General features: G+C 51.4%; 7 protein-coding genes across 7 annotated transcripts; 5 read left to right on the top strand and 2 right to left on the bottom strand.

The window, feature by feature from the left end:
- Window positions 1-1,064: 1,064 nt before the first annotated feature.
- Window positions 1,065-16,064, bottom strand: LOC128267031 (uncharacterized). Its single transcript, XM_053003823.1, is given in 20 exon segments — window positions 1,065-1,182; window positions 1,255-1,440; window positions 1,511-1,643; window positions 1,753-2,184; window positions 2,248-2,383; window positions 2,447-2,615; window positions 3,269-3,396; window positions 4,545-4,677; window positions 4,814-5,056; window positions 5,087-5,267; window positions 5,332-5,763; window positions 6,382-6,520; window positions 6,592-7,175; window positions 9,097-9,248; window positions 9,865-10,050; window positions 10,392-10,566; window positions 10,638-10,793; window positions 10,885-11,184; window positions 13,366-13,507; window positions 15,517-16,064. Coding segments are annotated over 20 exon segments (4,599 nt in total). The 5' UTR covers window positions 15,991-16,064.
- An 8,822-nt stretch (window positions 16,065-24,886) lies between these two features.
- Window positions 24,887-32,735, top strand: LOC128267291 (tyrosine-protein kinase transmembrane receptor Ror). The gene is made up of 6 exons (XM_053004097.1): window positions 24,887-24,996; window positions 28,859-30,037; window positions 30,104-30,314; window positions 30,386-31,107; window positions 31,181-31,506; window positions 31,573-32,735. The coding sequence occupies exons 1-6, from the start codon at window positions 24,887-24,889 to the stop codon at window positions 32,733-32,735; spliced, it is 3,711 nt and encodes a 1,236-aa protein (XP_052860057.1).
- A 1,775-nt stretch (window positions 32,736-34,510) lies between these two features.
- Window positions 34,511-39,888, top strand: LOC128267936 (uncharacterized). Its single transcript, XM_053004899.1, has 9 exons — window positions 34,511-34,646; window positions 35,505-35,551; window positions 35,622-35,794; window positions 35,863-36,394; window positions 36,459-36,788; window positions 36,856-37,106; window positions 37,176-37,637; window positions 37,696-39,057; window positions 39,119-39,888. The coding sequence occupies exons 1-9, from the start codon at window positions 34,597-34,599 to the stop codon at window positions 39,776-39,778; spliced, it is 3,867 nt and encodes a 1,288-aa protein (XP_052860859.1). The 5' UTR covers window positions 34,511-34,596; the 3' UTR covers window positions 39,779-39,888.
- Window positions 39,889-40,456: 568 nt separating this feature from the next.
- On the top strand, window positions 40,457-45,603 carry LOC128267033 (uncharacterized). Its single transcript, XM_053003824.1, has 9 exons — window positions 40,457-40,506; window positions 41,334-41,380; window positions 41,462-41,634; window positions 41,702-42,221; window positions 42,278-42,607; window positions 42,683-42,933; window positions 42,993-43,454; window positions 43,519-44,865; window positions 44,944-45,603. Exons 1-9 carry the CDS (start codon window positions 40,457-40,459, stop codon window positions 45,601-45,603), a joined length of 3,840 nt encoding a protein of 1,279 aa, XP_052859784.1.
- A 375-nt stretch (window positions 45,604-45,978) lies between these two features.
- Window positions 45,979-47,960, top strand: LOC128277322 (UDP-glycosyltransferase UGT5-like). Its single transcript, XM_053015768.1, has 5 exons — window positions 45,979-46,179; window positions 46,267-46,354; window positions 46,422-47,008; window positions 47,076-47,518; window positions 47,582-47,960. Exons 1-5 carry the CDS (start codon window positions 46,024-46,026, stop codon window positions 47,868-47,870), a joined length of 1,563 nt encoding a protein of 520 aa, XP_052871728.1. The 5' UTR covers window positions 45,979-46,023; the 3' UTR covers window positions 47,871-47,960.
- Window positions 47,961-48,293: 333 nt separating this feature from the next.
- On the top strand, window positions 48,294-54,461 carry LOC128277731 (xanthine dehydrogenase/oxidase-like). Its single transcript, XM_053016238.1, has 7 exons — window positions 48,294-48,333; window positions 48,395-48,567; window positions 48,629-49,074; window positions 51,150-51,562; window positions 51,633-52,315; window positions 52,370-53,740; window positions 53,802-54,461. Exons 1-7 carry the CDS (start codon window positions 48,294-48,296, stop codon window positions 54,459-54,461), a joined length of 3,786 nt encoding a protein of 1,261 aa, XP_052872198.1.
- Window positions 54,462-58,701: 4,240 nt separating this feature from the next.
- Window positions 58,702-60,210, bottom strand: LOC128268075 (uncharacterized). The gene has a single exon (XM_053005085.1). The coding sequence runs from the start codon at window positions 60,208-60,210 to the stop codon at window positions 58,702-58,704; it is 1,509 nt and encodes a 502-aa protein (XP_052861045.1).
- Between the last annotated feature and the right edge of the window lie 9,541 nt (window positions 60,211-69,751).

The raw sequence follows: 69,751 nt of genomic DNA on the forward strand, positions 1-69,751 counted from the left end.
CCGGCGAAATCTTAATCAGTTTAATTCAAACGAATAGTTTTGCAAAGGACACCCCGGGCAGCCTGATGAATATGGATGTTGTTGCCCGGCTACCCGGCCGGCCCGGGGAATCGTTTACGGATCGCACCGAAAGCGAGGGAACCCTTGGATCTAATCAAGCGGAATGCATCTCCGTCAGGCGGAAGGAACGGACGTGTCGCGTACCACGGTTTGGCGGTTTCTTTATTTCTGCGTCTGCATGATTTATGCCGCACATTTTCACACGGCACGGCATTTATGAGATTCCGCGTCACGCTGCGAGCAAGGAATCGTTCATCTGTTTAGCCCTTTTTTCCCGGTCCACTTCTTTGTCGGATCGTAGGATTGGTTGGTTGGTGTTTTCGGTTGCCACCGATCACTGTTGGTCCGAGCGCTGTTTTACGGCCACACAGACGAAATATTCGCCATTCAGAGTGACACCAGCGAGAAATACGTTCCACCGACGGTGATTGATATTAGCTCAAGCCGTGGCTCAAGAGTGCTGTTGGCGGTGTCCAGTTTTGCGTGCCGCTGCGATGGACACCGTTTCTAGGAGATTAATGTGATTCCATTCTTGTTGCTCGTCACCGAAAATGTATTCTTTATTTGGCTGGGCTAATTCGTTGCATTTTGTTATAAAACGTAGCGAATTCTGTCACTGTTTAGCTCGTAAGACCCTGGAATGTGTGTGAGGAATGGAGAAAATGTGTTTTTTCCTAACGTTTTGGGAAAATAATTCGAAACAAGTCGCGTAGACCGTTAAAGTTGTACGCAATATTGCTTAGTAGATTACGAAACGCTTCCAGCAGCATGAAGCGTTTCTGGTGTTCCCAGAAGCGTTTTCTGCTGCCTCGGCTCACATCATTTTGTTTATCGCCCGTTATAATTGATGGTAGATTTGAAATTAAACTTCAATAAATCGACACGACAACGAAAAGTGCTTTATTTATTACCCGTAAACATTCAGCTAAATAATAAATCGGAAAGCCTCTACGTGTTACCATTTTGCTAAGGCTCTAATTGCTTCGTTTCATCGCGACATCGTTTTAGTTACTGGAGCTTTCCAACTTCGGTGCGGAGGCAGTCTGCGTTAAGCTGGTCGTTTTGGTGGCAGTCACGGAAAACAGTGGTTGAACCTGCTTCCGGACCTGCTTTCCCTTAAGCCTGCAAGGTGAAAACCAATACCGATTAGCCCCAGCGGCCCTTCGGTCAACAGCCGCCGCCACTCTACTTAACCTCTCTTGCAGCAGCATCAACACTTTGCGCTTCCAGACGAACAAGAAGAATATGAACACCCCGCTGATGCAGTTGCAAATGTCCGTCGCGTAAACCAACCAGTTGTGGGAATCGGCCGCCCAGGTGATGAGCTCAAACATCCAAGTGACACCCATCACCACAAACAATCGAACGTACAGTCCGTAGCTTAAAAAATCGAACAACGAGCAGTTAGTCATAACAGTCCCGCGCCTGACACACATTCCATGCCGCCTACCGATTCCGTTCGTTTGTATATTTGCTGTGGCGCCCGGAGTCTCCCTGTAGGGCGGCTGCGGTCGAGCGCTCGATGTGGTTAATCTTGGCGGCGGTGCTGATGAAGAAGAAAAGGTTGCTGCTGACCACGAACCCTAGTGGTAGGTAAAGGTACAGCAAAGAGATCAACGTCTCAGCTGCACACAATAGGAAAGAGTTTATAAAGGGTGTCCTCAATTCGGTGAACGCACCAGCATGGCTTACCCCGAAACAAACATTGGCCATCGCCAAACCCTGGACGAATCCTGGAGTGCAGTAGCTCAGTGTTGTCGGCCACCAGGGCGAGGGCCAAGAATACCAAAGGCAAACCGTACGCGTAGCAGCAGTAAAGGGAGAACTTGCCACGGTCAGTCGTAGACCGTCGTCGTCCCCCGAACGTCCAGTAGATGTCAAATGCCATCAGGTTGAGCCAGAAAAAGCTGGTCATGAGGAAGTAGTAGCAGAGATAACCGATGGCTGTGCACCATTCGGGCGATCGGTCGATTATGCTGCGCTTGATGAGGATCAAGGTCACGTAGCTGCTGGTAAGAGCAACCACATAACACATCAACGATTTCCCGGGGATGTTGCGAAGATCCGGTATCGCTAGATAAACGAGCAGTGTGGCCACCAGGAACGGTACCGATATGATCATACCTGAAAGGGATACCCGGATAATTAGGCGGTTCAATTGTAAGCCGCATCGATTACGCAACGTACCCAACGAATGCCAATGATGCACATCGATCTGTTCCGGTGCTTCCTTTATCCACACGAAGGGGGTCGCCTCTGAGCCCGGATTAACACAGAACGTTCGACGGGCGTACACGTTCGAGCCGTACGCGAAGCTACCATCCTGCAACGATCGGACACTTGTGAAGATCACGCACCGGAAGTCGCTTCAAACAAGCCACCTTACATCGTTCAGTTCGCCTTCGTAGCCCGAGATGCGCAACGCGAATCCGGGAGTATAATTCCAAGCGGGTGGCGTCGCGTAGATCAACCAATAGCCGGCGCTTCCTTTCACGTTCACCTCACGGCTGGTCGGTGTCCAGCTTCGGTTCAGGGGTAGATCTGACTCTTCACAGCTGGTCCGGTCGATGTGGTAACAGCACACGTAGATACAGAGCCGCCGTGAGCAAACGCAGCTGTAATACTGCTGCTGGCCGTCAGTTACGTTGTAGTCGTCCGGCTGATAGACACCTGCCGCGTATCGGATCGCACCGCTCCGATCCATGATCCCTTCCGAGATGTCGATCCTGTCCTCCGTGGGACATCCGTCACCGGCGATTCCTTCTCTCGTCACAACAATCAACAAAATCACTAACACAGGGGAGAGTAACGTCCACCGCATCGTGAAGGGTGTTCGAAGTTCTTTTTCGGCAACAACCTGCAGCTCAAACGGGGACGACGCTCTGACTCGTACTGGAGCGAGTTGCTCACCTGGGCGAGTCTTAAGATCCGCAGTTACTGCAATCGACGAGGAAATCGAACGAAGAATAAATATCTGAATGGCACGCGTGCACTGGGTAAGCCGAACGCCGCGGATCGCGCATCCATGTTTAAGAAACGGTTCGGTTTTGTTTATACGCGCGCAAAAGAATACTAACAAGTTTCGCCGCCGCCGCCGCCACCACCCGCCAGACGCTCTGCTCCAGGATGCCCGCGGAAATACTTAGCACCTCAGACGCGACTCCGAACAACGGGTTTGCGCTGGCGAAGAAGAAAAATCGGGAGCTACTCTCCGGGACTGAATGGAGATTCTTCGCCACCGCCGCTGCCGCCGCCGCCGCCGTTCTGTTGTTCTATTTTGAGTTTCTCGATTCTCGAATTACCCCATCGCATGGGGCAGCCACCGGCCACGAAGTACTGAACGAAGTTGTGGGAGTTATCATGTTGCTCTCGCCGCCAGCAGGCAGACTCCAGAGGCGAACGGCTTACTCATGCGACGGCGTTCGATAATCAGATCCGCCTTTTTCCAGGAAAACATCAAAGCGCAATCAAAACAGTGGCGCGCCGTTTCCATTGTTCGAATGCCAAGTTGTGTGGGGTTTTAAGAAATAAGCTACCAACATTGAGTGACGACAGTTGCGATAAGCACACTTAAAGTATGTTTTATTAGAGAACATTATGAGGTTATATTATTACACTTAACACAAATACTTTCTGAATTCAATCGAGGTAGAAAGTAGGTTTCTTATGCCTCATGGCGTTGAAGAAGGTCAAATAAAAAACGGGTTTAGACCCATAAATTTACCATTGCCAATGCGTAACGCACCAGCTGGATGTTATCTGGCGCGGCCTTGCAAACCGATAGTCCATCCGCTGGCGAACTTACAATTAAAAATCTTACACCTTCGTATGTGCCACATTCACTTATCCTGCTGTTAGGGTTTCTTACTTTTACGGCAGCTATGATACGTTTTAAGAACATTATTGTATATTAAATGTACACAATACAAGTTGTTAATGGCACAATAAGAATATGTTTACATTACAAAAAACATCAATAGTCTTAAAAGTATTTGAATACTGTGCGCCTCAGCACGGACGCAAACCAACCGCCGATTCGCGGTCGGTGAAATATTTCACCGAAAGAACATTTCACGGCAGATCTGGGGAAGCATTTTTAAAAGGAACGCGAACAATGGAACGGTTTTGGATGCGAACGTGAGTTTTCGGGCGCAAAATAGTCCATCCGCTGGCGACCTTCAATCTGCTGCTTTTTAACCATCAGCCAGCCTTACGTCAGCTTGATCTGAAGCGATAATATCTCTGATAAAATATTAGTTCCTGCTCCGGAACCACTGGGAAGATTTATGACACCAAGCGTAGCGAGTGAAGCGTGAGTGTAGACAAAACGGGCTCGCTCTTAAGTAGACAATGTGCGTCCCAATTTGGTGCGTCGTTCCGCACGTGCAAACGACTAGAGACGTTAAGCGTGGCCGGCCGAGCTCCGCACCACGGTGCATGGTCGCGCCGTCGTCGTGAGTAGTAGCGTAAACACATCAATTTGCGTGAGTCATGTCGGTTAGGGGAACGTCGGTGAGGTTAGGGCCGAATTTCACTTCCGTCGATCGTGTCGTGCTGATAGTGCTGGTGTTCGTCTGGTGCTCACCGCGTGCCCTCGACTCCTCCCGGTTGGTGAATCTGTGCCGGTAAACACAAGCATCGTATGAGAGCATCGAGGATCACCTCGCGATCGGGACCGGCCAGCGTTGTGCCACCTCTCCGTACCAAGCACCACTCACTCCCGACCACCACCACCCGTACCCGTTATACGTACCGCTGCAGCAACAGGGTCTTCACTTTCTGCTTCCAAACAAACAGCACGAATATGACGATGCCGGTGAAAAGGTTGCAGATGTCGAGCGCGTAAACCAGCCACGATTCGCCGCCGACGAGCCAGGTGACTATCTCCACCGTCCAGGTCACACCCATGATGGTGAACAGGCGCAAATAGAGGCTAAACCTGCGGGGGAGCCGGATGTGCGAAACGTGTCAACGACGTGCCATTAGCGGTGCCGGTCTTCGTTTCCGGCCATTCGGGAATTCCCACACATACCGATTGCGATCCTTCTCGTACTTGGCGTGGCGCCGCGAATCACCCGATAGGGCGGCGGCCGTGGCCTGTTCCATGCGAAAGATGCGGATGGCCGTGATGGCGAAGAACAGTACGTTGGCACCGACGAGCACCAGCAGCGGCAGGTACATGTACAGGAAGCCAATCAGCATCTCCTCTGGGAACGATACCGGGACCGCCAATTAGGTCATTCCCGCCACCAGTACATCGCGGCTACATACCCTTGACGAAGCACCGGCTAGTGCCGATCTGGGGCCGTATCGCTTCGTGCAGAAAGTCCGTGTTGTCGGCCAGCAGGACAAAGGACAGGATCACCAGGGGAGCGCCCCAGGCGTACAGACAGTAGTACAGGAACCGGCGCCGTTCGCTCGTCCGGCCGCGACTCCCGCCGAACGTCCAGTAGATGTCGAACGACATCACGTTGAGCCAGAAGAAGCTGGCCAGCAGGGAAAAGTACACCACGTAGCCGGTCACGAAGCAGAGCGTCGACCGGTACCCGTAAACGTTGAATCGCATCAAGGCCAGCAGCACGTAGGAAACGATGAGGGCGCCAACGTAGCACATCAGCGACTTCCCCGGGACGTTGCGCATTTCCGGTAGGATCGCATACACCAGGAAGGTGGCCAGCAGAAACGGAATCGACACTAAGATGCCTGCGGGGTTCGCACGGGGGGGAAGATTGTAAATTCAAGGACGTCAAACATGGGGCCGAGTTCCGGTTCATATTTCTTTGCGAAGTAAACACGGTTGGGCAGATGCTCCGGTGCGCTGCTAGCCGTTCCAGCTGGAACCAGTATTTACACTGGACCGAGGGTTATGGGCGCAACGACGCGAAATTCCAGAGCAGAGTGCAAACGACTCCATGGAGGACGTTCAGCAAAAGAAAGTCATTCATGAGCACTCACAGGGTGCTATTTTGAGGCCATTGTGCAATGGCGCTAGAATTTACGCTACCCGACACAAAGGCGCCCCAATTGTGACTTTTCGTGCCGCTGATCGCGCGGTGCGAACCGAAACTCCCGTTCACCGAATCCGATCGCACATGGACACTAATGGAGCGCACGTGCCTAGCACATTATGCACATAATTCGTTGCACCGGCGGAGCCGGCGAAACCGGGCGAAATAGAGATCGCATCGCGCGAATCGCTCCATCGGGCAACGAGCCTGCGTCATAGCCGCGGGAGCCGTGCGGTGCGCCCGCCGTGCGCTCGTTAGTTAGTAGCCTCGGTTTAATGGGAATGGCAAGCAGCACCAGCGATCGCTTACTCACCGATCGAGTACATCCGATGGAACGCCAGCGCGTCGACCGTTTCACAGTACCCGGCGTTGACCAGACCCTCGGGACCTTCCGTCTGGAGGCAGTACTGACGGTACTCGTACACCGACGATCCGTAGGCCAGTGTGCTGTCCTGCAACGTTTCAGAGGCACAGTGAGTGAGTGGCTAGCCCTGCGGCCATAGTCTCATAATTCTCCGTTTACCGGTCTCAGCACATATTCGTTCCAATCGAGCGACAGCAGCGTTCCGTCGCACTCGGGCAGCGAGTAGAGCATATGAAAGCGATCCGGATGTTGCGCGAGGTCCACCGTCCGATACGAGGCACCGTCGAGCGGTTCCGAGACGTTTACATTCAGTTCCTGCACGGTACAGGGCTTGCCGGGACAGCAAATATGAATACACTGACGCACCAGGCAAACACATCCCCGCCGGACGCCTCCGTCCCAGAAGTGCTGCGAAGGACCATACAGAACACCCTCGTGGTCGATCCTTCCGGCAGTGTCCTCGGTGCCGTTCGTGATATCCACCGACTCACGCACCGGGCACGGTTGCCCGGCGGTGGCGGTGCCGGCCAACCACACCAACACCACGACGGCCAGCAACCAGTGCCATCGCCACCAACACCGACGGGCCGCCCTTATCGTGGGGCCGCGATAAGACCCACGTTGCATCATTTTTTTCGAATTCATTTGGACAATGTAGCGTTTCCGCACGACTAACACGAGGTCCCGCCGATCTGGGGCGGTGGCCACTCCACGCACACTCCACGAACAGTGACACGAAACACCTGCACCAGATTCATTCACGATTCACGATCCGCCACACTGGGCCGCCGAAAGCTTAAAGCGCACTCATATCCTATGACACGGCTAGTCGGGCTGATACAGAGCGAACAATTCGCGACCACGGCCAAGCGCGCACTGGCAACCGGTGTGATGCTATTTTCAACACCAACCCCCGACGCGCGGCTCTACACTTTTCATAAACAACCCCCCTTGCGCGATGCGTGCGGATCACCACCCAACCACCACCACCACCAGCTGTGCGGTGTATTTCAATTTCCGCGGAATTCTTATCGTATTGCGCCACCGGGACCCGCTAACCCCACCAGTAAGCTTCGAGAGCTACGAAGTGGACGTCCCGGACGCCGGAGAATGCCGGATGATGATTCATTTCGACGCGCACTATTAACTAATGGCCACGGTTGGGCCCGGGGGTGGGGTTTATGTTTCGCCTGACCGCCAACCATCGCTCTATTATCATCACTGTCATCAGGAGGCAGCCCATAATCAAACACGCTGGTCACCACGGATCCGCGAAAGGACCGCAAAGTTCGCGGACTCACTCGCCGACTGGTCGCGTCGCGTTTACGATGTCGCCGTTTCGATCTCCGCCCTTTTTGTTTCAAGTCCAATTAAACGGCAATAGGTACTTTGGCCGCGGCCGCCGCAGTCGATCCGACGGCGTGCGGTGCGGTTATATGGGATGTTTATGTTTCAAACATAAACGTTTGATTTGAGAACCAATAAACAATTTCTCGCACACCGAGGCGCGGCACGGTTTCGGCGGCGGCTCGATAAACTCGATCGAGGTTCCGAAGTGTTACACGATCGGTGCGCTTTGTGCACGCGGGCAATAAACAAACGGGCGTTATTGGCCGCTATTTCTGTTCCTTTAGAAACAATAGACGCCGAGGGCCAATATCCGGGAGCGATATAAAGTGCACTAAAAGAAACTCTTTTTAAGAACCTTTTCCCCTTTTCAAGACGCTTCCTTTCAAGTTTGAATGTTTACCGAAATAAATACGACTTGCAATCGATGAATTCGAGTGAGAAAGACGATCTTTGATACGGTTGAATGCGGTCTCAAAATTGTAAGTTGATTAACACTATCTGCACCGCGTACGCGTACACTTTTATCAATGACGATTAAATGCCAGTCACGAACATTAATCCGGATTAGATAGATTGGAACTCACAAAACGATGCGTACGATTTCTCAATTTATCGTTATCGTCTTCAAAGTCTTAATCAAAGTCTGGTTATTTCTTGTCTACATTTATCCATCCAAATATTATACTTTTATTAACGGATTGCTATTCTTGTGCTTCGCAAGACGAACATCGCAGCGGTTGTGGTGTCTGATCACGTATCTTACTCTAAGCTGATCTACAAATGCATGGAATGTACTCAAACAACTTACGCGGCTACGTTTAAGCAGGTTTTGCGATACAAATGGCATTTATGGGACACCGAGCTGACGGGTGCAGCGCCTGTGATTTACATTTACACAACACCAATACATTTGGTTACTTCTTGAGGATGACTACAGCGCGCTCAAAGTCGAAAGGATGAATTTCATCTGGCGCCCAACCCAGCTTCCCTCGAGGTAGATTTTTGGTGGCCGTAGCTTGATGCGTGAACGTGCGTGTGTGTGTGTGCGGGTGTCACTAAGCTATGCCTTCTATTTGGACGATACACTAAGTAAAATACTGATTTCTGCCTGCCGTACCTGTCATGCACCGGTTCCTGTATCCACTATACGATGCCCCGAACTCCGTTTCGTTATGCCCTCCGGCCCCTTTTTCGTGCTCAAGGATCCGCGATGCAGCTCCCAGTTTTTCAAGCTGATCCTCGTGACGGAACTACGAACGCTTAGTGAGATTTTGTAGAATAGTTTCTCCGTAGTAGGTATAGTCGCCTACAGACGCCGTGGTGCCACCGATCCGAAGCTGGTGTTGGTCTGCATGACCAACGGTTTTTCCGATTTGGAACCGTTGTAGGATGAAGTCGTGGTGGCCGTGGTACGCGAGCTGCACGTAGACATCGTTTGCTCCTGTCTGGTCTCTTTGATACCAAACCTGCGCAAATAATACACGGTTGGGATCTTTAGTGCCAATCTTTGAATCGAGAAAGGGGTAGAGTAAAGTGGCGAAGTCTTAGCGAACAAAACCAAACCAACACCGGTGTTTAGCGTGAAGACATTAGTGAACACTTAACAGTATGTTACAACCAACCAACCAACCAACCAGAAGCCACTGTCCAGAGACACGAATTGGGCTACCCCAAGTCACGTCAAGATCACCGAAAGTACCCGAAGATCACACCAACCGGTTGCGGTTGCGTTTACCTCTAACATGGCTTCTTCAAGGCGATCGCACACTCCAGGGACACAGGGACACCTCAACGAGCAATACACCGGAAGCGAAACAATCACAGCCTAAGGGAATCACCAACAGGAGCTACTACACCCGCTCACGTAGTACTGTCTCCCTTCCTACGGACAGCAAACAAAAAGGGAAGAAAGGAAGACGAACAACAGACGCACAGATATGCACAATGAGAGCAAATTTGACCAACAATGACAACACTGACAACAACAGACGGCTCTACATGTATGTACAAGCAATAGCACGGGGCTCAAGCGCTCTCGTTCGCCGAGGTGGCCTCCGAAGCGTGTCGGGCAGCGTCACTCACCTTCTGTAAATTAATCGTTTAATTTTCTGCTTCAACACGAACAGCGCAAATATGAGAAATCCTTGGATGCAGTTGCACACGTCCGAGACGTAGAATATCCACGCATTGTTGCCCACCGCCCAAGATATGATTTCCAGCGACCAGGTGACACCCATGACGATGAACAGCCGCAAGTACAGTCCGAATCTGACGGAGGCAAAAACTCAACATTAGCTTCAATTCATAGATATTTACATTCATTCAAGCTTTGAAAGTGAGACCTCCTTTACGGTTACTAACTCTGCCCTGTTACTAACAACCTGAAGCGCTCCGATATCGTCATCGTGACCATTGTGACAACGGATGCCATTTCAAGTGGTTTCCGTTCAATGTTAGTATAAGGCACTCAAGGAGTCCAATATAAGTTGCTGGTGGTGCCTAACGACACCTGGAGTAACCCCGTGAAAGAGCCTATTTCCGACTAACGGCCATGACCAAATTGATCTGATCAGAGAAGAAATCTGCTCCAGTCCAGCCTAGGCTCATACCTATCACGATCGTTGTCCAGTTTGGTATGGCGCTTCGAGTCTCCACGGCGAACGACCGACGTCTCGCACTGGATCTTGTAGATCCGCAGTGCAGTTATCACGAAGAACAGCACGTTCATAAACACCAGAATCAGCAGCGGCAGGTAAAGGTAGAGAAACTCGATGAGTTTATTTCCTAAAACAAGAAACGGGCCATTATTGTCGACGAAGGATCCCAAAAGGATAGCGCTCTCAAATCCAGCTTACCGACAAACAGACATCTGGTCGTGCCAAACTGCGGGCGAAGGTAGATCGGCAGCAGCTCGGTGTGATCGGCAACGATGGCGACCACCACCATCAGGGTCGGGCATCCCCACGCGTACAGCGAGTACAGCATAAACTTCTTCGTTTCCGTGCTGCGAACTCCCGTCACGCCTCTGGGGGTGGTAAAGCGGTGGGACATTAGTAACTGGGCGCGCACGGAGGGGGGCTACTAGCGGGCTACCGGGCGGGCGGACACCCGTCGAGTGAGCACAGTGGGGGACCTACTTGAACGTCCAGTAGATGTCGAAAGACATCACGTTCAGCCAGAAGAAGCTAACCATGAACGAGAAGTAGACGATGTAGCCGGAGATGACGCACGAGATGCTCGTGCCGGGGAAGGCTTGCAGCTGCACCAGCGAGAGGACGGTGTAGCCGACGCTCAGCCCCAGGACGTAGCACATCAGCGACTTGCCGTGCATGTTCCGCAGCTCCGGGATGCAGGCGTACACGAAGAATGTCATCAGCAGGAACGGCACCGAAATCAGCATGCCTGAAACGATCGCAGACGTGACGTGATTAATCAGGACACCGAAACAACGCCGACAGCCTGGCGCTGCGGGTGACGAGCAGATTGGGGGGGCCGCCCCAACCAGCCGACGATGTAATTCGGCACGGTCAATCCCCCCGACCGCCTGACGCCTCATCGCCGCACATCATCGGTAAACACATTAACAAAATTAACTGAATTCCCTTGTTTTGCGGATGATCTGTGGGCGCCATATGGGACCACATGTCAAGCTGTCAAAACGGTACCCCTGTGATTGCCGGGCCACTATCTTTTGGCGCCACGCAGAGATAGTAAAACGATACTCCACCGTCGTGGCGGCACCCACCCAGATACGATTCCCCAATGGCGACGCCACTAATTAATAACCGGCGCGAGTTTTGTGTTTCTATTTCCATTCCTACCGATATTAGCAATGTAAATTTCGGTAGCCATCGGCTGAGATCGTAATCCCTGCTCCGGTTCCTTTTTTTCGTGTCCTTGCAGCCCGAGTACACTACGCCAACGTTTATCGGTTGGTTTCCGATGTAGCGTAATATTCACGAAATCGCACAATGCGTGCGTCAGTAAAACGTGCCTCGCGGGCGGCACACCCGGGACACTCTCTGCAGGGAATCGCAATCATTGAGTTGGTACGCTTGGCTGATAGTGGCCGAGCTAATGAATCGTTGATGCGGAAAACTCATCACCAGCATATGGCCCACCGGGAGGCGTTCGTTCGCATATCTGATTCGCGGCCGTGGCTTTCGTGCTGCGGAGTGGACACCGAATGGAAATGTGCATCAATCAGCGGATTGGTGCCAGAGGTTAACAGTTGGCGAAAGCAAATAAGCGGCTGCGTTATCAACCGGCAGGATGATGAACGCAGTTCCGTTCCGGTCGGGGTTTGGATAGTCCAATGGCTCACTTAAAACTCTTTGCCCTTCTTTGACTGTCAGATAAGACGGGTTTATGCGGTGATCAACATCAGCGAGGCGTTAAGGAATCTGTTCGACGTCTACAAGAGTGCCAGATTCATTTGCTTAGCTTTACAGCAGAGCTTCTTGTCATTATGTGAACTTCTCATTCGTCAATAAACTTCTCGTCATTGAACTCGACTTTGAACGAGAGTTCATTAAACGCGTCTGGAATTGTTTCTTCAGGTTACATCTTACTAAGTGTAAATCCAAATGCAAACCCAAACTGTTTAAAGTTTTTCCAACTAAAGTCCTTTAAATACCATTCTTTCGAGGACTTCTACTGAGTTGTGTATTTATTCTAATGGCGATTATCCTTTAAAATATACTCAAAACGCGTAGCTCAACCCAATTCGTAGAAAGGGCAAGTGATGTATTAGATCACCACGAGCTTTTGGTCCAAAATGTCAGAGGGCCGAGCTGGAGAAACTCTAGCCCGAGTTGAATAAACTTCGCGTTCAAGGAGTGCCCCAAACAAGCTCATCTTGGATTTCACCTGACTTCTACCGTGTCATATTCGGTAGGAGGCGCACACATCAATATGCTTGTCATGTCAATTTTCATACTCTGCACTGGGGAATACCCCACTGACAGGCCCGCCGACGTGCCAGCCGTGGGCCAAAAAAAATATTAATCATCATATTCATAACTCCGGTAGGCGTGAGGCAAACAGAGCTTCACAGAGTGGCCATCAGCCTTGGCCGTTTGTCACAATCCCGCTACAATGCAAACCGACACGATGATCTTCCCAGCCAATGTGGTGATAAGTGCGCGATCGGTACGGAGCTGAAATGGTTGACCTTGCCCGCGTGGGCCCAGCCCCGGAACGGGTCGTAAAATCTAGCCGCCGTCGCTATCGCTGCGTAATGAGCGCTTGACTTTTGTGTGTTCCCGGCGACCCCAGCGGGCTAATTGCCGTCGGAAGTCGTTAGACCCGGTCGGTCAACATTGATTTGCATCCACAGAGCATATTCAGGCGATCCTAGCGCGCAATATTTGCACGATTTCGATGCCTTATGCTGTCACGGAGGGTCATAAAGTGAGGCTTATCGCGCTTATTCGCGCAATCCAATAAGATGCCTTGCCGTCGAAAGCAAAAGGCAACCAACGCACGGGCGACACGCGTTAATTCCTTAAATTGTAGCCTGGCAAGTGGACTCTATTGGACTAATTGTGGTGTTTATTCTACTGTCCGCCGCCTGCTACTTACCGACTGGATAGAGATGGTACTTAAACTCCTCATTCGACTCGAAGCAGACCAGCCCGGAGACGTAAAAATCGTCCTTCCGGGGCGCTATGCAGTACTCGTTCCGCGGCACAAGCATCATATCCGCAATGATAATACTGCCATTCTGAGAAAAGAAATGAAACGAATTAGTAGTTAGCATGACTGATCTTAAAGAAAATGTTTTATTTTTGCAGTGGAAAGAGCCAACGATCGTCGTTGCTTCGCGCAGAAGTTTTAGTAGCTGACGAAGAAAGCATTTAATATGCTGTTAACTGAAGCCGACAAGAAGCTGTTAGCTCACGACAACATCGCAACAATCAGCTGCCTGTATTCTTAAGAGCTGTTGACATAAGCTGCCCACAAGCGCCGGCTGCGATTAGCATAGCAGAACACTGTGATGGCACCTTGTTCCCGTTGCTGACCAGTTACCAACGCCGAGGAGTCGACCGCGGAATCTCGAATAATCGAACAAACGCTGGGAATTCGCTTTTTACGTCAACCGAGTCGAGCGTGCAGCACGCAACGTGCGCGAACTCTGCACATGACTCATCACGCCACACACGCCAGCGCGGCCAAAGATCAGCATCGCGCAAGAGATCGTAGAGAGACTCGTGATCGTTCTGACATTATAAACATTCATCACCAGAAGATGGAGTAGACTCGCCGCGTGTGTGAAAACGATCTCTAGCGGACAATCCGGTGGTCTTGCACCATTTGGAACGTAATCCCCTAAAAATAAGAATAGCGCAGGTTCGCCCCGGGACCATATTTCAAACATCGGAGGCATGACCCGCCCGTCTCAGTCGCTACAAGAACCTGTCTTTTTCCCGGCACAAGATGACCGGCGTGTTGGGATGAGAGCCGCACCAGTTTTTGGGAAAGTCCATCGAGTATTTAACGACTCGTGAACTATTTGCAAATTTTACATGGAAAGTCCCGGTTCTTTGGGAAAAGTGGAGGGTTCGTCTCGCCGATTCTTTGGGCAGACGCAATACCGATCGGTGCAAACACCTGTCGGAGTTTTATCGCACATCTGACCAGACAACCACCGACCCTGGCCCTGGCGGGGCCCTGCGGTATTTCGCAAGTGTTACACCGGTCCCTTCAAACATTTGCCAATCGTGGCCAACGTGCCAGCCTTGAGCAAGTGCGAACACCTTGCGCGATTGTTGACATATGCACCTGCAATCAGCCACTTCAGCCGATGCAGCAGTTCAAACAAATCAGATCGAGTGACTTGCAGAGAGCGCAGCCGACTCCAGGTTGGATGTTTAAATTATGAAACAAATCCAATCACCGGGAACAGGATTGGTCCTTATCAAAACAGTGCACGGCCCCGGTGTGGCTAATTGCCGAGACCGTGGGCCGCCTGGGCCACTTATCATCGGTACATACGCGTGGCGATAAACAATCGCGTGGCGTGGTGCTCTGCACGAAATGATTTATGTCGGGAAACGGGCACGGAAAAAATAATATTTGCCCCGGGCCGTGGAAGAAACATACACCGACACCGGCGTTGGCCGCTAAGGCGAAGATGAGTTCTTCAGCATCGCCAGCATTATGCGTTTGTGTTTAGAAGGGGCTTGCCAATCAGCAACGCGAGTATGTTGGGATAAACCTGTTATTTTTCTAAATAAATAATAAACTCGGGATGAAGACGGCCATCAATCATTCGTGCCGATGACGTGGTGCAAATCTGGGGATCTATCGAAGCAGTGCGACGGGTATATTAATTAACGGTTATTAATCTATCTAATCGTACTTCGTCTGAATCATCGCTATGATCTTCTTCCGTAAACTTGTTATCCGTAATCCATCAACAGAACTCGGCAATCTCGGGCATCAAGATCGATTGTGACTTTTTTGGGTACTAGGAACGATCCAGAAACAGACGGGTTGAGAACGAAATTTTGCGCTGAAGACTAAAAGAGATCGCAGGTCAATGTGATCCGCAAAACCATATGTTGAGAGACTTAGATTTTGTGCTTGGCCAACACATGTTCCCAGTCGTATAGCGAGTCAAAAATAGCACAGAACCGTTGCCGATGGAGATCTTCATTCTTCTGGTGCCTCCAGAATGTTTCAAACAATCCGAGGCCATCTACTGGCCAACTTGGTGGGCCAAAAACTTACCCTTGCGACGATCCACTCATCCTCAGGGCGCTCCTGTGGCGTCAGCTCGTACACATGCGCGCAGGGCTTACCACGCAGGAACCCGTACCCGTGGGTGCTGTTCCGCAGGTCAATTGTTTCCGTCGAACTCACGTTCACCATCAGCGGCAAGGACGCGTTCGACGACACACATACCCGTGTCAGGTATTCGTTCTCGGTGGCGCAGCACAAGCGCACGCAGATCCGCACCGCGCACAGGCAGCCCCGGACGTAGGGCGGGACGTACTTCCGTGTTGCAAAGTCCACGTAATCGTAGTCGATCGTCCGGTAGAAGGTGGAGTTGTACACCACCCCATCGTGCCGGATGTCCCCGTTCGCTAGCCGCTCGCCGGCCGTTATGTTGACCGAGTCGGTGAAGTCACACGGCAAGCTGTTGCACGCACTGAACCGGGCCCCGAACAGCACCAGCAGCGCAGCGAATATCCTGCCACTCATCCTCACTTCCGGCGCAGTTCGTCACGGAGTAAACACTGACCGGCCGGCGTTGGCCGATGGACGCTCCCGCACAGCTGGCTACCTACAGACTGGCGCGTCGAGACACATCCTTCGAAGCTCGCGCGTACCGATAGGCCCAAAAAACCAGTTCCAGCGGAATTTCTGAGCAGAACGGGAAAGTGTTTAACCCGCGCCTTGCCTTCGCTGGTGGGGCTGCCAGACTGCTCCGGTGACTGGTTTCGGGCGGTTCGTCTGCAAATAGAACGGAAGAAAAGCTAATATAAGAACCGGGCCATAATTCAGGAGCCTCCTTCGAAACGCTTCCCGCTGTACGGTAAGATTAATGGATTTGGGAGTGGACCGTCACCTTTGGGCATAATTGGACTACTATTGGGCCAGACGACGGCTACGACGACGACGATGACCAAGTGTAACGATAAAGTACCTCAATTTTGACGGAAGGTGTAGCCCATTGACGAAGGTGGGCGAAAAGAAGCTAAAGGAAAAAGGTCATCCCTACCAGACGGCTTTGCGATTAGCGCACCTAATGGGCCGCCACGACGATAAATCGCAAAACAATCAAACAATGTTTGAATCATTATTTAAATGTTTGCGCGGACCGTAAGGAATTATGTCATTGATTGCAAAAATATGAAGTTAACATAAATTAATCACATAAACAAACAGAAATTGAGGAGAGTTGGAATACGCCAAAAATGCAAACATCCGTTAGCTGAGCACAGTAATCACATTTCAATGTGACCAACACATAATTAACTTAGCGTAATGATCAAAAAGTCCAACAACCAGCTCTTTGCAATATTTGCTAAACGTTTTTTAGAAGCCCAGCAATTGTCGCCTCAGGACAGTGTGTCACACGATCCCATAAAAGACCCACAAAGCATAGCAAACAAAGTTGCTAATTGGAGTTCTACTCATCGACCAACGGGCGCCAACAGCAAGCTGACACCAGTTGTCTCAGCATCCGAGCTCCGGGGTGGGTTATTGGAGAACTTGCCCACCAACCAGGCCCGAACCGAACCCGATACCGGAATCAAACAGTGTCCTTGGTCAACAACGGGACTCACTAGCCCACGTATAAACCGGACGGGGGTACACCACTTGACAAGTTCGATTTCCGGTTCGGTGCTATTTCGGGGAGAAGGTCAAATGGGCGCCGGGTCGTGTTTCCCCCCGTTTTACTGTACTGCTCCCTGGAATCGCACTTTTCCGGCTGTTTCGGGGGTTGTTTTGGGAACCGTTCCATTCGCAAAACATCCCCCGCAATACGTATCGCCCGGGAAGTGGTCGAACCGAGCCGTTCGTCGAAAACGATGACGAGGTTCAGCTGGAAAGAAATTGCCGCCTCCAGGACGCGCCGCCTCTAGGTGGCGAGAGATGATTGAATGGGCGCCGCTGATGGTCCTATTTAGCCCACGGTGCTTGGTAGCGGGAAAAACCGGGCTGTTTGCTTCGGAGCAAACAACGCGGTTGTTAGGAGATGGATCGCAGGTGCCGGGTCACGATCCTGCTCTCTCGGTCGGCTCGTTCCGTGAACCTCCGTGCGCTCTCCGGGAATTGTTTATGCTAAAATTGTGTTCCCCCCTGAAACCGGATCAAGTGGAGGCGCAGGGCACCCCACGAAGGGCTGATCACGATCGCTGATCACCGGTTTGCGGTGCAGCAGTCGCAATGATGATCGCAAATTTTCTATCACGTGGACATCGGTCGGACACCTTTTTCATTCACCTAAAAGGACACCAAATGGAAAATGAGGAGGTTTTAGCCAAACTAATACACCCAGCAGGGCGAAAGGGTGTGAATAAAATATCGGTTATTATTTGTGCAAAAAAACATTCCACTTCCAACACGATCCGTTAGCTCAAACGGGAGCAGTTCCTTGAATACATGCCGTTGTGCATGATGAATGTTAATTATAACGGTTCTTCCTTTGGCGCACCGCACACCGGTGTTAGTCACTCCAAACGACGGTCATTAAACGAACACGGGGGCAATATGTAAAATTGCCATGTCGGGCTTTTTATGACGAGGGTTGGTGAGTGTAATGTTATGCAAAATGGTACGATAGGAAACATGTTCAAATGGAACTCCCGTGGAATTACCCAAGACTTTGTTTTCTTCATTTATTCATATTAGGCCAGTGTACTTATTTTGTAGCAAGTGATTGTAAGAACTTTTTAAAAGCCATTAGTTCCTTATCATTGTTTTTCGTTACGAGCAAATTGCTGTTGTTTTACAGGGTTTTAAAGTTATGTTGATGGGTTTCAGCCACACGTTGCTTTTATGGTAAACCGATTCAAAAACATAACCGATTCAGCACTCAACCGACAGCGTTCAAACGTTCGGTTTAGTGTACGATCGCAAGTCAGTGGGATCCGACAGCCTCCGACAGTGTCAAAACTTAATGGTCCTTTTCCGCGATTACAATTCTCAGTTTCCGTTTTGACGGCAACCGACGAGATGGCTCCTTCCTGGTCCCTCATCAACCTGATTGCTCTGACAGTGTCCGTGGTTCATCTATCTTAGCTTAGACGTTTCCTTGAAAAGGTCGTTGGATCTGTCTTGAGTTTCTGATGCAGACGGACGACCTCTTCGGTGGTTCTTCTCGTCCCAAACATGATATCACCGATTTATCATTCGAAAAGCAATTAACGATCAGCATCTCTGTAGCGTTTAGGCGTACGTGCTCACCCGTTCTAAAAGCCCTCGTGAAGGATAAACTTTTTGAAACAAACCCAATGACACCGCCACGAACCGGAAAAGTCCAAATGCCAATGTGGCATGATCCGAAAGCAAGCAAAAAACATCTTAAGACTCTTATATTCGAAAAAGTAACAACAAACGATAAAATACAACTTCCAGCTTCAGTGTCAAACCCTCGGACGACAACAACCGGGCTAGTGTCCGCAGACAGACGCGTTATTTGTTTTCGTATCACTTTTGAAAATACCGGTTTTGCAATAAAACTTGGATTTCGCCACGCAGCTTCCAACCCGAGGATGGTGTAAGCGTTTAAAGTTTCTTAGACGTCGTATCATATTGGTGGGATTTTTTACAGTCGAAAGTTGAATTCTGTACAGTGCGTGGGCCGTCTCGTCATTCAGCAAAATGTGCTTGTGTGTTGAATAACCAATCACAACCTGTAGAAAGTGGGACAATGTTTTAAAAACTGCGCTTCATCGCTATCCAAAAAGGTTGGTTCAATTTTCACCAGTTGCATTTGTTCGCATTAGCTTCACTTCATCTAAAAACTCCCGAATATTTCGAATTCATGCCTACCATCGTTTATTAATAATGCCTTCAAATTAATGCTCAAATAACAAACTTTGGCCGCTTAACACCAATGTACATAGGTTTGATATTGTAAACAAAGATATCTCGTTTCACGCCTACGGCTGAGCATGGCGAATTCGGCCATGGCAAATGGAAGAAAAACACGCTCGCGTTCGGATTCCGCCGCTGATAGCAGGCGGCCTAAACGCATACGCGACTACGCGACGCGACACCCTTCAAAAAGCGTTTAAAAGACGTCGTCGTCGTCGTCCAACCCTTTCGGACGATTCCTCCTTTTCGTGATTTTGATAACGAATCATATCTTATCGGGGCGCCTTCGGTCTCGCGTTCTACTTAAACCAGCCAACCGAAGGTTTACGTTGCTTAAACGACACCACTGCCGTATCCGGTAGTCGCGTCTTTTTTCACTAAATCATCCGATCCGGCTATCGCGAAATGTGGTTGCCGCACAGAATGACGAATTTCGGGGCTTATCCTTGCCAATAAATTCTACTCGCACCGCTAGAGGCAAGTGGCCGATAGAAGTATCACCGATAAATGGAAAGGATAACAAGGGGAACTTAATTGCCCTGCGGCCGGTGTCGAAACGTTCATTTTCACTTTGACCTTCCCGACGGCGATCCGAAACAGAGGCAGCTCAAGAACCGATGTAAAGTAGTTAAGCAAGATTACAATATTTTTTTTTAACAATGACAACATCGAATTCCGGGCCCTGGGGCCACCCGAGAAACTTAACCCACATTCGTAATCATATGCAACCTACCTATCCAACGGTTGAATAACTAATATTCCGGTTCAGCCCGCGGAGCGTTTGAGTTTGACGGCGAGATTACGCGATTCGTCTCGCACGTGGCAGTTATCGTCTCTCTTCTGGGCGAGGAACAAAACCACGAACCCCACGAGGGAACAGCCTGCGGGAGGCGCGATTGGCGCGAAACCGAAACGTCCACGTACCACACAAATCACAACGAACGTGCCAACGCCTTCGGGTTTCGGTTCCTGTGGGAAATCCGCCACCACGAGCCTCCGCTCAATCGGGTCCGATCCCGGAAATTCCTGGTCTCGCCTCGTCTTCCGTTTCAACACGCGCCACCGACTGTCGATCGCGGAAACTTCGGCCGGCAGTACAAAAACGCAAGACTCTGCGATGATTAAAATGCCTTAAACAACACAGCCACACACGCGCGCACATACACACTTGATCGAATGTGGCTCCTGGCGATCCACCCCAAACATTATTGTCTGCCGTCGAGCTGAACGCGTGGCTCGACGGGAAACAGGTTTCGCGATCGCCGTGTAACGCACACACAAATCTGCACGGCGCCAACCGCAACAACGACGCGACAATTGTGAATCCGATACCAAACCAAGCGCGCCGAGCGTCCGAAACGAACTGAGCCCTTCCGCGGTCCCGCGGATCGTAGTCTATTTCAATTCGCTTTCCAATCGATGCGGACACAACAACGACACGGCGTTGCAAATTCGGGCGCGCCTGTATTGGTGTTGATACGGCGTGCCGAAGCCAAACAAACACTGCCGTGGCCGGCATCCGGTTGATTGGTCTCGGTCGCGACGTTGTAATCGCCGCTGAAAGTGTTAATTCGCGTTTCAGACTGATTCGCGTGATCTTCCGCGGATTAATGTCGCCGGCAAACGATGCCGGTGGCCAGATCTGGTTGATGGACATAAAACTGTCGTAGGTCTAATCCCATTTCCGATATTGCTGAAGTTGACGAAGTTTTTGTTTCAGAGCATATTAGGCCTACAACCGATTGGCTTAAAGCTTATTTCCCATAAATCATCACCTTACGAGCCATGCTTTAATCATTCTCATTTATTTCTTGGGATTTTATGCTGAACTATGCTCCGCATCCGATTTTTCTATGCTATCTGTAAGGCCATGCAGACGATACGAACATAAATAGCCCCGATTCGGACAGATGATATACTAATAGTCGCTTGACTTCCAAGTCCTAAACGCTCACCCGAGAACGGCAGCACTCGTCTCCGGGCAACGGAGATAAGCCACCGAAAAGGTATAACTGATGTGATAATTTTCGCACCCTAAAAGTCAGCGGTTTATTGGGTTTTGATTGTGCTGCTGCCCAACAACGGCACGGACTCTGGAAATAACCTAAAACAGTTTCGCAAAGCATTTTTTCGTATCTGTCACGGAGCTCAAATAGAAAACGGTGGCAAATGTTTGAATCTCATCAACCACGTGCCGGCCGTTGAGTTTGAATTTTGTGTTTCAAATCACAGTTGCCACAGTTGATCGAACGAGCGCTCAACGAACTCGGAAAATTCAAACCGTGAGCGGCCAGCGGGTTTTCCCATCTCCGGGAAAACGCTTCACACCCCCAACGGAAGGAGTTCAGGCGGAACTCACGGAAAACGCGACTCGCTGTTCTGTCATTCTCGTTAGTCACTCCGCCGTGGGTGTACGTAGTTTTTCCGACCGACCGAAAACAACAAAAAACGGTACTGAAAACGACGGAAGGATTAACAAACGCCTTCGAGGGTTCCATTGTTTCGCTGTGTAATATCGTGCGTGTGTGTGTGTTGAGGCTCGAGCGCAAGCAAACAATGGGAAAGCCGGAACGCCTGAAAGGAAAACGCTGCCATCGGTCGGGCATTGTGGATGGAAAATGGGAAAAAATCCCCACCTTCTTGAGAAGTGTTCGCGTGTGTTGGTGAATGAAGCCTGTGTACCGCTTGTAGTTGCCTCTCGCTTCTTTGTACTCGCTGAAACGCTGATAAGTGTACGCATTTTCCAGCGTTCTACACACCACACGTAAAAGGCTACTTTGTGTTCTGTGGCTGTAAGAGTGGCGCCTGGATTATGTTGCATTATCCGTCCGGTATCTACGCTGTGTGTGAGCAAGAGGGAAAACAGGAGCTTCCAGCGTAACGAGAATGTCAATCAGAAGCACTAGACAATGCTTTATATCGATGGTGCTTATCCATCTTAACGAGTGGATCAATGGGCCCCCTGAACGAAGTTTGATGATGAAAGTCGTAAAAATAACACCGATTCCGACTCGCCTTGCGCGTCTTGCGTAAAGTTAAACGAACGTGAGCTCAGTGAAGAGAACGGTGGTTCAACAACATCGTTAGTTAAACTGGGATCGAATGCGGGTCAACGTGAAGAGTGTAAAAAATGGCTGTTTTGAAAGGTCCCTAGCCGCGCGAGCCACGACTCTATCAACAAACTATTCTTATTCACTCGCTCCTCACTTCTGATTTGCGCCGTTGGTCCTGTGATTAATTACCATCAATTTTTATTAGAAAAACAGACTTTTTGACGGTCTGTCGGTCTGTCGGTCTGTCAGTATTTCGAGTTTCTTTTCGTTGATTTCTTTGTCCGCATCGCATGAGCGCCTTCACGTTGTCGATCTAATCTAACATTTACATTCTCTTGTGGCTAGAAGAAGCTCGATCGAGTTTGCGGAACTGTCTAAGGTCGTCACCGATTTCGACATTGAACAACGGTATAAGTGACAGATTGATAAAACTGATAAATGGAAACGATACAACTCTTGTTGGGCGAAATATGTTTGCTCACGTTTCACGTGCCTGTCAGAATTGTGCAAATATTTCGTTCAGAGAATCTGCAACACGGAGCGGAAGTTCCACATGATAGAATGTTGGTTTTGATAATGCCTATTTGCGCGGTGTTTGTTAAGTATTCCAATCAAATATCTGCAACATAAAAGTGACGGTTGTCGAAAATTCTTAGTAACTGTTCTCGGATCTCGAGCTCTCGAATGTAACTGATTTTTTTTGTGTTTTGTTCAAACAAGATGCAAATGTTGAGTCCAGATATTCATTCCAAATCAAATAATATGAATTACATGTTTTAACTCACGGTTTAGAATTACTTCGAACACGGATTAATGTTATGCCAGAGTTGATTCACCGGTCCGCTCAAAACAATGCGAGAGCAAGCGACTGTTTCGCTCTCCGCTCAGAAAAAGCAGACAGAAGCAAGAGAGAGTGTATGAAGTGTGTGCGCCTAACTGTGAGGCCACACGGCGCATAACAGCAGATATAACAGCCGCTTATAACAATTTTGACAGTACAGCGACCAGGTGTCAAAAGCGTTGTGGCTCAGCAGACCCTATAATACGACGTTATACAGGGCGCATAACAGATTTGACACTAAGTTACGTGTTACGTGTTACAGTTATGCGCCGTGTGGCCGCACAGTAACGCACCAAGAGCAGTGCCGTCGTTTTTTTCGGTTGTCAGTTTCAGTTGTCAATTCAGAGTTCGCGGACGTTGGGCAGCATAAATATGTAGCGTAGAGCATAAATTGTGTGGTCTTTCGCAAGAGACAGGATTGGCCAATCCAACGGACCAGCATAATTAAACAAACAAACCAAGCGATTTGCCCGTCGCTTCGCCTGCCGTACATTTCGATCCGTGAATTTTTTCGTGCTTCTCCGTGCTGCATTCGCCATGTAACGCAGTGCATTCGAGAAAGGGGAGAGCGAAAAGCAGTGCGTACCTTCACAGTGTGTGTGTGCGTGCGTGGGTCGGCGTGGTGGTGTTGGTAGGTGCGATATTTCGAACACGGTATGCGGCATGCTGTTTGAAAATACACAGCCGCATCGACAGCATAAACGCATAACATTCTAGAGGGGGTGCATCCGTTCAGCTGCCGTTCAACGGAAGCACCACACACTCCACTCCTCGATCGCGTCCTTATGCTCGGTCCATCTCTCCCTCGTCTCTCCCGGCTAATGCTGCGGCGGCAGTTGCATCGCCTCAACTCGGGTATTCTCGGCAGTCCATCGCTCCCGGAATGGTGGTGGCCCATTATAAGAACCTTTCTCCATCAGCATACCCGTGTGTGTGTGTGTGTGTGTGTGTGTGTACGCATTACAAAATTATGCTTTCTCGAGTGCGTGCCACCCTCCAGAGCTGCGGCTCCATTCGCCCGACTCGACTTCCTACGCGCGCGCTGATGGTCATCAAATAACATAAATTTGAAACCATCAAAGCAACCACAGTTGATTGTTACCTCTCTCTTTCTCTCTTCCTCCATTTTCCAGCATAAAATCTGAAAGCATAAAGCAGGCGGCAGAGTGGGCACCACGGCTGTAGCGTGTGGGGTCAGTGTTCGCTTTTTTTTCTGGCCGTTGAAGTGACAACATCGCGCGCATAAGAAATTCATTAAAAAGGCCCCCCCACCGAGCATAACTGTGGGCCTCCCGGGTCCACCAAAGTGTCATCTGTTGCATCAAAATGCACCGAAAAGGCGGCGGGTGCATATGAGAGAGTGAAAGAGAGCGCACAACGAATATCGTGAAACTGTCATCAACGCGCCGCTCGGAAGTGAAATCGTGGCCAAGGAGGCCGTGCTAGGGAACGGGCGATCATTTCCGGCATAAATTCTAATTTCACTCCCGCCAACCCCCCCGGCAAAGTGTGTATTTATTTTACTTTTTATTAACCAGAAGTAAAGTGCTGCCAGTGGGGGCCAGTCGGGGCCAATACTTTCGATTAGGTGGCGCCCGCGACCGAGCCGAACTCCATTAATAGCTCCCGGAGCGCTCGCCCTTGCGGTGGCCAAATTATGTTAAGCGTGATTTACATCCTCACGATTGCCGGTTGTTTACACACGCCAGTGACTTGTGGCCGCGAGCAACACCATGGTCCGAGTGCGGCCGCCGAGGAACTCAACGGGTAAGTGCTTTTCGGTGGGACCTGCTATTAATTTTTACGAATGTTTTACGAACCCGGCCACGGGGTGGACGATTTTAAAGCTTCGCCGGGACGGTGGCCAATCGGCCGAAGAGCGGGGTTGTGAATAAAAAATTAGCCACCCTTCGAAGCGGCCCACAAAATCGGGTTGCCATTCTGGTCCTGGCTACTCACAATTACGTGCCGGGTGATGGCGTGATGATGCTTGAGCGCAGATTAGGAGTTTATGGCCGGCCAGGACGAGCACTGCCGTTTAATGTTATTCCACTCACGGATCGCCCGCAACGACCAAAGCCCATTATTATGGTTCCGGCAATGGGGGTCCTTTGGCCGGGGGTCTTAGGAAAACAAAGGGGCCCAAAGTGTGGTATCGATGAACCAGAAAAATCCTTACGACGGCGACGGCAAGGAATCACAGCGCGTTTCCGCTGCCACTGCCCGGACCGGAAGTCAGTGACCTAGCTAGCGCCGGGGACCGCACCGCCGCACGCGCTGCCATAACCCAATGACCGAGCGACCCGAACCCGGTTCGGGGAGCACGAAGCGGGGTTTGGCTCTAATCCAATTCCGGTCTGGCCGAGGATATTAAACTTTCCGCAAACCGAACCACCGGAACGACTGACTTTTTCGGGGGCGACCACCTCCCGAAGGATGCTGCGTATCGTCGTCGCACAGTCGCCGGGTTTCGGGTTCCTCTGCCCCGTCCCAACCATTTAGTTCAATTCCACCACCACCACCGGCCTCTCCGGTTACGGTAATTTATGGGCTGCGATTTGGTATGTAGATGAGTATCTCTTCCGGCTCCCGCGTACCCTGTGTGGACAGCGTCGGAACGCAGCGAAAAGACACGAAAAACCAGGTCGCAACACACCCCGAGCGTCTGGTACACCGTCCTGTTCCGGTCTTTGGCGGTGCGTTGAGTGGAATTGAAAATTAACTCCAAGAACGGACACCCGGACCGGACCGGCACGGGCGGATGAATGTTTTTAATACATGCAAATATTTGTCGCACTAATGCTCTGACAGCCGCAACCCTCCGCCAAGAACCCTTTTCAAGCTCCTGATGGCGGGAAGCCGGTAAAAAAATAATGGGCGCCCACAATGGCGCGCGTCACACAATCGTTCGTTGGCCCCGTGCCTAATCTTCGAGACGAAGCTAGAGTCTGACCTTATTCCCGGTTTCCGGAGTCCCAGGGATTCTCCGCTCCGGACGGGAGCGACATTAATAATCCTTGTTTATGTTACGGATACGGCACGGCACGGCACGGTCCGGCAGCAGGACGCAGCATCTGGAGCAGAGCGCTACCGAACGTTTTATGATGCTCATCACAAATAGAGCAGACAAGATTAAGCCATTAGAAGCACTGACCACACTAACGAACGGACGAACCGGCGTTCGGGGGACCGAAGTTTCGGAGCGATACGATTGGATGATGAGAATTGATTTGTTTCCGGGGGTTTGGGGCGTACCACACCGGCCTCTGAAACTTCCTAATCCCCGACTCGGTGTGTGCGTGTGTGAATGAATTATTAATATTCGCACGGTTCGCATTGCAAGTTTGATGATGAACGGAGTCGGATTTGATGCGATTTATGAAAAATTAGATCTAATCCACTGTGACCTAATAAACGAGGATCTAGAATCTAGAATGGAAGCCAACAGATTGTGAGCGAAAAGAATTAGAACTATTGGGATTCTAAAAACTAAATCCCAAGCAAAAGTTAGGCCTTGGTCCTTCCTGATCCGATTAAGATATGGCAAAACAAAATCTACTTAGGGCCATAAAAGGGCACTTCCGAGAGTGCCTTAAAACAATTCTTCAGTATTAGTAGAGAGAGGGAGAGCGAATCCCTCAGCGTTAAAGGCAACGTAATTAGCCATCAAACGGTACAAAGTGGCCCACTCGTCAGTGGCCCAGCATCGGAGTCGTTTCGAGTTTACGATGTGCCCGATGCCCATCCATCAATGGGAACGAATTTGTCATTTCATTTTTAATGACCGTCGGTGCTGGCGGCGGCTAGGCAACACTCCATCCGACACTCCATATCGCGACGGCCGAGCAATGGCATAACATTTACGATACCGGCAATGCTCCAGATCCACTCGAGGGTCCCGATATCCTTGCCGAGCGGCAGCATCCTCGAAGAGTGGAGCTGGATAATTAATGCGCTGCCGGGCGGTTCTGCATCATTTTCCCACCGATGGTCGGCGACTGTTGGCTGTTCCATTTTACGATCTGCCCTCGGCTTCTAGTAGCTTCCAGTGTTGGTGGCATTTCAATCCCGCTGCTCGTTGTGTTTCCGTTGCCGCAGGGACGAACAGCGCAGACGGCGAAGGAATCCAATCCAAGTTCCACCCGTGGCGGCAGATCGCAGATCGGGAGATTGATTGTTCCTTGGAGCTTCCGAGACACAGCGGCGTTGAGCTGCTGTCGAGAATGCAGCACAACGGCGACATTAATGCCTCGGACTCGATCTCTGTCGGACGATGTCCTCGATCCGGCCGGTGGATGTGTTTGTGTTTCTGGCCGGATGCAGAATTAAATTGTGTTTACTTCGCAGCCAGCAACCGCTGTGGGTCTGTGGGCCTTTGGAACTGATTCAATTGAATGTTCTGTTGCTACTTTTTTTCTTTCTTTTGGTGTATTTTATTTAATCTTCTGCTAGTTTTGTTGAATTCCCTTTTATTGCGACTTCAGTCATCTCATTGAATACTTTTAACAATTGTCTTACCTTATGCTCTTTTTTTATTGCTAAGATTAATTTTGTTCTAATTAAGTCAACTTTTGTTTTATTTAACTGTTTCTTCCTTTTCGTTATTTAATAGCTAGTTTTGAGAAGTCTGCCTCATTTCGTTTGCTATTCTATAGTTTGCTATTAATTTAATCAAACTATTGTTTCATTCTGTTTCTATTTCTTTATTCTTATATTCTTTATTTCTACCTCGCCATTTGTCCCATATTCTTCGCTATTTTTTTATTTTATGTATCAACAATTTCTATCAAGTCCTTGTTTTAATATCTTTTTTTAGTCGTTTGCATTCAATTAAATAACTTTTTGGCCTTTTTTATTCGTTTTATTCCTCAAAGAGAATGGCAGTATATTGAATGGAGTTGAGCAGTTTCAAAAGTACCTCAGCCACTTTTGGGCATCCGAACGCCCGTAAAACAATCTCCCAGCGCACAACTGGCGCTGGTTAAGTGTTGTCCTTAATTTGTTAATTTGTTACATAAAAAATGACTGAACTGGCTGCATAAGAAATCGCCCTGTCCTGTCACCACTCACCGTGGTCCGCTGTGGCCCCCGGAGGTGGCCAGCGGGTTGACAAAGAAAGTGGCTCTTTTCACAACTCGCCACACGCCGCCCCACGTGAGTCATAAAACCCCATATTGGAAGTTAATTTCACTCTCCCCCCGCCGAGTGCCGAAGACCCACGGAGGGGTCCGCGCGCCCGTGTGCTGTTTGCATAATACACACATCCTGTTTCCTTCGCCTTCCGCCTTTGGTTGCTGCCCCATCTGTTCCGGGGATCGGCCGAAAGTTGAGCGGCTGCATTCCCACCCGGTGTGTGTGTGTGTGCTCCTTCGGTTGTTTGCCACCGTTAAACAGGAAACTTTTCTCCTCCTGTTCAACAACTAAATAAAAGCCAGATGGCTATGGCGGCAGCGGCACTCGACTTTTTAATAACGTCGGCCACTTTCCGCTGCCCGCTTTGCCGTCGAAAAGGGTTCACGAGGCACATTCTGCTTACGCTTTACGATTCACCGACCCTCCCCCTCGGCGAGCGATAACTTTTCATTCTGCTTGGACCTTTGCTAATGACTCACTCTTCCGTTTTTTGCAGACTGACATTTACACCGTCCGGTGGTGGTGGCGGCAGTCACGTGCCACGGAACCAGGCAGCCACCGGGGCCCGGTTTAGCCGACGCAAGAAGACGGAGAAGCTACAGCCCCCCACCGGTGACCCACTGTACCGCGATGAGGAGGACACGATCGAGCCGGGCGTCTGCCAGGTGTACACCGGGACGACGTGCGAGCAGTTCCTGCGCAACCAGACCGTATTCGTGACGCCGGACATCACGATGGAGGTGCTGGAGGAGCGCCTCAAGTCCGCGTACGGTGTGATCCGTGAGTCGAAGGACATGAACGCCAACTGCCGGGTCTACGCCCTGCCCAGCCTTTGCTACAGCATCCTGCCACTCTGCCGCACGCCCGAGCTGACCAACCATCAGTACTTCGCCAATAAGGCGACCGCCGAAGCATCGGCCCGCCGGCCGGCCGCAGCCGGGAGGGCAAAGGTAAGGTCACACGAGAAAAAGAACAACCGCAAACAGTTGCTCAAGGCGGCCCAGTCTACCGAAGTCCCGGAGCACGTGACCCAGAGCACACCCAGCACCACCACCACGGAACGGTTGCGGGTTTACTTCAGTGGAGGCGTGACTCCCGACCCCGGCGAACACTCCTTCGATGGTGACATCGTGATCGAGAACGCCCTTCCCCGGTACCAACGCCGTGAGCGACGTGCGGCCGGTGACTCCCTGAGTCGGAGTCGTTTCGTCCAGCAGCAGGACGAAGTGTCCGTCCTGTCGTACACCTCGTCTGGCACGCCCAAGAAGTCCTACCCACCGACGCGGAACACCGAGAATCTGCGCCGGATCTGCCGCAACGATTGCGAGCTGCTCGAGAACGAACTGTGCCAGCAGGAGTACGCCATCGCGAAGCGGCATCCGACGATCGGCCAGAAGCTGCCGCTCGAGGAGTGCGACGATCTGCCGCTCCAGACGAGCGTCGACGGTACGATTCTGAACGGCATCGGTGGGCTGGGTAGCTCGGGCGATAGCGAGTGTATGCGGCTCGGGATCGACCTGGACATCCGGCCGGACGACGACTGCTACTGGGAGAACGGGGCCAGCTACCGGGGCATCACCGATCGGACCACGTCGGCGAAGATCTGCATGCGCTGGTCGAAGCTGATGCACACCATGTCGGAGTTCCCGCACCTGGCCGGTCACAACTACTGCCGGTAGGGTTTCGTTGAAGAATCGGTACCATCATCGGCAGCTTCTAACGATTGACTGGTTTTCCACAGCAACCCACCGCACGCCGGACCGATGGACGCACCGTGGTGCTACGTGGACATGCAGAAGACGATCGAGTACTGTGACATCCCCCGGTGCTCCGACCGGATGTGGATGTACATCATCATCGGGTTCGTTGCCGTCATCTCGCCGCTGTTCATCGGCGTGGCCGTGTTCTGTTGCCGCAAGTACCGCAAACACGGTGTCTCCAACATCCAGAACGTAAGCGCACCGTCTTCCGGTTCCGTTCCGTTCCACTCATACACGCACGCTCTCTCTCTCTCGAATTGCAGATCAATTTGCCGAACGCGGACAAGAACATTTACGGCAACTCGCGGCTCAACTCGCCCATCGAGATGACGTCGCTGATAGCGAACCAGGCGTCGTCGGCCGGTGGGGCGGCCAGCCGAAACGCGGAGAACGGTGGCATCCAGGGACTGTTAAGTGGGCAACCGGGCAGCACCGGCGGGCAGCCGTCACAGTCGCGCAACAACGGCATCTCGCGGGTCCCACAGTACACACTGCAGGACGTCCGCTTCGTCGAGGAGCTGGGCGAGGGCGCATTCGGCAAGGTGTACAAGGGCGAGCTGACGCAGAAGACGGGCGACAAGATCTTCGTGGCGGTGAAGGCACTGAAGGAGAACGCGAGCGCCAAGACGCAGGCGGACTTTAAGCGCGAAATCGAGCTGATCTCGGACCTGAAGCACGACAACATCGTGTGCATCCTCGGGGTGGTGCTGAAGGAGGAGCCACTGTGCATGCTGTTCGAGTACATGGCGCAGGGCGATCTACACGAGTTCCTGATCGCCAATTCGCCCAACGAGGGCAAATCGCTCAGCCAGCTCCAGTTTCTACTGATCGCGCAGCAGATCTGCGACGGTATGGAGTATCTGGCCAGCCACCACTACGTCCACCGGGATCTGGCGGCCCGCAACTGTCTGGTGGGCGACAGTCTGACGGTGAAGATCTCGGACTTTGGACTCTCGCGTGACATCTACAGCTCCGACTACTATCGGTAAGGGTTCTGGAGGTGCCGGAATTCCCGCAGGTCCAGCTCGATCACCTTGCGCTCTCTCTCTCCTCTGCAGGGTCCAATCGAAGTCACTACTCCCCGTACGCTGGATGCCGTCCGAGTCGATCCTGTACGGCAAGTTCACGACGGAAAGTGACGTCTGGTCGTTCGGTGTGGTCCTCTGGGAGATCTACAGCTACGGGCTGCAGCCGTACTACGGTTACAGCAACCAGGAGGTGATCAATATGGTGCGCGCCCGGCAGCTTCTACCGTGTCCCGAGTCGTGTCCCAGTGCCGTCTACTCGCTGATGGTGGAGTGCTGGCACGAGCAAGCGGTACGACGGCCCACCTTCCCGGAAATCGGCCACCGGCTCAAGATATGGTATCAGGCGCAGAAGCGAAGTAAGTAGGAGTGATGGAGAAGTAGTAGACAAGTATTCACCATCGTGTCCATTACCTTCTTTGTAGCCGAACAGAACGAACAGAGTGGTTTCAATCGGAAGGGTTCGATGCTGAGCGTAAACACGCAGCGCATGTCCTCCCAGGGTAACCTCAACGTTGCCACACCATCGTCCTCGTCGAGCCACCATTCGCTCAGCCGGGAACGGAACGGCGATTCGGGTCGCTGTGACCAGCAGCAGCAGCAACAACAACCGGTTATGGCACAATCGCAACCTCGCAAGCATCACCATTCGCTGGAGCGGGAGAAGATCCTCAGGACGAACCAGCAGCTACAGCAGCAGGCACTGCTGCAACAGCAAGCCCCTCCGAATCCGGTGGCCTCGCGTCATCAGCATCACCAGCACCACCACTCGCTGGATCGTACCAACAGTGGCCAGCTGATGGACGACCCGTCTAACGGCGATCAGTGCGAGACGCAGAGCAACCGCAGCTTCTACCACAACGCCAGTGCCAGCCGGAGCAACAAAAGCATACACTCGATGCAGGAGCAACACCAGCATCAGCATCAGCACCAGCACGGTCACGTGCAGCATCAACCGCACCAGCAGCACCAGCATCCGCACGCAATGGGAGGCCACCCGCAGGGCTACAAGAACTTCAGTCTACCTCGGAAGAGCGTCGACAGTGGGCTCGAGTATGGGCTCGATTCCGGTACCGAGCTGACGGGGCTCACCAACAGTCCGGGCTACCCGGTGGCCGGTGGTGGTGTCGGGCGACCCGGCGAGGCGACCCGGCGGCCACCGAAGGACCCGCACCGTCACCATCACCACCATCACCACCACCATGGGTCGGGACGGAGCAGAAGTCGCATCGACGCGATAGGGAACGCCTCGAACGCCGTCGGTAGCTCCATATCTTCGCTGCCCGGCAGTGGCGCGGACCTCGGCACCGAGTTTGACCGCCAGGCACAGCAACTGGTCGCGCCCAAGCACAGCACACAGTCGCTGGTGGCGGGCGGTGGCCGCAAACCGAGCCATAGCGGCAGCATCCTCAGTGTGGCCAGCAATGCCAGTGAACAGTGCGCCGGCGTTCCGGGCGGCGGTTCCTTTCAACCCGGTTTCAGCTCACCCTCGCCAACCGTACACTCGATCGGCAACGGCATCATCCCGTCGGGGCCAGCCGAACCCGTCGGCCTCGGCCTCATGCAGTCATCGTACCACGAAGGCTAGATGGCCGGTCGCCAGCTCCTTTCTCATCACCTAGACTAAGCTAATGTGACTAAGCAAACGGCTCGACTCTTCGCTCCGGACGCAGGCCGCCTGTGTGTCAGTTGGAAGTCACCGGGGCCAGAATTCTGCGTTCACCGGCCCGCATTTCTCCACTCAGAAAGTTTGATCTCAAGCGAGGACTGCGTAGCTCGTAGGATTAGTCAACTAAGTCAATACTCAAACCCAATGCGCTCAGTGATTAGTAGTTATTATTTTTTAACCCCCCTTGCTTACTTTACTCCCGAGGCCAGGCCCTTCCGTGGGCTCCGATTATTTATTTCCGATAGCCCGATCGTCTTTAGTTGTACACGAACAATTACAATCGCCGAGTGTGGCTATTGCTGCGCGGCCCGTAAGGAAACCATTTTAACTGCCCGCCCCACATCGATCACCTGGTCATCTGGTGGTGGAGATAGATAAATTAATTCACCGTTCAGGAAGCGACCGTTCGCCATGAAGGATGTTAACAGAAAGGGTGGCCACTGAAACCGTATTCCAAACACAACCACACCGACCGGAGGGTGTGTGTATTTATAAGTAAAAGGGTTTTAAAAGTATTACGCAGCGAACTAGGTGCTGGTGATGGTGGCCACAGCTGCCGCGCAGTGCCCAGCTTTTTAACACGGTGTCCGAAAAAACGGTGGCCCCCGCAGCACCCAGTGTCAAAGTCATCGATAATTCCGTACCATCTTACCGAATAAGCTCAGAATAAGGCATTTTTGAACACGCCCAATAGAAACAAAAGGAAATCCGGCAAAGGAGTGGAGGAGAGGTGCGATAAAAGCAAGAGAACAATTTAAATATCAAACATAGCGCAGGAAGAGAACCACAACCAGCCCGGAATGGGTCAAATAGTAGCGCACCACAGAGAGAGCGATTTAACGCACGGAATTGGGCCGGCGATGGATTTTTAGGTTCACTCGCTAGGAATCTGGCGCGGTCGGCAGCATTTTTATGGGACTAGAGAACGCCGAACGGGGGAGCGCGTGCAGTAGTGTTTAGTAAGAGGAAAACAAATGAACCTATGAAACAAACTTTTTGCATGTGAAAAATAAACTCAACCCAAACCCAGGCTCAAACCTCCAAACACTGGACGGGAAGGTGTCTGGAAAAGCTGGGAAACGTAACGTAATTGCCCGTTTATTATCGTTCCGAATCAGCGGTTTGGCGACTCAAACACCGGCCACCGGGTGAAGCCATAAGGGCGGGCCCATCAAAGAAATGACGAACCGGGCACGGTCATCGCCTTTAACTATCATTATACAGCAAAAGCGCCATTTGATGATTGAACTGTCGCCGACGGGGCAAAAAATTGCCAAATTGTGGCCTACCGAGTATGTTTGCTAGGTCATAGCGCCACCATCATTACTCGAATCGGCTTTGCAGAACGATCGTACACACCAATCTCATCAGCTGTCGATCAAAAAGGTGGTGGTGGTGCATAATGTATGTTGTTAATGGGGCCAAAACAGCTGATAGCTGGTCTGGGTCACTTTTACCGTGACGCGGCGCCGTTGATAACCGGTTATCGTTGAAAAAAGTTAAACGACCGGATCGTGAGAGCCACCACCGCGATGGCGCAGACTGAGTGGTCCGCGGACACTCGCTCGCGATCAGTCGTAGTGAGAGGACGGCCGGATCTCGTATCGTGGTTTGTTTGTGCTGCTGTTGGTGTGTACGGTGGTTCTAGTGTTTTGGTGGTTCGGCTGTCTTCTGTAAACGGGTTAAGGAGCTGACCTTGAAACGGTGCACTACTTGTTGGTTGCAGTTTTGCCAGTTCCGCAATAAAGCACGCAGATAAACGACAGGCACAGGGCGCAAAATGCTGTCAACCCTGGGAAGCTACATTTGGGGAAGCTCGGAAAGCGACAAGTAAGTAGCCGTTATCTTTTTTATTCACTAACCCTTTTCTTTCAGTTGTGTAAATTTCAAGCCAAATACCTAAACCATTACCTCAGTTAGTGATGGTTGCCAGGCAACCAGCGCGGGCCAAGGACCGGTTCACGTCTAGCCGTAAATCTGGTTGCTGGATCCGATGCTCTTGCTCGTCTCAGCAAGCTGCTGGGCAACCGTCCCTCGCAAAAAAGCAATTGTCATGACCGGTTCTTCGCCGTTATGCCCAATCATCTATGTGTCCGCTTCGCAATCCAAAAACTCTCTCGCACGCCATTGGCCCAACACGGACAAAACCACAGCAACCGCGTACCACGAACGGTTGGCCGTTTCGGGTACGCGTTGTTTCGGCATTTAATAGTGTCGGTCGGCGGAACGGACGAACGGCAAACGAAGAGATCAAGGTTATTTGCCCTCTGGGATCTTGCTATTAAAAGTGCTGCGCAATTTTGGCACTTTATTCGCAGTGCGTAGAGAAATTTTAAGATAAATCTTCGTAGGTTTAGATTGGAAACTTTTTCATTTATAGTTTTACTATATACATAGTTTGTAATCACAATCGTTTTCTTAAACAATATAGCACCTAAGCAATGCACAGATTGGCATCAGTCAAGGAGATCCGATCGCTCGAAAGGCAAAGATCATAGAGATGCAGAACCTGTCGCATCCGTTACTAGCTGCATGCCAAATGAGGCTCAAATGTAATTCTTTTTCGCACAAGGCATTATCGGCAAAAAAATCGCGGTCGTTGTCGGCGTCGTCATCAGCTCCACTACTTGCGGGGAGGCTAGTAATGGGCAAATAATTACAAGTGTTTGTATAATTATCATTTTGCAGCCCCTTGACGGAAGTTAGCTTTACGATCAATGGCAAACCGTACACGGGTGAGTGTTCCGGTGTGAGGCTCTCCAAACAGCACATCTTGACTTCTACCCTACGTCTTCCCCCTGGCAGTCGCCGCAAAAACCGTCCCCGTCGGTACGTCGCTCAACAGCTTCATCCGCAACCAGGCCCATTTGACCGGCACCAAGTTTATGTGCTTGGAAGGTGGCTGCGGTGCTTGTGTCGTGAATCTGAGTGGGCTTCACCCGGTGTCGAAGGAGAAGAAAACATGGGCGGTCAACTCGGTACGTCGACGCGGCACTGCTGGACCTGGAGAGAGCGCACCACCGCTAACCCTTTTCCATTTCCGTAGTGCCTTTTTCCGGTGTTTGCCTGCCACGGGTTGGACGTGAAAACGGTCGAAGGGATTGGCAACAAGAAGGACGGCTACCACCCGATCCAGCAGCGGTTGGCCCAATTCAATGGGACGCAGTGTGGCTACTGCTCGCCCGGTATGGTCATGAACATGTACAGCCTGATGGAAGCGAACCACGGAGCGGTCTCGATGGACGATGTGGAGAACGCGTTCGGTGGCAACATCTGCCGCTGCACCGGCTACCGCCCCATTCTGGACGCGTTCAAGTCGCTCACGGTTGATGCCGACGAGCGGCTGCTGGACGCGTGCAAGGACATCGAAGACCTACCGAAGCGCTGCCCGCGTACGGGTAACGCGTGCTCCGGCGGCAAATGTCCTTCGGCGGCGGCCGACCTGAAGCGCCCGGTTCGGTTGCTGTTCGAGGACGACCGCGAGTGGCACAAAGTGTCGCGAATGGACGATATTTTCGCCATCTTGGACACGATCGGCACTAAACCGTACATGCTGGTGGCGGGAAACACGGCCCACGGTAGGAAGGTGCGCTCCGGCGCCGCATGATTAGCTCGTTAACACGCGTCCCCTCCCACTCGTAGGTGTTTATCGTCGCAGCAAAGAGCTGCAGGCGTTCATCGACATTAACGCCGTCGAAGAGCTGCACGCGCACACGCTGGCCGCCAACGAACTGGCGGTCGGTGGGAACGTTTCACTTGGGGAGTTTATGCAAATTCTGGACACCACCGCCACCCATCAGCCGAACTTTTCGTACTGCAAACACCTGGAACGTCACATCGATCTGATCGCCAATGTGCCGGTTCGCAGCGCGGGAACTATTGCCGGTAATTTGAGTATCAAGAATCAGCACCACGAGTTTCCGTCCGATATGTATCTGCTGCTGGAGGCCATTGGAGCGCAGCTAACGATCGGTAAGAGAACGATAGGCGCACAAAAATTCGGGCCGTGTTTGGTAACCGTTTTTGTCTCGTTTTACAGCTGAAACCGGTGGCAAAGTTACTCAGACAACGCCGGCCGAGTTCGTTCGCATGGACATGCAGAAGAAGGTGCTAAAGACGGTCACACTACCGGCGCTTGATCCGTCGCGGTACTGCTTCCGATCGTTCAAAATCATGCCCCGATCGCAGAACGCTCACGCGTACGTCAATGGTGCGTTCCTTGCCAAGCTGTCCACCGATCAGCTGACCGTGGAGTCGATCAGGATTTGCTTCGGAGGCATCAATCCCGACGTAAGCATCGTCCACGGGCGATCGCTGATCGTGAGACTTACGTATTTTCCCCCCTCTCTCTCTTGACAGTTTACACATGCCACCCAAACCGAAACGCTGCTCGCGGGAAAGAAGCTGTTCGACGAGGACACAATCCAGGCCGCGATGACCCAGCTCGGCAGCGAGCTGAAACCGGACTGGGTTCTGCCGGATGCATCCGAGGAGTACCGCCGGAACCTGGCGATGGCACTGTTCTACAAATTTTTGCTCTGCATCGCCCCCGAGGGAACGGTACGGATGAACCCTTCCTATCGCTCGGGCGGTACAGTTCTCGAGAGACCGCTGTCCTCCGGTCACCAGACATTCGACACTTACGAGAAATACTGGCCACTGACGAAGAACATCCCGAAAGTCGAAGCCCTGGCCCAGACGACTGGTGAGGCGAAGTTTACCAACGATCTTCCGCCTCTGCCCGGTGAGCTGTACGCGGCGTTCGTGATCGCCACTCGGCCACACTCACGGATTGCCAAGATCGAAGCAGCCGACGCGCTGGTAAGTGAAGCCGCTGCCCATTCGTTAGCGGATACTGATTGGTCGACTTCACCCCCAGAAATCTCCCGGAGTTGTCGCCTTCTACTCGGCGAAGGACATTCCGGGCACGAACAACTTCATGCCGGCCAGCCTCGGCAACACGGAGGTGGAGGAGATCTTCTGCAGCGGCCAGGTCCTGTACCACGGCCAGCCAGTCGGGGTGATTGTGGCCGAAACGTTCGAGCAAGCGTATCTGGCGGCCCCACTGGTCAATGTGATCTACGAAAAGCCAGCTTCGAAACCGATCTACCCGACACTGAAGTCACTCGTCGAGGCGCGTCGATCGGAAGATCGTGTCTTCACGCCGGGTGCCAGCAAGCGTGGTTCGGCCTATCGGGTCAATGTGAGCGCTACCAAGAAGGTCGCGGGACGTTTCGAGATGGCCGGCCAATACCACTACACGATGGAGACGCAAACGTGTGTCTGTGTGCCGATCGAAGACGGAATGGATGTCTACAGCTCGACGCAATGGGTCGACCTGTGCCAGGTGGCCATGGCTGCGATGCTGAAGGTGCCGGAGAACAGTCTCAACTTTACCGTCCGCCGGTTGGGTGGTGGATACGGGGCAAAGATATCGCGGGCCACTCAGGTTGCGTGTGCCTGTGCCCTGGCAGCCCACTTGCAAAACCGACCGGTACGGTTCGTGCTGACGATCGAGTCGAACATGGGCTCAATCGGGAAGCGTTACGGTTGCATCAGCGATTACGAGGTGGAACTGGAAGCGGGTGGCCGCATTGTGAAGCTGACTAACACCTACATGCAGGACTACGGGTCATCGCTGAACGAGTCGGTCAGCGCGGCGACGACGGAGTTCTTCAACAACTGCTACGATACACGCACGTGGAAGGTCGTTGGAAAGGAGGTCAAAACGGACGCACCCAGCAACACGTGGTGCCGGGCCCCCGGCACCACCGAGGGTATCGCGATGATCGAGAACATAATGGAGCACATCGCGTGGGAAACGGGACTGGACCCGCTGGAGCTGCGGCTCACCAACATGCCGCCGGGGAGCAAAATGCACGAACTGTTGCCACAGTTCCGGACGGATGTAGAGTACGAGCAGCGTAAGGTGGCGATCGGCCAGTTCAACGACAGCAATCGGTGGCGTAAGCGTGGCATCGCCATCTCGCTCATGCGTTACCCATTGGGGTACTTTGGGGGGCTCCATGCCCTGGTGGCCATCCACGCCGGTGATGGAACCGTCTCGGTGACGCACGGCGGAATCGAGATGGGCCAGGGCATGAACACCAAGGCGGCCCAGGTGGCGGCCTTCGTGCTGGGGTTGCCGCTGGAGAAAATCTCCATCAAACCGACCACCAGTCTGACGTCGCCGAACGCCATCGTTACCGGTGGCAGCATGACGAGCGAAGCCGTCTGCTACGTGAGTATATGGGAGAGAGTTCGGTTTGCCCAGGGGCTACCCTAACTCTCGATTCTTTTAGGCGGTGAAGAAAGCGTGCGAAATACTGCTCGAACGAGTGAAGCCGGTCCGCGACGCACACCCGAATCTGCCGTGGGAGACCATCACTCAGCTGTGTTACGGTGGGAACGTGGATCTGTGCGCCTCGTACCAGTACAAAGCGACGGACCTGCAACCGTACATTATCTGGGGTCTGAGCTGTGCCGAGGTTGAGGTTGACGTGTTGACGGGCAACGTTCAGCTGCGGCGTGTTGACATCCTTGAGGACACGGGCGAAAGTATGAGCCCCGGTATCGACGTAGGGCAGATCGAGGGAGCATTCGTTATGGGCGTCGGCTACTGGCTGACCGAATCGCTCGTCTACAACATGGAAGATGGGGCACTTCTCACGAACCGCACCTGGACGTACAAGCCACCGGGCGCCAAGGACATTCCGGTCGATTTTCGCGTGCGCTTCCTACAGAAAAGCTCTAATTCGGCCGGAGTGCTGCGTTCGAAGGCCACCGGCGAACCGGCGCTCAACATGTCGATCGTGGTGTTGTTCGCCCTTCGGAATGCGCTCCGTGCGGCGCGAAAGGATGCGGGACTGGCGGACGATTGGATACCGATGGGGCCGGCATCCACGCCGGATCAGGTCTTTATGCTGGCGGGAAATGCCACCGAACAGTACAAGTTGACATGAATGGACATGCGAGCTCTAAAAAATCACTTCAATTTTACCTGGTGCTGGTATTATGTTTTTTCCATCCATTTGATTATAGCAAAACGATTCAATAAAGTAAACATATTCATAGTGCATTTTTTAAATAACTCAATCTCGTGGTTTATTTCTCATTTAGGCTTCCGATCAGAAGAAGACCAAGCGTCTCCATCGACAAAAAATGGTCTCCTTTTTCTCGACGCATACTGCGATTACTTCTCAACATCTTCTTTGGCAGTAATAAAACATAAGTAGTAACACAACCGGTTTTACCCTTTCTGTTCCGTTTTATGTAATGTGCAAACAAACACCAGCACACTGTATCTCTTTTTCGACAAAAAACTTGTTTGGATGTTTTGTTACGTTCGGAAAATCAAACAACGAGCGCCGGCCACCATGCGCGGGAAAGAGACACATGTTCGGTGAACTGCATACGTTTGCGACTTTCTTCAAGAGGGACATGCTAAGAACGGTTTGCTCATCTCGCGAAGACTGGTCGCCAAAACGTGGACCATTCTGTCTCGGAGGCTTGACCTGCACGGTTTGCCGTGGTCTAACTTAAGCGTTAAATCGTTCACAACTTTTAGGAAAAGAAATTGGTTTACGGTGGTTTTCGCAAGTGTTTCTTAGTACATTGGTACAGTACAGTGGGTTATCGAGATGTTATCATCGCTTGGATCGTACATTTGGGGTAGCTCAAGCTATGAGAGGTAATTATTTAATAACCGAATTGGTGACCAAAGAATTATAAAAAAAACAACCCGAAACAAACGATACGTTCATAGCGGTGCTCAAGATCGTTCTACAATACCCCAAAGGTTCAAACATTTACATTTTTCTTACATTTTGTGCATTTCACACATAATGTAAAATTAAAGTAAATATAAAATGTTGTATACATTACAGAATAGTTCAACGATTGCAAATTTGGCTTCCACTCGAAAGACACTTGAACCAACTTATTGGATTTACTAATTTACAATTCATTATTTTAAATTAAAGCAAGTTCTAACGCTTTATAAAAAAAAACATACAGTATGTGCGATTTAAAACATGTCTTCTCTGCTGTACATACATTCATCCAAAACGGGTTTTCAAGAAAAGGTTCTTATTCGTTTTTTTACGCATCCTCTTCGGTCTCTGCTTTGGTTTTATTACCCAAAGTATTGGTTGATGAGAAGTCCCCAAAACCGCTGCGATACATTTCGCACGAGACAGATCCGCAGACGTAGCGGCCAATGGCCCCTCAGCTGGTCTGTCGAGACGATTCAGTGTTGCCAAGGGCAGTTTCTTGCGCCAAACCATTCCACCAAAAGCAGGATGAGATTTATCCTTGCCATGTCGCGTTCTGCGGTTTATTTTTTCGTTCGAAACTCGTTTTGCCCTGGGGATGGGATGGCTTAGTGAGATAAACCAAAATGGGTTGTTTTTGTTTTGTTTTTCTGGTATTTTAACGTTTTTCAAAAAAACTATAATAAAAAACAGAAATAATTATTTTTCCATCAACTTTATAATTCATTGTTCTTGCTTTCCAAAGTCCACTTTCCGAAGTTACCTTCACCATTAACGACAAAACGTACACAGGTGAGTAGCGACCAATTTTAGGGGGTTTTGTGGAGATCACGAAAGATCACCACAACCGCTTACCGTCCAATCCGTCACTAGCCAAAGCAGAAAGCGTGCCGCTGGGCACCTCGCTGAACGCCTTCATCCGGAACCATGCTCACCTGACCGGGACGAAGTTCATGTGCCTGGAGGGAGGCTGCGGTGCGTGTATTGTGAGCGTGTCCGGTGTGCATCCCGTCACGAAGGACACCCGGACCTGGTCGGTGAACTCGGTTAGTACCGCGATCATTCGCGTCCTGCACACCGCCACAATTAACTCTGTTCGCTTCCGTCGCTCAGTGTCTGTTTCCAGTGTTCGCTTGCCATGGGCTGGACATCAAGACCGTGGAGGCGCTGGGAAATAAGCGGGACGGATATCACCCGGTGCAGGAGCGTTTGGCGCAGATGAACGGTAGCCAGTGCGGATTCTGCTCGCCCGGCATGGTAATGACCATGTACAGTCTGATGGAAGCGAAGAACGGTAACGTCTCGATGACGGAGGTCGAAAATGCGCTCGGTGGTAACATCTGCCGTTGCACCGGGTACCGTCCGATCCTCGATGCGTTCAAGTCGCTCACAACGGAGGCCCCCAGCGACATCATGGACATCGAGGAGCTGAAGGTGTGCCCGAAAACGGGCGCCGTATGCTCGGGACCATGCCCGATCGCGGCTAGCCTAATCGAACCCCAACGTCCGGTTCAGCTCGTGTTTGCGGAAAACCGCGAGTGGCATAAGGTGTTCGCGTTGGACGATGTGTTTGCGATCTTCGACAAAATCGGCACCCGGCCCTATATGCTGCTGGCTGGAAACACCGCCCACGGTAAGACCCCGGTAAGATTTGCCACGTCGACACTAGTATCCTTGATCGCCATTCAGGTGTTTACCGTCGGAACGAGTCACTGGAGGTGTTTATCGATGTAAATTCCGTGGAGGAGCTGCGCAGCTACTACGTCAGTGCAAACGAACTGCTGGTCGGCGGAAACGTGAATCTGGCCGAGTTTCTGGACCTCCTCAACAAGACAGCCAACAGTCGCCCGAGCTTCAACTATTGTCGCGAGTTGGCACAGCATCTCGATCTGGTCGCTAGCCCTGCGATCCGCAGTGTCGGAACGATCGCTGGGAACTTGATGATAAAAAATCAGCATCCCGAGTTCCCGTCCGACGTGTACCTGATGCTGGAAGCCGTCGGTGCCAAACTGAGCGTCGGTAAGGTGTTCTGCGGAGTTTCAACCCCCCAAAACCGCCTTTAACACGCGATCTTTCAACCAAACCATCCTCTAGCCGAATCGCGCATCAAAACCGTTCAGATGAGCGCCCAGCAGTTTCTCCAGACGAGTATGGCCAAAAAGGTGCTGAAAAGCATTTCGCTGCCACCGATCGGATCGACGGTGAACGCGTTTCGGTCGTACAAAATAATGCCTCGTGCCCAGAACGCGCCCGCCTACGTGAACGCTTGCATCCTGTTGCGGTTCAAGAGCGACAAGACGACGGTGAAATCGGCCTCCATCTGCTTCGGTGGCATCAGTCCCAAGGTGAGACAGACTCCACACCGGCTCGATTACATTCTTACCGAGCTTTTCCCACTTCGTAGTTTACACATGCGACCCGAACGGAACAGTTCCTCGCCGGCAAGCGGCTGTTCGATTCGGTGATCTTTCGGGAAGCACTTGGGCAGCTGGCTGGCGAGCTGGATCCGGACTGGGTTCTACCGGACGCTTCGGCCGAGTACCGGAAGAACTTGGCCATCGCACTCTTCTACAAGGCTGTGTTGAGTGTGGCGGCAAAGCATAACGTCACCCTCAACGCACGCTTCACGTCCGGTGCGACCATTATGAAGAGAGCCCTCTCATCCGGTCAGCAAACGTTCGAGACGATCGAGAAAAATTGGCCACTCACGAAGAACATCCCCAAGCTGGAGGGGCTAGTGCAATCGTCTGGGGAGGCCAAGTACATGAACGATATGGCACCGCTCCCCGGAGAACTGCACGCCGCGTTCGTCGTGGCAACCAAACCGCACAGCATGATCGGCAAGATCGACCCATCGGAAGCGCTGGTAAGTTTGCCCGGTAGACCGTGAAAGGTTTCCGTCACTTAGCCGTGTCCCGCTTCACCGACAGAAAGTTCCGGGCGTGGTTGCCTTCTACTCTGCGAAAGATATCCCCGGGAAGAACAACTTCATGTCGAGCGAGATGAACTTCTCCTTCCCGGACGTGGAAGAAGTGTTCTGCAGTGGCCGAGTGCTGTTCCACGGCCAACCGGTCGGTGTGATCGTGGCGGAAAATTCCCCCCTAGCGAACCGTGTCGCGAAGCTGGTTAAGATACTGTACGAGCGCGTCTCAGGTGATCCCGTCTATCCGACCATCAAGGCACTACTGCAGAGTCAACCGAAGGAACGCTTCGTGGACCAACCAACCAGGGTTGAAGTGACTGCGGCGAAGAAAATCCGTGGACGCCTGGAACTCCAGGGGCAGTATCACTTCACGATGGAACCACAGACCTGCATCTGTGTGCCGATCGAGGACGACGGGATGGATGTGTACAGCTCGACGCAGTGGGTCGACCTGTGCCAGGTGGCCATCGCTGCGATGCTGAAGGTGCCGGAGAACAGTCTCAACTTTGTGGTGCGTCGCTTGGGCGGTGGATACGGGGCGAAGCTGACGCGCGCCTCACAGATTGCGTGCGCCTGTGCCCTGGCCGCGTATCTTACGCGCCGTCCGGTCCGGTTCGTGATGACCATCGAGGCAAACATGGGCTCGATCGGAAAGCGGTACGGTTGCATCAGCAACTACGAGGTGGACGTGGACGAGAAGGGCAAGATTCTGCAGCTGACCAACAACTTCCTGCAGGACTACGGGTGTAATCTGAACGAAAATGTTGTTGACGATGCCACGATCGTTTTTGGGTTGTCGTACAACTCGGCCGCGTGGAAGGTGTTCGGTAGGCCGCTGGTGACCGATGCGCCCGCCAACACCTGGACGCGCGCTCCCGCCAGCACCGAGGGTATCGCGATGGTCGAAACCATTATGGAGCACATCGCCTGGGAGACGGGGGCCGATCCGATGGTGGTGCGTGCGCTCAACATGAAGGGCGACAACAAGCTGCGCCAGCTGATGCCCCTGTTCCGGCAGGATATTTCGTTCGACGGGCGACGGAAGTCGATCGACGAGTTTAACGCAGCCAACCGCTGGCGGAAGCGAGGCATTGCGATGACCACGATGCAGTTTCCGATGGTCCCCTTCGGAGCCCTGCACGTCGTGGTGTCCATCTACGCCAAGGATGGGTCGGTCGCCATCACGCACGGGGGAATCGAGATCGGACAGGGCATCAACACCAAGGCGGCACAGGTGGCGGCGTACACTCTCGGCGTGCCACTGGAAAAGATTGCGATGAAGCCGATGAGTAGCCTGACGTCTCCGAACGGGGCAATGAGCGGTGGCAGTGGGACCAGCGAGGTGGTTTGTTACGTGAGTACGGGTTTCGAGTCGAAGACGAATGGAGTGTCCTTCCGACAGTCGAGTGTCCCTTCCCTTCATGCTTTACAGGCCGTTAAACGGGCGTGTGAGATGCTCAACGCCCGCATCAAACCAATCCAGGCGGAGTTCAAGACGGCCTCGTGGGATCAGATCACCCAAATCTGTTATTCCAGGGACGTCGACTTGAGCGCCATGTTTCAATACAAACAGTCGGACCTCAAGGCGTACACAATCCTGGGTGTGGCCAGCGCAGAAGTCGAAGTAGACATTCTGACCGGAAACGTTCAGCTGCGCCGTGTCGACATCCTTGAGGATACGGGTGAAAGTATCAGCCCCGGGGTGGACGTGGGCCAGATCGAGGGTGCCTTCATTATGGGCATTGGCTACTGGCTATCCGAGGCGCTGGTGTACGATATGTCCAACGGTGCCCTGCTGACGAACCGCACCTGGAACTACAAACCGCCCGGTGCGAAGGACATTCCCGTCGATTTCCGTATCCGATTGCTACAGACCGGCGACAATCAGTTCGGAGTTCTTCGGTCAAAGGCAACCGGAGAGCCGGCGTTGACGATGAGCGTTGTGGCCCTGTTTGCTCTACGAAATGCTTTGCGGTCGGCGCAAAAAGATGCCGGACGCCCGGACGACTGGATCCCGCTGGGGTCTGCTTCGACACCCGATCAAGTCTTTTTCAAGGCCGGCACGGCGATCGATCAATTTAAACTCATCTAAGCCACGCTCGAAGTACATAAACCTTTATTTTTCAACAGGTGAATGGGATCTGGGTTAATTATATACACGGTACATAATAAATAAAATACACGTGAAACTCTTACCTTATCGCTGCTCCAGTCTTGACCACTTCATCCACCGATATCTCGGAGATAGAGACCTTTCAAGATAAAGATTCCATTCTCTCACACCCCCACACCATATATCACCACCAGATCTATCGCGTGCTTGGCGGCAGTGCCGGTATTGAGCATGAGTTGGCAGCTTTCGGCCACGAACCTCAACGTCACAGTTACGAAGCGAAAAGCACCGTCACGGCCAACAAACAAGTCATCCGGCGCTGGAAGTCAGTTCGCTTCTGACCGCGAGATTAGATAGATTGATCAGCTGCTCGGTGGTGTACGTTTCCGGGTTTCCGTCATGGCACACAGCGGGTGTAAAGTGTTGGCCGTCGTTCTGTACGCCCTCGCGGTGGCAGAATCGGCCAAGATTCTCAGCATCTTTCCGACCACCTCCAAGTCACACTGGATACTAGGGTCCGCCCTGATGAAGGAGCTCGCTCTGGATGGCCACGAGGTATGGTGTAATGTGGAGTGTCCCGTGACTACGTTTGGGTCTTAATGGCTTAGCCCGGTTTGCTGATCGCCCCTCCGCTCTGTGCAGGTAACCGTCATCAGTCCGTTTCCTTTGAAGAATGCCCCGAAAACCTATCGCCACTTGGACGTTACTTTCAACAGCCGAATATTTGACGGTGAGTCTCGAATTATCCGTGCCTTATTTGCTTCCATTACGGACTACTTACCGTTTGACACTTGCAGACCTCATGGATCGGGTGTTCGAACGCACCGACGACAATATCGTGCAAAAGATGTCGGAGTTGACGGCCTTCATTGAGCACATTGCAAACAGCACGCTTACATCGCCGGCGGTGCAAAGTCTGCTGCGTTCCGACGAAACGTTCGACCTGTTGGTGCTGGAGGTCTTCCTTGACGATGTGTTTCTCGGGTTTGCCGATCGGTTTAACTGCCCGGTGGTGGGAATGTCCACCTTCGGTGCCTCGACATGGGTGAACGCGCTCACGGGATCACCGCAGCCGCTCTCGTACGTGCCGCACCCGATATCGAGCTTCACGGACCGGATGAACTTCTGGCAGCGACTTGGCAATGTACTGATCACTGCATTTGACGAGGGACTGATGGGGTTCGTGGGTCTTTCGATCCAGCAACGCTACTATGATCAGTTCTTCCCCAATGCGACCCGATCGTTGAGCGAAATGCGTCGCCACGGAGTGTCGGTGATTCTGGTCAACAGTCACTTCAGCTTAAGCTTCCCCCGACCTTATTTGCCCAACCTGGTAGAGGTCGGCGGGTTTCACATCAATCGGAAAGTTAATCCGCTGCCGGAAGTGAGTATCGTAAGCTCATGTTCTTCGTGGTCAAAACTGTAATATCGTGTTACTCTTCTTGGTCTAGGACATCAGAACGTTCATCGAACAATCAGAGCACGGCGTTGTGTTCTTCTCGATGGGCTCCAATCTGAAGCCGTCGAAAATGGACAAACAGAAGCGCGATGATGTGATACGAGTGCTGTCGAGCCTGAAGCAGAACATTATCTGGAAATGGGACGATGATACGCTGGTGCTGGACAAACAGAAGTTCCTGCTCGGGAAGTGGTTCCCGCAGGATGACATCTTGGCTCACCCGAATGTGAAGCTGTTTATCACGCACGGAGGCCTACTGAGCTGCACGGAATCGATCTACCATGGCGTACCGGTCGTCGGAATACCGATCTTTGGCGATCAGCTGCTCAACATGGCTCGAGCGGAACTCACCGGATGGGGCATTGGAGTGGCGTACACCAAGCTAAACGAAGCTTCCTTCGAGAAAGCTGTCAACGAAGTGTTGAACAACGAAAAGTACACTACACGTGGGGCACGTTTAAAGACCCGCGGTTACTAACACTCTTTCTGTTTCTACAGGTACTCCGAGAAAATAGCGACAATCTCACGACGTTTGCGCGACCAACCACTAGCGCCGATGGATTTGGCCAAGTTTTGGGTCGAGTATGTGTTGCGGCACGATGGAGCGAAGCACCTGATATCGGCGGCGCAGGACCTAAACTTTGTGGAGTACAACAATCTAGACGTTTACGCATTTATTATTGCGGTAGCGGGAGCGATCCTGGTTCTCATAGGTTACGGTTTGAAGAAACTGTTCTTCTATGCGATTAAGCCCAAAAGCAAAAACTCGTCCAAAAAGATAAATTGAAGAGTCAGTTGTTACGTTAAGGAATAGTAGCCTTCGTATGCTATAGCTCTTGTTAGATTTGATAGTTTATAACAATAACAGTCGTCATTCCAGTCAATAAAGTTCGCCATATGATTTATTTCCATCACACAAGAAAAGAACAAATGATGCGTTCACTTTTATTTCTCTTTCACACTGCGGCCAAGCGCATCTAGGCTAAAACGCCAGCAATTAGCTCTCCACTACGAGCCCACCACATCCGAGACTGTGGCATCCGAGGCCGCGTTTTGATCACGGTGTCCGCGAGCGAACGCAAAAACCCACAGTCAGTCTGAAAGTGAAAGCCATTTCGTAACGTTGTACTAACTTCGCAGCTAGCCACGAGGCGTTCCGTTTATTTATAGTTGTACCAACGCACGGTTTATCTGGAATATCGCGGCCAATATGGCAGCTCATTTCACCATAAATGGACAGCAATTTGAGGGTATGTTTGACTTTGGAGTACAGTATGCGTTATTTGTTCTCAAACTAAGCCTACTCGATAGTTACGCCGAACGATGTGAGCACAGAAACAACGTTGAACACTTTCATCCGGGATCATGCCCATCTGACCGGGACCAAGTTCATGTGCCTCGAGGGAGGATGTGGTGTGTGTGTTGTGAATCTCAGTGGAATCCATCCCGTCACTGGGCAACCGTTTTCGTGTGCGGTCAACTCGGTGAGTCGTAAAGCGTAATTACAAATACGATAAATGAGATTTTGCCTAATTTCCTCGGCAGTGTCTGTTCCCAATACTCGCTTGTCACGGATTGCACGTTACGACGGTCGAGGGCATTGGAAGCAAGCGAACCGGATACCATGCAGCGCAAAAGCTGCTGGCCCATTTCAACGGATCCCAGTGCGGATATTGCTCCTCCGGTATGGTAATGAGTATGTACAGTTTGCTCGAGGCCAAGAACGCCAAGGTCAGCAAGGAGGAGATCGAGCAATCGTTCGGCGGAAACATTTGCCGTTGCACCGGTTACCGGCCCATTCTGGATGCTTTTAAAGCCTTGGCGGTGGATGCTGACGAGAAGCTGCAGCGAAAATGTCCAGACATCGAGGATCTCACCGGGAAGTGTTCCAAAACGGGGTCGGCTTGTGAGGGACGATGTTCCGTGGCAGGCAGAACTAATCGAGATCTTCTTCATCTGCGCTTCCAAGAGAACCGCGACTGGTACAGAGTGTACAACGTTTTTTTTTTTCTTTTGTATTAAAGAGCCTTTGAGCTGTAATAGCCTAGCATTCGTCTCTTTTTAAATTTAATTTCATTCAACTACCAGTTGTCAATCAGGGTTCCTGGGTGTTTGAAGCCCTGGCCTTTCCGAGAGACGTAAACTGGTTGTTGTTTGATGACTTTTAGGGACTTTGACCTGCAATAGCTTGTCATTTATCTCCCTTATATACTAGACTAACTACTATTAACTCTAACTTATTTCTATCTTAATCGTCTATTTAGATTGATTCCAGTGGGGTCTAGTTTAGGTCGATCTAGATATTTTGTGGTGAGAATCCGTAACCCTACAGAGGGATTTTCCACTACGAATTTGGGATTTTTCCCAAAAATATCTGATTTTGCCCGCTTCTGCCTCCACTTCATCAAATCCAAAACTATTATTGCATGCCTTAATTTAGGTGTTTTTATTTAGTTAAATAAATAATAAGAACAAAAAATTGAATAAATAGGTAAATAATCGGGAGAATAAAATGAAAAGAGAAGGCAGAAGGTGCGGCAGAAAAGATTTTCGTTTGGGTTATATTTTGGGGAAAAGGCCTGTTCTTTTAAGGAAATTTAAAAGTTTCCTTTCTTTATTTGGGTGGACAGGACAGGAAGAAGGAAGAAAGTACTTAGCTTATTGTTTTGTATGTTCCGACAGCCGTTTCACCGACGCCTTATACGGGTGCTCCGGCCCTGTACCCGCTTGCGGTGCCCTGGCACTTTAATACACTTGCACTTTCACTGCCGCTGGCACATCACTTCACTGCACACACGCGATATTCATTCACCCTTTTTTCGGGCGGGTATACGGGTGATTTGACGAAAAACCATCCGCACCCCGCTGGCTTGAACGTCGCTCGGGTCCGCAGGTAGTTTCGACGGCGTGATCGTAGCGAAACGGCTGAAAAAGGGTCCCTCGACGGGTATCACCGGCACGGTCGCCGTTAGCGGTACCCGGCACTTTAATGTCCTGGTTTGGACCAGTGGAAAGGAGAGGTGATTGGGAAAAGACCAGAATGCGTAGAAACTATGTTGTCTGACCGGAAGCTCGGGGTAAGTTTTGTGCGCCCGTGTTTTTTTAAGAGCAGGCTGAAAAAGTGCTTTTTTCTTATCGGGCGAGGGGGAAAAACCGTAAAACCGTAAAGGTGTCCGTGCCAGAGATCTGGCTACCTGACCGGTGTGATTTTAATATCCGGCGGCTGAGGAAATGCGGAAGAAAGTGTGTAAGGAGGGTGTCTGTGTCAGAAGGACGGGCTAACTGTCCGGGTTGATGTAATGACTGGCGGCTGAGGGAACCGCGGAAAAAAAAAAAATGCAGAAGGCACACAGGACCGCACCCACGCGTACACCCACGCACACACACACACGCCCACACGCACCACTTCCATGCGCGCAGATTCGCAAACTCACGCGCACGCACTTTCACTCCCGGGCAGCTATGCTGCTAGGGAGCTTATGAACCGTCACGCGGAAAAAGGTTTGTATCTTTTTTGACGGCGAAAAGTTTTCCTTTTTGGCACTAAGCCTGCTGGTCACTAAATTTTGAGGTCACACACTGTTTACGCTATTGTCCCTATTCCCACTTTTCGCACTATGGTCTGCCGCTTCCACACGCGCAGACACGCAAACCCACGCGCACGCGCTTTCACATTTGGGCAGCTGTGCTGCTAGGGACCTTATGATCCTTCACGCAGAAAAGGTTTGTATCTTTTTTTGACGGCGAAGAAAGAGTTTTTCCTTTTTGGCGCTAAGCCTACTGGTCCCTAATTTTTTGGGGTCACACACTGTTTACGCTATGGTCACTATTCCCGCTTTTCGCACTATGGTCTGCTTTTGAAAAACAAGGTTTCGCGGGACCCAGTCACGAGAAAGGTTCCCTAAAAGATAAAACTTACACCCCGGATTCAACGCGCGGAGGAAGGCGGCACCTTTTTCCGCACCCGGAGTCGCTTGTCACTTCTTTCTTTTTGACTGGGCAAAAAGGAGCGGAGGAGAGGTAAAGAACGAACCGATCTGCCCGGAGGTGCGATCGAGAGTGTGAGAGTGTACAACGTGAGCGATATTTTCGCCATCTTCGAGACCATCGGTGATCGGCCGTATACGCTCGTTGGTGGGAACACCGGCCACGGAGTGTACCGTCGAAGCGATGCGCTGGAAGTGTTTATCGATATCAATGCTGTTCACGAGCTGAGGTCACATTCGGTAGACAGCTCACTCACCGTCGGAGCAGGAACATCTCTAACAGAGCTCAAGGAATTGATGGCGGTTACAGCGAAGCAACATTCACACTTTTCCTATCTGGAGCGCTTAGCCAGTCACGTTGGCCAGATTGCAAACGTACCCGTTCGGAACACTGGTACTATCGCAGGAAATCTAAGTATCAAACACCAACACAACGAGTTCCCGTCGGACTTGTATTTAATTCTGGAAGCAGCCAACGCCAAATTGACTATCGGTGAGTAAAGGAATGGAAAGTGGCAAGTGGCCTGACATCAAATATCGAGCAATTTGGGCGTTTTTTTCAGTGGCGTCAGAAGGCATAACTTCGACCATCAAGCCATCGGAATACGTTTCACTGGATATGGGCAAGAAAGTGCTACTGAACGTTGTGCTTCCTCCACTAGATCCGAATGCCGTCGTTTATCGATCGTTCAAAGTTATGCCTCGAGCCCAAAATGCTCACGCTTACGTCAACGGTGCTTTCTTGGTTCAAACGGACGGTTCCCGTAGTATCGTAACAAGCAACGTTTGTTTCGGTGGCATCAACCCCCAGTTTACGCATGCATCGAGGACGGAAGACTTCCTGAAAGGGAAGAATCTACTTACCAACGAAACCTTGCAAGGCGCCCTGAAGATCCTGGCGGAAGAGTTGAAGCCCGACTGGGTGTTGCCTGATACGGACCCCGAGTATCGAAAGAACGTAGCCTTATCCTTGTTCTATAAGTTCGTGCTCAGCATCGCCCCTGGTTCGGTCAGAAAAGAGTTCAGATCAGGTGGAACCTTTTCCAAAAGACCTGTTTCTAGCGGATCACAAAAGTATGACAGCTTCATCAAACAATGTCCGAAGCTTGAAGGCCTACTGCAAGCATCCGGTGAGGCCAAGTACACCAACGACATGCCACACTTACCGGGCGAGCTATATGCTGCCTTCGTTCACGGGACCAAAGTGGGCGCGAAAATTATTTCCATCGATCCTTCGGCTGCATTGGTAAGAGGTCCTTGGATTCTAGTGAACCAAGCTAACAATCTTTCTAATTTACAGCTACTACCAGGTGTGGTGGCGTTCTACGCGGCGAACGACATACCCGGCGCGAACGATTTTATGCCACTCAAGTCGGAGTTTAGTCCCAATGTGGAGGAAATATTCTGTAGCCAGCGTATCCTGTTCCACGGTCAACCGGTGGGGATCATCGTAGCAACAAGCTTCGACATAGCTCAAATGGGTGCCAAAAGAGTAGCGATCAACTACTCGGAAAGCAGCTCCGGTCCTGTCTATCCCACCGTTAAAGAAGTTTCCGACGCCCAGGCCGAGGATCGGATCAAGCAAATCGATTATGGGTTTACTGGTACAGATTATAGTGATCAACTTGGAGCGAAAGGCACCGAGCTATTGGAAGTAATGGGGATATTCGAGTCTGCGGGTCAGTACCACTACACGATGGAAACACAAACCTGTGGCTGTGTTCCGCTGGAGGATGGAATGGTGGTACATTCTGCAACGCAAGCGGTCACTCTCACGCAAATAGCCATCGCCCGGATGCTGGGTGTGCCTGAAAACAGTCTTCAGTTGTCAGTTCGACGTATCGGTGGGGGCTACGGAGGGAAGGCGTCTCGCGCGGTACAGATTGCGTGTGCGTGTGCCTTGGCTTGCCATGTGCTGGGCAGACCGGTTCGTCTCGTGATGATAATGGAATCGAATATGTGCACCGTCGGGAAGCGGTATGGAATCGTCTCATCGTATCGGGTTGTTACGGACAAACACGGAACGGTTTTGAATCTGCGAAACGAGTTTCTACACGACGCAGGATGCAACTCTAACGAGGCACCGGATTTCGTACAACCGTACTATGGGAACTGCTACAACAAGGACTGCTGGAAGGTGGTGTCCAAAACGGCCATTACGGACTCCGCCAGCAATACTTGGTGCCGTGCCCCCGGGACGACGGAAGCGTACGGAATGATAGAGACGATCATGGAGCACATCGCGTTCGTGACGGGCGAAGATCCTTTGGAAGTGCGGCTTCGGAATATGCCCGCAGACTCCGCGATGCGTTCGTTGCTTCAAGACTTCCGCACGAGCACCGAGTACGATCGACGGCGGGAAGAAATACTACAATTTAACTCCGAACACCGTTGGCGCAAGAGGGGAATTGCTATCGTTCCGCTCAAGTATCCGATTGCGTACTTTGGAACGCTCCATGCGCTGGTGTCCATATACCACACCGATGGAACCGTCGCCATCACGCACGGTGGGATCGAGATGGGACAGGGCATCAACACGAGGGCGGTCCAGGTTGCGGCGAACATACTGCGCCTGCCGCTGGAGAAAATCACCATCAAACCGACTTCCAATCTGACCGCCCCGAACGATTTCTGCACCCAGGCCAGTATCACCAGCGAAGCGGTGGCTCATGTAAGTACATCGCAAAACACTCAATTCTTGCAATAGTGCCCTTAAGCCACGTCCCTTGCAGTCAGTACTGATCGCCTGTGAAACGCTTCTGCAACGAATGGAACCGGTTCGGCTGCGGAATCCAAATGCTCGGTGGGAAGAGCTTACGACCGAATGTCACCGGCAAGGTGTCGACCTTTGCGCCACAGCCATGTACAACGGTGTGGAGCTTCCACCGTACAGTGTGTGGGCGACGAGCTGTGCCGAAGTGGAACTGGATGTGCTGACCGGAAACGTGCTGCTGCGCCGTGTCGACATACTGGAGGACGCCGGCATAACGCTGAACCCGGACATCGAAATTGGTCAAATCGAGGGCGCTTTCATGATGGGCGTTGGACTGTACTTGACTGAGGCCCTCGTTTACGAACCGCATACCGGGGCACTGCTCACTAACCGCTCCTGGCACTATCGACCACCGGGAGCCCAAGATATACCGATTGACTTCCGAATACGATTACTACAGAACACTATTAATCCTACTGGCGTCCAGCGGTCGAAAGCAACTGGTGAGCCAGCGGTAAACATGGCGATTGTGGTGTTGTTTGCTCTACGGAATGCTTTAAACGCGGCACGGGCTGATGCGGGTGCGGCGAAACGGTGGATACCATTGGGATCCCCTAGCACGCCGGATAGGATTCAACGACATGTCGGGCACTCCTGGAACCAATATCTGCTCCACTAGCCTGACGTCACGGCTAGGATATGAGTCGATTACAAATGAATATGCAACCTAATAGCACGCTATTACATTAACCATACTTTCACCACCTTTTAAATTATTAATTGAAAGAAGTTAGGCCATCGCTGCATGATACAATCCAACAATCGATCCTAACGATAGATTCGATGTTAGACGTGGCAACTGGTTTACGATAACCATTGTACGTGTGTACACACGTAACACTGAAAACGTTTTCATAACAAATGCTAGCCTTTCGAATTATTAAAATACTTTTATCGAAATCAAACATCGAGCGGTAAACGGTGCCAAAAGCTCTGATCCCAAGCTCTAAATCAGTATGCAGCTTGTAGTTAGTGTGCCGGTGGGTTTGACATCACTATTTTATAACAATTTCATCAATGAAGGAACTGCGGATCCTTAATTTTTTCAACCTTCTGCTGGTGTCGCCCATCCACGTGGACATCTCGCAGGATGAAGTGATAGTGCGTAGAAAAAATAGCAAGCGCAACATAGCAGTCATCGCTGCCATCGTCGCCACCGCAACGTGGTACGAGGTGAAGTACGTGGTTGAAAACTTCGAAACCTCCACTAGCTCCATAATGATAACCTTAGGCCTTACAAAGTACTTTGTGAACAAAGTGGTCATGTACATAGTCCTGTACTGGATGGTTCGTTACGGAAGCCGTGTTTTGGCTGTTTGCAATGCACTCGTTCCTCTGTCGAAGGCCATTCGCGACATTAGGAGCACAACTAAGTTTGCGTACCAGTACAGCCTATTCAAGGTATCGCTTGGGGTGATTGTTCTGTGGCAAGTGCTGCTTCTAACTTATTTTATGGTGGCCCATTGGTACTACGATATTCAAACCCTGGACACCGCGCTAATATTGCTGGGTAACGGCATAGTAACCTTGGCGATAGATTTGCATAAAATGTTCGTTATATTCTTCGGCATGCACATTTCACAGAGCTATGGACACTTGCGAACGTTGCTAGTTGGCCAGGGTGGTCTCTACAGTTCCTCAGAGGTACCGTTTACCATATTTGAGGTTCTTGATAGGATGTTCGCTTTCAAGCGTCGCCTCACCCAATCCCTCGGGCTTCTGTTGCTTGTGCTTACGGCGGAAAATTTCGCCGCTTGTTCAATTCACGCATATTTGGTAATCGTTTTGTATCAGACTGATACTCTTAACACGACGCTCTATCTCAATGCTACACTGTTGACGGTGCACATGACGTTGTTCTACAGTATGGTATACTTTTATAGTTCGATTGAAACGAAGGTGAGTCAAACAGTAGGCCTTCCGATAAAACATAGAAACTCCTTAAATCGCTCCTTTCGCTTCTTTACAGGAAGTGGACTTTAAAACAGGTCTAAGATCGATGCAGTACATAAATATGAACGAACAAACGGACACTCAAAAGGTAATTGGTCGGTGAAGAGTCACAGTTGTAAGCGACTCAGCTTGAGCATTAATCACCGCAGGATTGCTACGATCTGATCAATCTCAAGCTGATGATGGACTCACCGAAAATAACGGCCTGTGGATTGTTCGAAATGAATTTGCAAATTTTTTACAACGTGCGTAAGTTCTTGTTCAGCCCATGGCATGATCGAGCGAAATGAAACAAAACTCTCTCTCTCTCGATCGATCATAGGTCTTCGCTGCCATCATAACGTACATCGTCATTCTATTTCAGTTCAAAAACTTTGAGGAAATAAAGCACACCGTTCCGCCACACGCTTGATGGACTGTAAGATTGGGAAATAAATATCGTTTAAATCAATTGAAAGTCATGTCTGTCATCGTTTGTCTCGAAAGAAATAGCAACTCTTCACATGTGTTATCTTTCTCGGTGTGTTATTTTCTTCCTCTCTCCCCACCACAAACTACATAATTCCTAGTTCACGACTGTGCGCGAGGGTTTCTCTCTTTGTTTTTTAGCTTTTTGTAAACAGTGTTCCTTTACCATCGTTTGGTTTGTGTTCACCACCGTTTACAGATCCGGCCACGACCTATGGATCCGCTGCAACCGGTGCGAATTCGTCAATGTCTAGGACATAATGCTCCGTTCTCCCGTGAAGATCTAAGACTGGTACTACGCATACGCATCGTTCATGAAGAATCTCACTAAGTTGCAATTACTGAGTTCATTTGCCTACCGACTACACTATCGTCCTGGCTTAACAGTAATATCATTTCAGTAATCGCTCGATTGAAATATGTTCTTCCTTACATTCGTTTTTGTTTCTCTCTTTCTACACTAACAAGAAATAGAGGATTTTGCTAGCTACATTAACGTTTAGTTACTTATTTGATCTATTCAAAGTTAACTATCTTCCTCTTGTTCTCCCTCTCTCTCGGACGCGCACGTGCGCTCTTCGGTATAATACTAACTTGCCATCGTTGACCCGGCACGTGGTAAACTTTCTCGCTATCTGATCGGTTGGCATGTAATGCTCAAATTCCTGCTACTCCTGTTGTTCCCACTTCGTTTCTTTTGCAGCTACTGGTGATGCTATCGCTAGGAATAATTGTATCACCTGGAAAAAGGTACCATTACCTTTCCCAACTACTTTAGTGTAACACGCAAACGTCGTGTTAATTTCGCTAGGCTCACTCGCCACCTTGCGAGGGCTAAGTTTAGTACTTCAACTAGATCCTGACTCCAATTCCGCTTTCCGCTTTCGAAATCGAACGATAGGTGAACTGTGGAAGATTCGCTTACGCTTCGGTACCAACTATTTACAACTTTCTTTCTACGCGCTAATTCCTTACGGTGCTACTAGAATGAGAGCCCACACGACGCATTCCCGCGGCCGTGGCGACGCCGGCTAATCGGTTGGTTTGTAGAATTGCGAGATTGTACTTAATTGACGCAGGAAAGAAGGAAATGGAATAAAAAATGGGATGGAAACCTACAGTACCTCATGCGCCACCGTGTGTTCGGGTTCATAGACCAAAGGCAGAGAACATGCCGTAAACTGACCGTACGAAGAAAGCGCTACAAGGTGAGCTACATTGAGCCATACGGTGCTTTATAGAATTACTTTGAAAACACTTCTTGTTGGACCAGCTACTAATATGTTTATGAGCGGAGTGCCTTCACTAAACAGGTTTGAGAAATAGTACGAAAATAGTACGGTAAATGAGACAAAAGGCGGGGAAATAAAACTATTCGAATTCTTTAGGTACAAAGCATAAAATTCACGGTTCACCGCCGTCTAAACATTTCTCCGACATCCGTTCAATGCCTATCACAAATTGTTAAACAGAATGGTTTTGAAGTGCTTCAAAGTTCATAGGTAGTTCCACTCGCTAAATTGTAATCGAAGATACTACCCCCGGTATCTGCCACACGCAATTAGAATCTGTTCTATTGTGTTGCACCTTTCCTTCTACCGGTTGTTAGGTGTTAACATTATTTTAATCTTTGTTTGAATTTTTGTGTTTCATTCACCGAAAACATTGTATCATATGTTTTTTGAACTAGGATAAAGAGTTCATATTCGAACACTGCATAAGATTTGTGATGAATTCTAGATCATACTTTCGTTCTTTTGGTTGTTTTTTTTTATTTAAAACAGTCGAACTTTTGCACGTATTTTCAAAAACCTAGTTATTTGCATGCATTTGTTTTGTTCACTATTTTACGTTCACACCGGCACAGTCTCTTTCTAGCTACGTTTGCTCTAGCATCCCACCAACGCCGCGGTGACTCTACATAGTTATACAACTTTTCAATAATATTCGTGTATATATGGCTTTCTACGTCTCGGTTTCAATTCGCATTTATTATTACCTACATAAATCGATACAGTTTGAGCTTTTGATTGCATCACTTTCGCAAGACCTTTTCGTATTCTCTCTCTCTTAGAGATTGGGTTTGGTTACGACGCCTCATCAATCCCTACGGGGTATACCAGCCACCGCTTCATACAGTTGTGTAAGGTGAAGAAATCTAGCAGATTGCCAATGAGTCTGCTGGACGCAAACAGATACTTTCAAAATATACAAAAAGGGCTAACGCTCCTAAAATATACAATCCGAACACAGGACGAAAGAATGTAGTGCTCAGGTAAGATTCACAATGAGACATACAAGAATATCAGATGAGTATTGAGCTAATGCTTTCGAAAACCTATTTTACATAACCAACCAGCGACACGCTAACAAAACGAAACATTCAAAGAATGTAGCCGCAGCTTTCAATCAGATTCACTGCCCGATTGCTATCCGGTTCACCGGTGGGCCGGTTCTGTGACCGCGTACCAGAGCCGCCGGATCTCGTCCATCGGCAGGTTGGGGTTGGTGAAGAAAAACACCAGGCCCGCAGCGCTGAGCTTCCGGCTGAGCAGCTCGCCCTTTTGCTCCTCGTCCAGATACAGCGAGTCCATCGGCGTGATGGTAACGTTCACGTTCTGTGCCACCGTTCCGGTGATGTGCACGTCGTCGATCCAGAAGAACGGTTGACGCTGCGCCTCCCGGTACAGCTCCCGGGCCACGTCGCGCGAGTAGAGTATCGAGTAGCCGGGACAGTGGGGCGGGTAGTAGCGGGTCGGGTACTCGCGCCAGCTCACGTACCATTTGGAGCGGTGCGTCCGCTTGACGCTCAACTTCGTAACCAGCTGGCAGAGCAGCAGCTTCCGCTGGGGCGCAACCCGCTCCAGCACGTCGTACAGGACCGGTGCGTTGATGAACACGTCGTCGTCCGTTTTCAGAACATAGCGGGCGCCGGGACAGTGGTAAGTGTACCACTTGAGCGCCATCACATGCTTGTACGTCATGTTGCGGTACGCATCGACGAAGCTGCCCTGCACGATATCGTCGTACGTGCGGCTCTCCTCTTCGATGGCCCGCTGGGCCGCACTCGTGTTGACTGCCCCGAGCAGGAAGATCAAACGCGCCCGACCGTCGGGTCGGCCCCAGGTCGAGCGGATCGTATTGCGCTTGAAAACGTTGTCCGGTGCCGAGTGGACCAGCACCAACACCAGCGGTGCCGCCGACGGCGCCGATCGCACGGCCACTCCGTCCCGCATAAGGCTCCCGTCGTCGGCGCTGCTTCTCCTTCGACGCTTCCTGCTGCTCCACGGTGGCCCACCGGAAGGGAGCGTACTTCGGTTAACTATGCTGCCGCTGGCATTACTCCGGTCGCTACTACTACTGGTTCCGCCACCGACGCCGCAGTAGTCGTGGTTGATGGTGAACTTAAAATCCTTTAAATCTATTAGACTGGTGTAATCCTCATTTGGCAGCAATTCCTCGAACGGACTGACTAATGTTAACGACGCTGTCGACTGTGTACTGCTAACGGCGGTGTTACTGCTGGTGGCCGTCGTACGCCCTTCACCCCCGGTGACTTCCCTCGTTTGGACTAAACTAGCGCTACTGCTGACTGCTGGTTCCCAGAGTGCTCCTGCGGCTACTGCAGCCACTAGCCACGGTGGCGAGGTGATGTTCAGATATGTGCCACGGCGCACTGCGCCCACTTCCTGTTCGTCCTCGCCGATCACGTTATCCTCGCCACCGAATGGCGGTGTTAGGACGGGATGGGCCGAATACTGTTGCTGCTGATCGGCCTGCTCGTAGGGCAGCGCGAACGCCAACGACGACGGCAGCGCCGACGGAGGATAGTCACGTGCCGACATCACTTCCCGGTAGACGGTAGCGTCGTGCGGCGCCATCTGCCATACCGTCAGCACGAGCGTCAGCAGTATCAGGACTCCCCACACGGGACGACGCTCGAACATGATCGCAGGATCAGCGTCGTCGTAGGGTTCGCATGATTGGTAAATCCTATAACGAAAAAAGGTCGGCATTAGCACTCACGTTCGTTCATTGCGGTTCAACAATCGGGATAATCGGGATAAGAAGCGTCGGATAGCTGTCGGAGAATCATTATCATCCAGCTCATTTCAAACACTAATCGCAGTTAATTAATGAGAAATTCAAAATCTGCTACGCCAACAGTGGAATCTCTCGCTACTCAGCGGAACCATCGCAAGTCCTTCTACGCTGCAACCGATGCCAGCGCCGATCGATGGCTGAGGTTACATATCCAACGTCATCCATATGCAGTGCCCATTGTCGGCCGTGTATACCGTGTCCTCCGCGGGATCCATTGCCAAAGGATCCCCCCGTCAGCATCCCGGCGCATGCAGCGTCGAGCAATGCGTCGTCCCTAGACCCCCGACTCGACGGATGACATATCGCAACCAGCGCAACTCCTGCTATTTCCAAAGTGCAAACAATAGAAACACGTCGTCAGAAACATCCGGAACGATTTTTGCTACGTTCCGGGCCCGACGTGTGCTTTCCTTTCTCCCCGTTTGGGAGGGCGCCTGAGAGGGAAGTGAAAGAAAAAAGGAAGTGACCTCATTCCTGGCGCTTCAGGCGGTCCAGACCTCAGGACCGGAAAAACCAAAGGAAAACGTCCCCACGGCAATTACTTAATTGAACCCGCAGCAATTATTCCATCTCACGGGACGCGGGCCAATCGGAGTGGGTCAGCCCCGGGGGAGGGGAGGGAACTCTGTGTGGCACACCCGGTTGCAGTTCATATTTATGCGTCCAACAACATCGCACAGCGGAAGGCCTTATGCGGACCGTTTGCACTGATGAAGACGATGTTTATTGTCGTTCAATCGTCTCGGGTGAGCTATTCGCATTTACTCCGATGGAATATGCTCCCAATACGCTGGATTATTCCATTTTTTTTTGCATATTTTCTATCAGAACGTCAGCAACTTCAACTTTTAAGTCGATGGGGGTTCTCAACTGACGCTTGTCGCATAGGAACCGATAAACCGGTACAGCGTCGGTAGCCGGATGATCTACGGCCGTGGGTACGTTAAACAATATGCATTTTTACTACCACAAAACCAACAAATCGATGCGGGGTGATTATCCGGACACACAACCGGAGCCGGAGCCTCGGTTCCAGAAGATGGTTGCACTCGAAACCGGCGAGGGACGTGCCAGTAATTACTACCCGCCGATACCCGGCAATTATTCGACAACCAGTATTTAGCTGCATCCCTTATGCTGCGCCCCTTATCAATCCCCTGGAAGGACGGGGACGCGGAGGGACCCCAATGCACACAATGGCGAACACCGCCGCGGCGACATAGATGCATAAACAGCACATAATTGACGCACCCCCCGCTGACTGGCGCGCCTTGTCTTGTTGCGTGCCCTACGACGACGGCGAAGACTTCCGATCGGTGGCCAGTTATGACGGGGCGGGGGTCGCTCACAATTGTGCGCTCGCCCGTCCTAACCCCGGCCACCTCCCGGCACACATCCGGTGGTCGCGAGGGTCCGATATGGAACTCGATTTTTTACTGTTCCATAGCCCAGGACGGCAGGTGAGTCTCGACCCCGCCGCCATCAGACAGACGGGCGTCGCGAGAATGATAATGATTTTTTATTTCTATTGCCATCACACACACACACACGCCAGAGGGGGTTCAAAACGGCTTCCGTCATCCATTGTTTTCGTGCAGACGATAGACTGGGGTAAATTTCTAATTGAGGTCCCACTCCTGGCGGTGACCTGGCGCATATGAATTATAAAGAAATGGTTACCCCTCTGCCTCGATGACTTCAACGGAAATAGGATGCAGTTTTAAAATGCTTTCGAACCCGTTCTCTCCACAACGCAATGGCTACTGCGATGCCGCCCATTGCTTTTTCCAACTATCTTCAAGGAAGTTTAAGCATTAAAGTGTCACTGGCTGCAACTGACGTTAACGGTAACGAGGCTGTCAAAACACGAGTCAGAAAGCTAAGCAACATAACACTGAGCAGCAAAGTAGGCTTCCAGTTGGAGTGTGTTTTATCGTAAGCTGCTGCTCCATCATCTTATTCTCTTGCTCTCACCATATCTCCGTCTGTGGTCCTCTTGAGCGCGGCCACTTCAACGACGCGACGAAGTGATAAAAGACCACTGCCACGGACACTATCGGACCACGCGTCTAGAAAACTGGGAAGAAATCCACAGCTTTTCTTCGCCTTTCACGGTAGACGACTTTCCGGACCACAGCAAACACTTGGCCCCGCACTTACCAGGACGCGTGGGGCGATTGGTCCCGCTGTTGTCCGGACAAATAAAAGGACACTGTTGTCGTCCTTCTTACAGCACTCGCGGGGGTCAAGAATGGTCTTGTTTTAAACAACAACGGCGACTCCGGGATTATCTGCGCTGCCGGAGCCGTGTCCTGCTGCTCCGCAGGAAGTCTGGAGCCGTCGTGTAAGTACCGGGCCCCCCACCGCCCTATCGTGATCCATCGGCCAAGGCGGACAGGAACAACACAAAACTGCATTTAGAACGGAATCGGAGTGGGTTTGTTCGTCGCGTAGCAGCACACCCGCGGACACCAGACGGCCACGTGCCGAGCCACTTACACGGGGGGCGCCCATCTCCCCGCATTCGTTGGCCAACATCTCCAATTTCTCGCTTGATTGTGTTGTGGCCACCCTTTCGGCCAGCCGCGTGTCGTTGATTTTGATAATTGGATTGCAATTACGCAAAGTAACCGAGCGGGAAACTTGTTTTCGGTGACGGTGTCCGACCGATCCACTAATGTCAATGCAATTTGGGCTTATGAAAAATGGATCAAGATAGCTTATGGACACAGGCCAACCCTTGACGCGCCGGGTGCGGCAAATCGAGGACATGAATGGCCATTTGAGGGCAATGAAAATTTAAACCCAGGCGGCAGTGCACTTATCAATGCACCGATGGCTTTTTTGCGTGTGCGCTTCGACCCAGACCCGAACAGAAAAACAACACACCGATGCTATGCCGAGGCACATCACCCAAGCCGCACATCTGAGGGAATTCAAGCGTTTGTGCTCCGCATATATAAGAGAGGTCGTTTAACTTGCGTCTGGCTCAACAGACCAGTAGTTACGTTATATGTTACATGTTGTATATGTGAAATCTTGTATCTTGTGGAGCAATCTGTCGAAACTGTGCTTGTCGTCGTTCGCTTTGATTATGGTGATGATAAGATTAAAAAACATTGAGAAAATGAAAATACAAAAATATTAATAATAATTATAATGAAAGAGACTAGATAGATTTGAGACACGCGCGCGGAAATGAGGAAGTGGTGGGCATTCTGTAATAGAATCGTTGGTGTCAATTAGCGAAAAGCAGATGATAAGGCTCATGCTTAACGGTCGCACCACATTATCAACCAATGGTAACTGGAGGTGTGCACTATAAACAGAGCAAGAGAAATCTTCTGCGCTCCGGAGAGTGGACCCTCCCTTTTAAGTGGGGACATCATGCATTGTCTAACACTTTAAGGGATGGCGACCGTTGTAAAAGGAGAGAAGCTAGATGCCATGGTTCTGGGAAGTTTGCCCCCATGCCCCCTCTCGTTGATTTATTTTAAATTTTGTAATTATCGATAGATAAATCCGTCCTTCTCAAACCTATGCAGGGGTAAGAGGTGGGACTTATCATCATATGCCGATGATTGCGCCACTCATAAACGCGCCCATAAAAACCGTACCATACTCGGCTGAATGGTCACATGGGCTGAAAAGTCCCTAGCCTAATGCATAAATGCTGGTAATCTTATTGCATTCACCGCTTCTATTTCTACTCATAAGTTTGTGAGTGATTGTGCATTTGTGACGCTACTTTTATTATTTTCAAAACAATGGATTAACAAAAATATCGTTTATTCAATTTTACACTGCTTTTTTATGGGAAAAAGTACCACTTAAACGAAGCAATGGTTTGAAAAGTGTTATAAGGACTTCGCTCCATCAGAAACAACAATAAAACGGTTGGTTCGCAGACATGAAACGTGGTCGTAAGGACACAGTTGATGCATAACGCAATGGACGTCCAAATGAAGCGGTAACACCAGGCATCATAAAACAAATCCACAAAATCCAAATAACGTATTGATGATTTTGAGCAGGATCCATCATTTCACTCAGGAATCTAAACGAGCAACATCTGAGTGGATCTGATCTGAGATCTGAGTTATGGCCTCGGTATTTTGGGATGTGCCTGGTGTAATGGACGATACGACGACTCCAATCTAGAACTCGTGATCTTTCCTAGCCCCGGACTTTTCAGCCCATGTGCTACGTGGCAAAAAAACGCCCCGAAACGGGGCCAATTGTTTCCTGCTGCGGGCGCCACCTCCAACAATAGCACCTCCACTAGCTTTGAACGGCTCGTTCCGCGTTCCGTGAGAACCGAGCCCTAGATGCACTTTCACGCGGAGTCATCGTTAATGCACATTAATTGTCCGCCCATTGCCAGGGCCAGGGCCGGGGGGTAGCGGGGAATCACGAAACCCGCGCCAAACCCGCGTTTCAAGGTCGCTTTCGAGCGACAGAAGGAAAACAAAAGCAAACCGACCCGACCTTAACACACAAACCCCGCGAGAGGCCGCGCGGCATTGTCGGTGATGATGGTGATAAAATGATGATCGGGGTTTTTGGGAACGCGCGCGCCATGATGGTGATCTCGCTTACCCCCCCGGGGGTGCCTGGTTGGCATAAAATTTGCATTGATTACTCGCCGGTCGGGTTGGAAGGGCGCGAAAGGCGCCAGCCATGCATAAATCAGCAACATTGTTACGGCAGTTGGTGCACTTTCTCAGACGCCGTGGCACGCGAAGGGCACCACGGGCGCATCTTCCTCGTTGCCGGTGTGTCCTGGACCACCCATACGTCACGGTAATTAGCAGCACCGCAACGCCGGCCGACCTCTACACCGAGGCCGTTGGCACACGTGGTCCTCGGGTGACCCTCAAATCAAACTGCGCCGACAGTGAAGTGTTTCCGGACGTTCGCCGGATATCATGTATTGCCCGCCAATTGGAAGACGGGCCACGTCCGCCGCAGGAAAGGCCTTCGTATCGTAAATTTAAATAAAACTCGCGACTCTTCGCGGAACCACCGGTGAGCCACTTAAGGAAGTGGATACCTCTTATCGCCGGCCGACTGTTTACTCACCGGTCGGGTGACGCTGGTGACACGATACGCTGCTCGGTGCAGGCAGGGAACCACCTCAGATGTTGGCGTGTAACAAACAACTAATGGGCGTCTGGAAACACAACCCACCGCGCCACAAAGGGGGGATATATTGCACTTAATACCGGTGCACTCGGTACCAGGGGCCTCAGTTCCGGGTTCGATTCTACCGTCGTCCAGTTTTCTTTCGCATTTCAAAGGGCTTTTTGGGGGGGTCCCCGATAATGGACGTCAGCACATGTTGCCGGGCCCCACAAGACGTGGTCTTTCCCAGGGCCACGTGCTGTTTGAATTATGAAACGAGTCTCGAGGGCGTTGGAAAAGTTTCCAGCTGCGTTGCGTTGAGTTTTCCCACTTACATTTCTTTTAATTTTGCACACACATACGCCGCCAGGCGATCGATCTTCCCCGAAGCGCCGCCCGAAGGACCTTCAACGCGTCATTGCGGCCCCGCGCCACCGATGTGTGGCGCCAGCGGCCTGGGCTGCCACACAAAAAAAAAGAGAACAACAAAACACGGACGTGAAAATGGTGAAATTCATGGGCCAGAAATTTCCATTTATCAACGCCCTCCCACAGAATTAAATCCCCACGTTCATGACCTTCGCCAGCCGCTCGCCGGGGCGAAGGTTTAGGACTTCCTGGTGGTGTGGATTGGGTTTTTTTCTGTATGTGACCGAAACAGGTGGGCGCTGGCGAAAGCTTGGTTGGCGCCTTATTTTCGAACTTTAACCACCATAGAACGAAACCTTGACCCGTGGGGTCAGAGCGAAAGAGAGAAAGCTAGAAGTGGCGTGTGTGCTGCGAAAAAAATACCAATCAATGGATGGAAGGAAGTGGACCTCCGGTACCGGCGCCGGACTCCGTTTATGCGTTGTTTGGTGCCAGGACTGCTGCGCGGTGCTGCGTTTTTGGCAGTGGTTTCACCGTTTTCAGACATTCTGTCACCCTGGAGTTTGCCTTGACCGGGGCCACGGAGTCGCCGCAATTCCAGACGGGGGTCCTCTGGAAAGCGCGATCGTGCCAGTTTGTGTGTCCTTCGTAGAACGGGTGAATAAACGTAGTTTTGGGAAAATAAGTTAAGATTAAGGAAGGAGCCCTCTTCCTGGAAGCCTTCCGGCTCGGCAAGGAATCAATATTTTGGAAATTTAGGTCATATCTCAGCAGGGGCTGTTTGGCGACATTTTTCAATTAAACTGCGACACGCTGCCAACATGTTGCTACCGACCGGAGCGGAGGCCAATAGGAAGCAGGATAGAGATGGCAATTTAATTCATGCAAAGCGCATACAACGTTTCTTAACCCCGGAGAAGGGTTGTCTACTCCATCGGCCCCCACAAATGGCAGGCAGGCGGAAGAAATTATTATTCTCAAACCGGCTGCGTCAAGAAGGGGCCCCAAAAAAGGCGCACACCGACACATTTCGTCGCCCGTGTCAATCAATGGAGACACCCGTCCGACGAGGGTTAAAATACGTCATTCGGTTCGGGCGCCGCGCCGCCTTTCGCCGCCCGAGTGCAGCAGCAACCGACGGCAGCCACGTTGCTAAATTAATATTATGCAAATTGTATGCGCAACATCGAGAGCCGCACCGACAAACATACCACCAAACCACCTCTTGTTGTTTATCTCACCACGCGACCGCCCAGTGCACCCAGTCTGCTTCCGCTTCGTCAGGATACTCGAAGCCGCCTCCGCCTCGGTTTCCGGTTCATTTTCAACCCCGGAACACGGACGGGGCGGTGCGTTTTGGGACTTGGGACCGCAGGCAAATTAGGGGCACAATTCGGCCGGCGGTCGACCCCAAACAAACCGCCACCAATCATGGTGATGATGGCGGCGGCCAGCAGGCAGGATGATCAGTATGCGCCAGCCAGCGAAAGGCCGTGCTCCAACCTTCTTCAGGCTGCTACCTAGACTCGGTGACTCGGTCGAAAGAGGTCGTAGAATTGCCACGTACGTCACCCCGACGCTAGACGTTTCCGTCGTTCCATGGAATGGAGGATTAACCCGGGGCCGAACATTGCAGCAGCAGCAACTGATTAGCATTCCGACGACGATTGATTGCTAATCGATCGAGGGCCACGCGAGGGCCGTTCGCAGGTCCGAAAGCATTCAAATGATTGGCATTGGCCAAACGGTGGAAGCATAACAATCACTTCGAGATGTCTTATGGCTCCATAAAATGCAACAAGAGCATCGTTGATCCTGCAACATTCGTTGATCGATATTGCCCGAATCGACCCTCAGTGATCTTCATCCTCATTGATTTATTGCTGAAGAAGGATCGTTACATACGCTGGGGATGGGAAGACGGCGAAAAGAATGGCTTCGGATGTCAAACTATCCACGGTAACGATGTGCAGAGAGATGGCCAACAAACTAGAGTGGAATCCGGACACCGTGTCAGCGCATCTGCACCAACAGCCGGTGACGGCGGTCAATAATTATCCCCGTTTCGCCGTCCCCAGAAATCCCCAAAGCACAACGCAATTCCATTCCGCGGTTGCATTATAAATGGAGCCGGAAATGTGGCCTGATGGATATGCGGCATGATCCAATCGATCAGGGCGTAATTATGCATGGAATTCGTGGCCACCGCAGCGATGCCAAAACTTTTCATTCTGTCTCATTAATTGAGTTCCCGGCTTAACATCGTCAAACCGCGTGCGTGTGCCCTTAATGAAGTTCGATCGCAACACATCGAGCAATAAACCCGCACCGATTGGCCGGCCACGGCCATCGGTAATGGCGATTTCTTTCGCGATTCCCACGAAGGGCGAAGCTGTATGTTTGATCGACGTTAGCAAAACCGTCGCCATTAAAAAACATTCTACAAATGCTCTTCAAATGCTGCGTTGTACATTTTTACCGAACAACGAATGCGCGCCGCCGCCGTTTTATGGGCCAACGGCATGTTTGCATTGGCAACATGTCGCGTCCTGCTGTTCGGAGAAATAGATATTTGTCGACCCCGAAAAGAAAAGCTGCTTTCCCGGCAGCTTTTCCTTGCCACCGCACAATCGCCATAAAAACGGCGAAACATAAAGCAAACGACCAAACGATGGTGGCCGCCGACGACATACCCGGGGTGATAAAACACCCGAGAGAGCTCATGTCGTCCTCCCGGCAGCGTATGGCACTCTGCTCCTTTCGCCAGGCTCCACGATGAGCTGGAAAAAATCCAAAGCGCACGAAACATGCAGCATCAAACGGAACATACCAACGGGCCGGATCGCAAGAGCCGCAAATTTTAGACAATGACGTAACTTTTGGCAACGCTTCTCACGCAAGAAGGATGCTGCTGGCGCTTCACAGCACGCGAGGAGAAAGGGGATCCGCCGAAAAACCACAATCCCTAAGCATGTGGTGTGCGGTTGGCGGCCTCCGTTCGACGGGCGGGCGGTGGCTCGGCATTTCTCGAGATTCGCGCAGCGTCCCACCACGGCACGGTTGGCACGGCGCACAAAGCCCATCAATTTATAATGCAGAGTGACGGGGTAGAGCGCATAATCATCGGTCTTTCGGGGAAGTCCGGGAGAGGTTTCGCCCGCGACCGGTGCGGTGCGGAAACATATAATTTAATTATGTCACGCGGCTTGTTGAAATATGCTTTCGGTCGGCCGCCGTCCGGGATCGGTCCGGGACCGATCCCCCAGCTGGCGGACAGCTGGTAGCTTTCCCGGAGCCAATCCCACTGTGCCCCAGTGGGAAATCCCCCAATCGTCGTGACACACACAACCCACGAATCCACGAATGAATTGTTGATGTTTTGACCACCGAATGGGCCAAAGTTTTGACACATTTTCGGATACGCCAGATGGTACTAACGTTTCAATAAACCCGCGCACGCCCCATCGATGCCGAAGGGGGTTAGCCATAACCGCGGTTCGTGCGCGATGGCCAACCGACCCGGACCGGAGCTCAGCCGAACCACAAATCTCATCATCCCGTCCGTTGATTGGGTCCGCCGAGGCAATCTAATTTAAGCGTTAAACAAGCATCTTTAAACACTTTCCTACCCCACACCGGCCCGTGGCCGGTTTGTTTATGAGCTCGGCGTGCGCGAAGCAAAGTGATGAGTTGACGCCTTTAATTAACGGTCAACGGCTGCGAGGCAACATGAAAAAAGGCCGAGCGCTTCCGCGGGTGGGCCCCGAAGAAACCAACAAACACAAACACCGAGAGAAACGCTCCTTTGGGGGTTCTTGCGTGGTGAGGTCAGCATATCCCAGCGGCCCCAGCGGCCCCAGCGGCCCCAGCGGCCCCAGCGGCCCCAGCGGC

The sequence above is a fragment of the Anopheles cruzii genome, chromosome 2 (assembly GCF_943734635.1).
Source record: "Anopheles cruzii chromosome 2, idAnoCruzAS_RS32_06, whole genome shotgun sequence".
NCBI lineage: Eukaryota > Metazoa > Arthropoda > Insecta > Diptera > Culicidae > Anopheles > Anopheles cruzii.

Bases quoted from the DNA above. Each gene is read 5' to 3' on its own strand.
- LOC128267291 (XM_053004097.1), top strand. From the start codon at position 24,887: ATGTTAAGCGTGATTTACATCCTCACGATTGCCGGTTGTTTACACACG. The intron at 30,315-30,385 runs GTAAGCGCACCG...CTCGAATTGCAG, and splicing joins GTGTCTCCAACATCCAGAAC to ATCAATTTGCCGAACGCGGA. The intron at 31,108-31,180 runs GTAAGGGTTCTG...TCTCCTCTGCAG, and splicing joins TACAGCTCCGACTACTATCG to GGTCCAATCGAAGTCACTAC.
- LOC128267936 (XM_053004899.1), top strand. From the start codon at position 34,597: ATGCTGTCAACCCTGGGAAGCTACATTTGGGGAAGCTCGGAAAGCGAC. The intron at 34,647-35,504 runs GTAAGTAGCCGT...ATCATTTTGCAG, and splicing joins GGAAGCTCGGAAAGCGACAA to CCCCTTGACGGAAGTTAGCT. The intron at 36,789-36,855 runs GTAAGAGAACGA...CTCGTTTTACAG, and splicing joins TGGAGCGCAGCTAACGATCG to CTGAAACCGGTGGCAAAGTT.
- LOC128267033 (XM_053003824.1), top strand. From the start codon at position 40,457: ATGTTATCATCGCTTGGATCGTACATTTGGGGTAGCTCAAGCTATGAG. The intron at 41,381-41,461 runs GTGAGTAGCGAC...ATCCGTCACTAG, and splicing joins TAACGACAAAACGTACACAG to CCAAAGCAGAAAGCGTGCCG. The intron at 42,608-42,682 runs GTAAGGTGTTCT...ACCATCCTCTAG, and splicing joins CGGTGCCAAACTGAGCGTCG to CCGAATCGCGCATCAAAACC.
- LOC128277322 (XM_053015768.1), top strand. From the start codon at position 46,024: ATGGCACACAGCGGGTGTAAAGTGTTGGCCGTCGTTCTGTACGCCCTC. The intron at 46,355-46,421 runs GTGAGTCTCGAA...TGACACTTGCAG, and splicing joins CAACAGCCGAATATTTGACG to ACCTCATGGATCGGGTGTTC. The intron at 47,009-47,075 runs GTGAGTATCGTA...TTCTTGGTCTAG, and splicing joins AAGTTAATCCGCTGCCGGAA to GACATCAGAACGTTCATCGA.
- LOC128277731 (XM_053016238.1), top strand. From the start codon at position 48,294: ATGGCAGCTCATTTCACCATAAATGGACAGCAATTTGAGG. The intron at 48,568-48,628 runs GTGAGTCGTAAA...TTTCCTCGGCAG, and splicing joins TTTCGTGTGCGGTCAACTCG to TGTCTGTTCCCAATACTCGC. The intron at 53,741-53,801 runs GTAAGTACATCG...CGTCCCTTGCAG, and splicing joins CCAGCGAAGCGGTGGCTCAT to TCAGTACTGATCGCCTGTGA.
- LOC128268075 (XM_053005085.1), bottom strand. From the start codon at position 60,210: ATGTTCGAGCGTCGTCCCGTGTGGGGAGTCCTGATACTGCTGACGCTC.